Source organism: Gastrolobium bilobum, unplaced genomic scaffold (genome assembly GCF_033153095.1).
Source record: "Gastrolobium bilobum isolate Gb01-03AN ecotype WA unplaced genomic scaffold, APGP_CSIRO_Gbil_v1 utg79983, whole genome shotgun sequence".
Taxonomy (NCBI): Eukaryota; Viridiplantae; Streptophyta; class Magnoliopsida; order Fabales; family Fabaceae; genus Gastrolobium; species Gastrolobium bilobum.
This window is the reverse complement of record NW_026899686.1, coordinates 1,092-72,433: the sequence shown is the minus strand read 5'-3', so window position 1 is coordinate 72,433 and position 71,342 is coordinate 1,092. Positions and strand designations below refer to the sequence as shown.

The 71,342-nt window shown below is 34.0% G+C and overlaps 7 protein-coding genes across 12 annotated transcripts in view; 3 read left to right on the top strand and 4 right to left on the bottom strand.

The window, feature by feature from the left end:
- Nucleotides 1–4, top strand: part of LOC133292576 (coilin) — a 5,976-nt gene extending 5,972 nt beyond the window's left edge. The window contains exon 13 of the mRNA XM_061491003.1: nt 1–4. This exon is cut by the window's left edge and continues 184 nt beyond it. Within this exon, the coding sequence (XP_061346987.1) occupies nt 1–4 (4 nt within the window).
- A 77-nt stretch (nt 5–81) lies between these two features.
- LOC133292575 (protein-tyrosine-phosphatase MKP1-like) lies at nt 82–3,384 on the bottom strand. Of its 2 annotated transcripts, none has more exons than XM_061491001.1 (2): nt 984–3,384; nt 82–205 (listed from the first exon to the last, which is right to left on the bottom strand). In XM_061491001.1, the coding sequence occupies exons 1-2, from the start codon at nt 2,958–2,960 to the stop codon at nt 191–193; spliced, it is 1,992 nt and encodes a 663-aa protein (XP_061346985.1). In that variant the 5' UTR covers nt 2,961–3,384; the 3' UTR covers nt 82–190. The 2 variants fall into 2 exon arrangements, with proteins under 2 accessions (XP_061346985.1, XP_061346986.1); XM_061491002.1 differs by lacking the exon at nt 82–205 and having other exon boundaries at nt 778–1,244; nt 1,449–3,384.
- A 5,638-nt stretch (nt 3,385–9,022) lies between these two features.
- Nucleotides 9,023–13,240, bottom strand: LOC133292572 (serine/threonine-protein kinase AFC1-like). Of its 3 annotated transcripts, none has more exons than XM_061490997.1 (12): nt 13,047–13,240; nt 12,299–12,488; nt 11,560–11,586; nt 11,308–11,461; nt 11,165–11,213; nt 10,962–11,076; nt 10,521–10,618; nt 10,216–10,348; nt 10,041–10,105; nt 9,846–9,943; nt 9,627–9,729; nt 9,023–9,529 (listed from the first exon to the last, which is right to left on the bottom strand). In XM_061490997.1, the coding sequence occupies exons 1-12, from the start codon at nt 13,137–13,139 to the stop codon at nt 9,380–9,382; spliced, it is 1,275 nt and encodes a 424-aa protein (XP_061346981.1). In that variant the 5' UTR covers nt 13,140–13,240; the 3' UTR covers nt 9,023–9,379. The 3 variants fall into 3 exon arrangements, with proteins under 3 accessions (XP_061346981.1, XP_061346980.1, XP_061346982.1); XM_061490996.1 differs by having other exon boundaries at nt 9,029–9,529; nt 10,216–10,372; XM_061490998.1 differs by lacking the exon at nt 13,047–13,240 and having other exon boundaries at nt 9,030–9,529; nt 10,216–10,372; nt 12,301–12,384.
- A 14,883-nt stretch (nt 13,241–28,123) lies between these two features.
- On the top strand, nt 28,124–32,691 carry LOC133292574 (E3 ubiquitin-protein ligase RGLG5-like). 2 transcript variants are annotated; one of them, XR_009748939.1, is made up of 13 exons: nt 28,124–28,206; nt 28,440–28,760; nt 29,838–29,922; nt 30,006–30,146; nt 30,245–30,358; nt 30,431–30,528; nt 31,223–31,302; nt 31,369–31,474; nt 31,568–31,695; nt 31,808–31,991; nt 32,150–32,206; nt 32,305–32,440; nt 32,525–32,691. XR_009748939.1 is itself a non-coding variant. In XM_061491000.1 (12 exons), exons 1-12 carry the CDS (start codon nt 28,195–28,197, stop codon nt 32,383–32,385), a joined length of 1,407 nt encoding a protein of 468 aa, XP_061346984.1. In that variant the 5' UTR covers nt 28,124–28,194; the 3' UTR covers nt 32,386–32,691. The 2 variants fall into 2 exon arrangements, 1 of the variants encoding a protein (XP_061346984.1); XM_061491000.1 differs by having other exon boundaries at nt 32,305–32,691.
- Nucleotides 32,692–33,347: 656 nt separating this feature from the next.
- LOC133292577 (mRNA export factor GLE1-like) lies at nt 33,348–34,164 on the bottom strand. The gene is made up of 3 exons (XM_061491004.1): nt 34,096–34,164; nt 33,839–33,975; nt 33,348–33,558 (listed from the first exon to the last, which is right to left on the bottom strand). Exons 1-3 carry the CDS (start codon nt 34,162–34,164, stop codon nt 33,348–33,350), a joined length of 417 nt encoding a protein of 138 aa, XP_061346988.1.
- An 11,891-nt stretch (nt 34,165–46,055) lies between these two features.
- LOC133292579 (glycosyl hydrolase 5 family protein-like) lies at nt 46,056–54,934 on the top strand. 2 transcript variants are annotated; one of them, XM_061491005.1, is made up of 7 exons: nt 46,056–46,511; nt 47,578–47,825; nt 48,461–48,981; nt 49,969–50,372; nt 53,821–53,989; nt 54,655–54,812; nt 54,857–54,934. In XM_061491005.1, exons 1-7 carry the CDS (start codon nt 46,086–46,088, stop codon nt 54,932–54,934), a joined length of 2,004 nt encoding a protein of 667 aa, XP_061346989.1. In that variant the 5' UTR covers nt 46,056–46,085. The 2 variants fall into 2 exon arrangements, with proteins under 2 accessions (XP_061346989.1, XP_061346990.1); XM_061491006.1 differs by lacking the exons at nt 53,821–53,989; nt 54,655–54,812; nt 54,857–54,934 and having other exon boundaries at nt 49,975–50,507.
- Nucleotides 54,935–63,414: 8,480 nt separating this feature from the next.
- Nucleotides 63,415–67,689, bottom strand: LOC133292573 (putative multidrug resistance protein; the record flags this gene model as incomplete). Its single annotated transcript, XM_061490999.1, has 4 exons — nt 63,415–63,778; nt 64,019–65,958; nt 66,430–66,970; nt 67,232–67,689. Coding segments are annotated over 4 exons (3,303 nt in total), but the record flags the coding sequence as incomplete, so codon positions are not given.
- Between the last annotated feature and the right edge of the window lie 3,653 nt (nt 67,690–71,342).

Here is a 71,342-nt window from a genome sequence, read left to right as displayed (position 1 = left end):
TTAAGAAACAAACTATACGCGGGCCATATCTGCTTTGTCCCTTTTCCGCAGATTACATGTATTTTGGTATAAATGAACAAATTACCAACATTACCATATGCAGTACATGCTGCGTGTCCTGATTTCACTATATATATTAGTGGGCAAAATATTTGGAGGCTTAATCTTATAATCCATCTTTCGGATGTTATTAGGTGCAGTCCTCCTGAAAACCAAACAGAAAATTGAATCAACTGCTAGACAAAATTTGGGACACGATTGCCCCCATCCCATGTGCAAAAATGAAAATTATGATTGATATATATAAATGCTACCTTTCACAAAATTTACTGTTTAAATTTTATATTTGTTGGTAAATCGTATTGTATGTAGTGTACCACCCCAAAAAAAATGTATTGTAGTTGACAGTGACTACCATACAGGTTGAATAAAACCTGAGCTCCATCAATCAAATGAAATATTGGTTTTGAAACTTCATTTTGCTTAATAAAGGAAGCAGTAACTAATAACGAATGATGTTAACTAATAGTCTAATACCTTCATATTGGACTGGTGGCCTAAACAAACAAGAACGAGAAAAACAGCTAAAGCGGTAAGAGAAAGATATATTACATGTTCACTTAAATTTAATAATTGTTATGTACTTTCAAGTGCAATTTGTGCACGGCGTGCATGTAATCTGTATTGGACATGCACCAAATAGTTTGATAGCGTGAATGCAAATTCTTCACATCCAAAAATTAGAAGATTCGGGCCAACTTTCTCCTCTAGGTCAAGCTCAGCCATCATAATACATAACATGATAACATAGTACCATGATTCTCTTTGTCATTAATATCACTCTTTGGTTCAACACCTGAACTAATGATATCATGATCTGATATTAGCTATTTCCCATTGTTTTCATGTTCAGATTGTTTGCAACTATCATCCCTCATCACATTATCATCTAAGTCAGGCAAAGAGAATGACTGTGATCTTACCAGGTTCTTGTGTACGTGAGAGGATTCATTGACAGAGGATAACAACATCCGAGGTGGTAGATAACTCCCTCTGCGCTCTGCAATGGAGAGAGAAGACCCTTTCAATGGCAAATAGGAGTTTGCACCTCCCAAGGTGTGATTAACTGAAAATGTCTCTGAAGGTGAAGAGACAACTTCTTTTTCAACTAAAGAGGAACCTTCTGAGAAAGATGCATCTTTAACATAAAAGGGTTCAGTTGATTCCAGGCCAGATGGTGATGGCTGCCGAGAAGACACAAATGACAAGTCGGACCAATTGGTAGAGGAAGGTGAAAATGTAAATGAACTTGTGTAATCAGAACTTGAAGGTGAAAGTGTTGGTGACTTGCAATTGAATTTTGAATTGTTGCTGCATAGAAAACGAGGAAAAGGATTTAATGTGCCAAGAGGAGATGGTGGCAATGATGAAGCAAGAGTATCTTTTACCCTGCCTAAGCTGTTATTTGGAGAACATTCAAAGGAATCAGGTGAACCACAGGGATGATTGAATGATGGTGACAAAGTATCAGTTACAGAATGTTGGTTCTCTTCTTCCAAAATTACACTGGATTGATCATTGCATGAGGTTGCACCACATTTCCATTTGGGAGATGCAAGCAATCTTTTCATGCCACCACTAGCAAACTTCCTCCTCAGTCTTCCCCAACCATGTTCTCTAGCAGGAAGGCAAGTTTCTGATTCCGCATTAGATACAGAACAAGGTGGAACAACCCCACCATCAAGTGCCTTGTCGAAAATCTCAAAATCCAAATCATATGCATCAATTTTTCTTGGACTAATCTCCATAACTGCATCAGAAATCTCCATGTTTTCAGAAGGCAACAACAACACTGGTTCCTCCATGACCCCTTCTTTGTTAGAATTACTTGATAAGCGTTGCTCATCAGAAAGAGCAATCCAAAACCCTGGTGGTTCCTCATCTTCGTGGATGCTCAAAATTGGACCCTTTGCCCTCTCATAACGGATGACCTGAAAAGCTGCACCCCTTGCATTGCATGACATCACCGAGTTACAATGCTTTCCATTCCATACATAAATAGCAGAAGGAACATGGATAATGAAAGCCCCACGAGAATCAAGTGCTTGTGCACATGGCTGGTTTACCATTTTAGGAACCAGATGAAGAGGGTCATAGGGTGAGTGAGGAGCCATACGGTACATCCTAAGAATAGAATTAGGACTAGCAGGCATAGCATGTACCCGTTTCTGACACTGCAAAAGTTGACAAGCAAAACCCATGTTTGGATTTGTCACTGCCCTCGCAGTCTTCACAAACTGAAAAGCATCTTCAAAGCTTTGTCCCTCCCTCCACATGAGATAAGCAATTACAAGAGCTGTTGATCGAGAAACCCCTTGACAACAATGGACAAGGACACGACCACCTTGCTCTCGAACATCTTCAAAGTAATCAAACACATCATATAGAATACTCGTGATATCCTCCGTTGGACTATCCTGCAACCAAAGTGTCTTGTACACAAAATCTCTTTTGAAATACTCAGGACAAACAAACCCAACACAGTTGAGCACGTGAGTTATTCCATTTTGTCTCAGAAGTTCATGATTCTTGGCCACTGTATCACTCCCCAAGTATATATGCTCAGCAATTCTGGAACACTCTTTATCAAAGAAGGCCAATTTGTCCCTCTTGAACTGAAAATCCTTGGTGGGTTGACTTGAATCATAGGCTCTGATGGACCCTCTTGGAGTTTGTGGAAGGGGCCAAACTCCAAGATCATCAGATCCAGCACTAGGCCATTCCTCCACACTACGCTTGTTGATTGAGAGAGGCTGAAGGGGTGGCAACAATGATCTTGGTTTGCTATTTGCAGTTGCCGGTGGTTTACGGTTAACCGGAGACCGGTCAGTCCACGAAACTGAACGAGAATATGTTCTCCAACCGGAGGGCTTGTCCTTCTTCCCTTCTTCCCCTAACATATCTCCAAAAAGGGTATGCTATGTGATGAAAAAGACAAAAATTTGATCCAACCCCATCAATCAAAGCATTGTTACTCACTCTTGAGTACACAGAGAAACAAAAAGGGGGTTCGAATTTCGAAAGCGTCGTGAATGGGGAAGGTATTTGCAGTTTTGAGTCTACTACCCCTTGTATTCCATATTCCCACCTAAAACACTTGACCCTGTCTCTGTCTCTGACTCTTGACTCTTTCTTAGGTACATACAATTGTTGATAAAAAAGTTAAAGGGAATAGGAAATTTTCAAAGAAGAATACACAGAAATAGAATGGGAGATCTCGCTGACCTGTAGTGAGGGAAGAACGAATAGTTAAGAAATGAAAACTTGACGAGATTTAGGATCATGTTCCTATGCAATCCAACAACCATGTCCATCACAACAGAAACAGAACAGAACAGAGCAAAGAGCGTGTTGTATATGGCAATGTCTCGGTAGTTATATTTTGGTTCCTTGGACCCCCCGAAACCTTAGAGTTTGCCACCTAAGAAATTCTCACTATGTAGAGTCCTAGTCTTACACTTGGACCACGAGGAGGGAATGCGTCAAAGTGCCACGTCATCATCGGCACTTTTACGGCGGCAATTTAATCTCATTAATTTTTTATTATACAGTTTTAAAAAGAAAATTTATCCTAGATTTTTTATGCAGATCATAAAGATTATAAAACAAAATAAAATTTGATTAAGGTAAGGCCATGTTCAAACTTTGCGGAGTAAATTTGATTATCCAAATGGCTGCTCAATAATTGGATATATAATTGTTCCATTTTGAAATGTTTTGGATACAGAAGTCGAATTGGTTTCTCTGCCAGAGTTATTAGGCCACTTTACTTTTGTATTAGAGGTGTTTGGTTGAGGTGAAATTTTTTTTATTAGAGAAATGTAAATACTAGGGATTTGTAGGAAAAGTGAGTTAGATATGAAAGTTTTAAAAAAGTTATTTGGTTAGGCAAAATTTTACCTGGAAAATTGAATAAAATTCCTGAATATGTGTTTAGTTAAAGATAAAATATTGATGGGAATGCCACCTAAATGATTTACTAAAAGCTCTAAACGACTTGGACAGCCTAACTTAATCGGTTTTCTCATAGAAATACCACCTCATGAGATACTTTCTGCAACAGTGTTTTTGTGTATTTTTACATGCAATTGTGATTGATAGGTAAGTGAGTTAGATGGGTAAAATTCATCACATCTGTTAACCAAACATGGGGAATTGATATTGCCTTCTTCACTTAGCTAAGAAACTAGAAAAAACTCTTGAAACAAACACCCCCTAGAGCCTTAGAGGTAGGATATTTTTTCTGTTACTGATCTATTACCATTTTTTAAGCCGTGATCCCATTTTTTCAACAAATATTTTTTGAAAAGACAGTAAAAAAATAATTTTTGGTATACTATCAGTAATATATAATTATATTAGATTCATAATGGATTGATAATAAAAATATTTTGTAATAAGAATATCTTACCTTTTTGTATTAATAGCTTCAAATATTGAAGCCGATTTGCCGAATCATTTAATGATAAGGGCATAATCAAATTGATATTTAAAGTTTAAACTTAGTGTCGTGAAAAATAAAAATAAAACTTTGTGTTATTTATTCAAAAAATCTAAATTTAAAATCTAGAATTGATTTATTTAAAAATATAATACTTGAGCTTAATTTGTTTAATTTTTTTTAATTTTTTTTAAATATTTTAAGTTTAATAGTTTAACATTTAATAGATATTATTATACTAAAAAAATGAAAATAAAAGACTCTTTGAAAATTGAAGTTAAGTAAATAGTAGATAATAATAAACAAAAGTACAATTTTTTAGATAAAGTTGCTATATGTTTATTAAGTAATAACAATGTCTAAATTATTATCATCCATGCATTTTCTCATCTAATATTACAGTTTCCTCATTGAATATATTTACACATTGGGTGACAATTAGCCTTGATAGCACGTGATATTTATACGAACATAAATATACTTAACACGAAATTGAAAATAGATCAAATTTTTTGACACCAAAACATTTCACTTATTTTGAAAGTTGACACGTTACAAGACAAATAATCCAACAACCTCAAAGTGTGTTGTTTATTATGCGAGTTGACTCGAAATAATATGATAAAAATAACCTATAAAAAGATTAATACAATTTAATTTCATGTTTACATATTGACACGCGACAAGAACATAAATTTTTTTATGTCAAATTCTATCAGCACAAACACTACACAAATTACGGATGAATCCACCAAGTATGACAGTTAGCAGAGAATCATGAGTGTCTAATGACTTTGGTAGCGTTGTTACTCACAAGGAACATAGATTAAGGAATCAATCCCCACAAGCTATTGGAGATTGAGAAGCCTCTTTATATTGGAGAGGGAATCTCAAAATATCCATTTCACCTAGTCGTTACTCTCTCTCTCCATTATCCTAAACACACACACCTTCCACCTCTTGAGCTCAGTAATTTACTGAGTTGCAGCATACCCAGACCTCTTTTAAAGCACTAGTTTCCCCATACCTTAGCTCCCTTGAATTACTGTTATATTAACGTACTATTTCCCATATGGCTAACATTCGTCATCTTCTTGTTCCATCATCAAGATAATCCTAAAACTAAACAATAAAATTTTAACTTAACTGGTTTATACTTTATATAATCAAATATAGATTCAAGTTTAAAATTACTTATTTAATTAAATCAACAATTTTGATTAAACATTTAACTAGTCAAATTGAATAATTGACAAGTAGTTTAATTTATGAGAAATACAAATATTACGTTACAGAAAACTCATTAAGTAACGCCATAGACACAAACTAAGATGTGGGCCCACATGTTTTAGAAAAGAAGAAAAAAGAAGAACTTACACACAAATCGACGGGTCAATAGGAATTTGATTTCTGGTTATGCAACATGATACTTGATAAACTCTAAATTTATTTATGGCTTTAATATTTCTAAAGTGAATATTGATAAGTTATCTATATTTGCTCCTTATAAAACTACGTTGTTTTGAGTTGAAAAATTAAAAAATTATAATGAAAATGTAAAGAACCTTGAGATACACCACCCCAAAAGCTAGCTCTAAATATTGATAAGTTATCTATATTTGCTCCTTATAAAACTACGTTGTTTTGAGTTGAAAAATTAAAAAATTATAATGAAAATGTAAAGAACCTTGAGATACACCACCCAAAAGCTAGCTCTAAGGGTGAGAGTGCCCAAGACCTTATAAACTCCACATTAGTTGCACATACAACCAATGTGAGACTATATATCTCAACACGCCCTCTCACACGAGAGCCCATTGGGCTTGAAGAGTGAATGATGCAACAGGCCCAACCTACCTGTGTTAAGAAATTTCACAAGAGAAAGTGGGGGACGGCAAGAGGCTCTGATACCATGTAAAGAACCTTGAGATACACCACTCCAAAAGCTAGCTCTAAGGGTGGGAGTTCCCAAGACCTTATAAACTCCACATTAGTTGCACATACAACCAATGTGGGACTGTACATCTCAACAGAAAAAGACTATTATAACCCTGAAATAAATTATAATTACAAAAATACCTTGATTTTTGCCTCAAAATAACGTCGTTTTAAGTTCACTGTAGATAAATTATCTACATTATATTTATACTATTTTTTACGTATAGTAAAACAAATTATTAATGAAAATAGTTATTTGAGGGTTTAAATGATAGCTAACCACTATACTGATTACCATGACAAAGAGATCAAATCTTAAGAATTAAACGTGAAAACAGAACTTATCTCTCAAAAGGCAACTAGATGGAAAACAAGACATGATTCACAGGTTTTCCATTGGACACTGACACTGTCGCTCTTGGCCCTTGCAGTCTCGATAAGTTACGCGTATATGTCCACCGTCTCTATTGTCTAGTCTCTACATCGACCCTTTTTAGTCAATGAAAGCCACAATCTCAAACCAAGTTGCACCTCTACACTGCTTCCCTGTACTTTATACTATATACTCTTACACAGTACACTAATACATTATCAATAGCACAAAATTCAACAAAATAAAATAGTACGTTATAGACTAAAACTACCCTAATACTAGTGGTACTTAGTCGTTAATTTCTTGTTTTTGGTTTAAAGAAAAGACGGTAGGTTATATTTTCAAGCTTTTTGCTTACAAATTTTTATAAATTATACTATATACTATGAGTAATACATGCTCAAGTAATATGTACTATTTATAATTTGTAGACAAAAGTTTTTGTAAATATAACTCTTGCTCTAAAGAAAATAAAGGACATAGCTTATTCTATCTTAAAGCATAGCATGCTGCATGCACATTGTAGTTTGTAGGCAAAATGTCAAAACAAAATTCAGTAATAATATTTTATGTAGATATATATACAGCTTAATCTTTTTAATTTAGACTCAGTTTTATGTATATATAACATAAGGTCGTTTATGTTGTGCAGGTCAAAGAAAGGAGGGTGGTGACAGAGAATTTTTTTGGTTAAGGGAAAGAACAATATTATACAAAAGGGAAATTGTTAACTGTATTACGGAATAGTAAATGAAAAGAAATGAATTTAGTAGCAAAGGGTCAAAAAAAGGTGGCGATGGAAGAAGCAGCCAATTGCGTAACATAGTGGTCCAGAAGGAAGACTTGTCCAAGCTAGCCGCCTTAGAATTATCTTCGTAAACACGTCATTACATGATCGGATCCTATTACTATTACATCCTTACAACCACCCCAGGTTTGTCCACTCCCAAGTTTTTATTTTTATTTTCTTACAGAGAGAAAAAAAAAAAAAACAAGGCACCATGCTGTCCATGTACCATGCATTCATGAAGTCATAGTTAGGCATTGGGTAATGTACGTATATTTAAATATAATTTTGAATATAAGCTATTTTTGAAGATAAATGCATTATTAAATGTTGTTTGAATATTATAAAGTGATAAATAAATATAAATTTTATATTATTTAATGCATAGCCAAATTTAAATAATTGTTGATTGTTCTAGAAATGTTTAGGTATTCAAAGTTCAAACACTTTTTAGTTGGCAAGTTTCATGATAAAATTTAAATAATATATTCTGTTATGAATGAGTTAAAAGATTAAAATCTCAAAGCTTTTAGGGTACTATGTTTTCTTTTTCAGTCAAGTAAAATATTGTCCGCACTCTCTTTTTAAGAAAGATTATATTTACCATCTCTTTTTCTTTATATTCTTTTAAAATCACGGATTCTCGCTCAATGTCATTTTATTACCGTTGATTTAATTTTGACAAAAGGATAAAAAAATATAGATATAACTTTTTTATATATAAAAGATTCTTTTTCATATTTTTAAGCATTTGGTAGTTGGCAACTTTGCACTGAATACTTCAACTAAAAAGAAAAAAACTTTGCAATGAATAAGAAATCACTTGTGGAAAACAGGCCAAAGTGAAAAATGGACCCTTACGAGGTTTTATTTGGGCCAGGCCAGCTGAATAAGACTTATGACATTAAGGAAGAGAATTACCAAGAATCTTATTGATCATATGACGAAAAAGGATGTGTATTTTTCCTGATAGAATATTCTATTCTAAAACAACAAGAATTGATCGTTTGATCTAAGAACGCCAAGAAATTTAAGAAGATTTGGTCTGATTTAATATGTTGACACCCAATATACATTCAGCAAGAAAACAAGTATCAAGACGGCAATGTTGAAAAGCAATTGCTAAAAATGTGAACTTTGCAAGCGCGTGAAATCAGTAACATAAAGCAGTAAAAACCTTACCTCTGTAATGCAGAAAGACGACTAAAGTAGCCAAACCCCTAAAATAAAACAGTCAAGTGTGTGTCTTAAATCATTCTTTGCATTTACATTGACCATCCTTGAAGTCCTCACCAAGTCAAACTCATTCCCTTTACACCAATTTTAGTTTTCACTTTTTTGGGCACTAGTAATTTATTCCTTTGGCATAATAGCAATTCAAGTGTTTTTTAGGCTTCTATTTCTCTTCATCACATTTTACACCTTCCATGACACCATATCTCATAAAATAGAAAGTCTACTATACTCAGGATAATACTCCCAATAGTTTTGTGACCATCTTAATCAAATGTAACGAATAATTTCAAAAGTGAAATGCTAGTAATTACATTTTGATGGTACAAAATTGGAGACGGATAAACATCCTCCAGACAATGAATTTATCTACAAACGCTGGGGAAATCAAAAGGGGAAATGAACCCCTCTTATACTTGGCACTAAACCACGAAAAGAGAACCCTTACAGCACATTTTAGTTCAGTATAGCCGAAAACACCACAACCATGCAAACATCAGTGGTAATGGACTAATCCATTCACGGGACAACGTAGACTGATCCTATCTTAAAATCTTTGGTAATGTTCCCCAGTCAAGAAGGGATGCCTGAGGGCTTCATGAGCCTTCAGCCTACTTGAGGGGTCAAACCTAAGCAGACCCTGCAAGAGATCAAGAAGATCCCCAGCAGAGTGATCCACGTGCTGCATCACCAGATTCTGGAAATACAAGAAACACTAAGAACGTAGAACAAAAAGAGAGAAAGGAAAATAAAAGAGAAAATAGAGCTAGACAAAATAAAATATTTTTACAGACAGGAAGACGAGGTAGTTTCAAGACAGCCTTGATGCTTTCTCGAGAGACTGCTCCTTCCGGCCAGTTCAGTCTACCCCTTCTGACATACTTCTGTGCTTGCCGGCTGTGCAAGGAAGCAAGAGACAGAAGCAGTTAGAGAACATCAATACCAGTTTATATGAAACATTAACATAAACCAACAAAAACAATACTAATTTAATCATTTGAAATGTTACACACTCTGCTCTTTTCAACATGTGCTGAGGTATTGGGCCTAAAACCCTCTCCATCATGGCTAGGTGCTCTAAATTCTCATGCGTCTGAAACAAAGCTTCTCCCTGCAAACAGTTGGGCAGTTTAAAACATTGCTTATTTAGTAAATTTGGATCAAAATTTTCTAGCTTATGATTGACCGTGTGGAGCTCCTCAACATACCGAGCACAACTCAACCAAAATGCAGCCAACACTCCATATGTCACAAGGAAAATTCCACCCAAGACCTAGAAACAAGTAAATAAACAACAATTACATTTTAACCATATTACAAGAACAAAACTTCATATAATGTGAACATGAAAATCATAGGCATATAAGAGAAATAGAAACTTACCAAGAATAACCTCAGGTGCACGATAATGCCTAGTAGAGACAATATAGTTGTGATCTTGGTGCTCATAGGCTGTACTACCAAAATCAATAACCTTAATAGCACTTGACTTTGGCAGTCTCTTATAAGTGGTTCCCTCTTTTGGAGACCGGAATGTAACCTGCAATTTAAGAATTTGTGATAATTTGACAAAGCTTTGGCAAAAAATTTAGACACGTGGTAAAGCAGAATCATTACACCACAAACATATATTTTTGAAGAAAAGTAAAACATAATCTAAAAATTGACCACCAAGAAAGCAGAAATACCTTGGAGTTGGAGTCAGGAACTTTTACATATTCTGGGGAAATAAAAAGTATATTTTCAGGCTTCAAGTCAGTGTGGATGAGGCGCAAATCATGCATGACTGCACAAGTTTAGCAACAAAGTCAACGTAGGCATTATATCAAATTGAACACTATCCTCCCTTCTTCTTTTCCAATTCCCTCGTGTGTGTTGGGGGGGGGGGGGGGGGGGGTGGGATCCCGCTATCCATTCACAATAAGTATAATGGTTTTAAATGGTAAATCAGAAAAAGAGTTCTAAAAGTATTCTTGGGAAAAAGAAGTGAACAGTTGAAGAAAATTTTAATGAATAAACCTCAAAGTAACCACCATAACTTCCCTAAAGAAGAGAGAAGAATGTCACTTATATGACTCTTGCCACCAAGTTTTGAAAGAAAAGAAAGAGTGGAAGCAACAATTACGCACATGCTACACATTCTAACAGTTGTCTGCCTAGCTCACGGACAAGATCAACCGGAAATGGGCAATAATTGTTCTTCCGTAGAAAATCATATAAGCTTGGTCCAAGCATCTCAAATACCTGTTAAGACCATTAAAATTTCACTGACATGTCTTAACCCCCAGAAATGTTTGGAAATGATGTCATCATATGTCAATTAGATACTCACAATACAAATATGGTTACGGTAGTCAAACCAATTCCGTATTTGAACACAGCTGCAAATGATAAATTGACTTAACAACTGGCACAAACTTCAATTGATAGCCAGTAGTACATTAAATGCAGAAAAATAGAAGAAAACAGACTTACCGGCTGCCACTCCTGTCATACTTCCCAAGCAACTGGAGCACATCAACTTCTAACATTGCCGCTTCACGATATTTCCTAATACTCCGCACAACCTTTACCGCAACCAGCTCCCTCATTTCTCTATCCCAACATTCCAAAACCTGACCAAAAGTCCCTGCAAACATAGAACAGGTAGTCTAAGTAAGGACACAACTGCAATTCTATCAACAAAACAATGCTAAAAGAAGTTAACAAGATAACGATGATAATAACCTTCACCAATTTTCCTGAGGATCTTATCTGCAAGTATATAAACAAAGGCACATTAGGGTTACATGTAATTAAAATTTTTATACAAATTAAACATCAAAACAAATACATTACTGCTCAAGATTTGCAAGGACATTTGAAGAAATATTTTAATATGCCAGAATGAGAAGAAAAATCACAGGGAAAGATCTTTTCAATTTTATATTAAAATAAGAACAGGTTTAAATTGAGATGCAGATTGCAGAAGATAGAGTAATAATTTTTTGGGACAAAAATAGGTATAGTAATCATACAACTTAACCAAGCTTCAAACATACATTTTGAACATATATGTAAAAGAATTTATCCTTTCATAGAAAATGAGATAAATATGTAAGATAACAATCATCACTTTGAAAATTATCATAAAAAAAGTCTTAAAAGCCAAAAAGTGAAGGATGGAAAAGTGATAAACTAAATCATATAAATAAATAAAGGGAAATTCATTTGTCATGTTACATGACAAATGAATAGTTGTTATATTAAGAAAAAGACAAGTTAAATTCATTGAATAATGTGTCCTCTTACTTTTTTAATATTATATAATTTTTCTTTTTCTTAACATAACAACTATTCATTTGTACAAATGCATTTCCCATAAATAAATTGGTTTAAGTTTAGAATGTGCAGCAAGCAGCAAAAGCACGTCTAATGGAAAGACAAAATGGAGAATAGCACTTCAATGGTGGTTAAATGCATTTACACCGAGAAGTTAAATTGTCTCCTAGCGCAAACATGTAATGTCCATCTTTGTCATCATCTCGCCATGGGGGAGAACCTTTATCAGCCACTCCCTTTACAAAAAGACCAGCATGATCAGGAAGTACCCTCGGCATTCCAAAGATGCTTGTCACATTTGCAACCTCTTGTCCACAATACATCCCAGAATGAACCTACACACAGCCACTTACTCATATTAAACTAAACAAACTATAACTGAAAATACTACATCCCCCCTTCCTAAACCATTGGTTTTAAGAAATTTTTTAATGATGTTCAAAATCATTGAAATGAACATCTATCTGCAGAAAAATATTTAGACATAAAATTATTCTACAAGCCACCATTAGATGCTCAGAATCAAACTGTAATTTTGATATAGTGATAATAAGAAGACTCTTTTCTCAGGATCAAAATAGTTTCACAATAACATATTAAACAAAATTAACGGCCAATTCATTATCTAATGTAAAAGGAACAGTTTTTCAGCTAATTACCAATACATCATAATTTGCCATGAACGTGTACCATTAAAAAAAACACACCAAATTTCAAAAATTTATAGAAAAAAAAAATACCGTAAAAAATTTAGAATTATTTCCAGGATCAAAAACAGGCAGATCTAAAAAAAATATATATATATATTTTGAAAGCGTAGTGGATTTTTCCCCAAAAAATATAATTTTTTTTTTTGAAAAAGAATCTAAGGAATCTAAAATATAACTCTTTACCTTCGAGTGGGTTTGAGGAAGATCCCAAGCCAATTTAGCCCTTTTCCGGGGACGTCGATCCATTGAAAACTCCATACCACAGTTCATCTCCATCCAATTAGAAACCCTAATCCCAACTCGATTGATTGAATTGAACTATAGCTTTAGACTTGTGATAAGGGAATCACACCCCCAACATCATTCTTCGTCCTGAGCCCTCTCTAGGTCGTTCGATTTTCCAATAATGGTTAATCTGGACCGTTCCTTTCGACGTGAACTTTTCACACCTTTAGGTCCCGTTTGAGGAATTATATAAAAAGAATACCTTTTTTTTTTTTTTTTTTGGGTAGTTTTAAGTTACGTGTTGCACGTACACACGGACACGGGACATGGGACACGACACGGCGACACGTTAATTCTAAAAAATGTTAGGTTTTGACACGTTAAAACACGTTTTGATATTAAAAAATATTTTTAATAAATATAATACAGTTTATATTCAATACATGTAACAACTCGTAATAAATTAATTACATTATACTTAGAAATTGTTTTATATATAAATTAAGCTAAGTTAATTATATAAAAAAATTCTAAACTATAAAATAAATCAAAAATCAAACTATACGAAAAATATACCAAAAAGAAATCAGAATTAAAAAAAGCCCAAAAGAAAAATAAGGAAAGCAAAAAATAAGGAGATAAAAAATTGAAATTAAAAAGAAACAAAAAATAAAGAGTAGAAAACGCACACGGTTCAATGTCGTCTTGTGACACCGCTGTTGAGATCCACTTGCTGTTGAGATCCATTTCCATTTTTTCATCTTCGTGTCCAAAATATGAGTTTGCTCCTTGTCTGTTCAGATCCAATTCGTATTCAATACATGCTTCTTGCTTGCTCGCTTTCATCTTCTCTTCAGTGCTTGCTCCTTGCTCAAAATCTGAGCTTTCAGTTTCAGTAGCGTTGTGTTCTTCTTCTCATGCTCGAAGGAGGGTATGATCCCATCGTCGATGTCAACGTTGCCGGAGAGTATGGAAATGGAGGTGAGGTGGTGGCGTCCTGCCCTGTTCTCCACCGGAGTCGCAGGCAACATCGTCAAGTTGGGTTCCCAATTTTTTTTTTATTTTAAATTTATTTTAATTTTATAAAAGTTTCAAATAATTTACATTTCTACCCTTTGACCGTGTACGATACGGTCAAAGTCGCGTGTCGGAATAGTCAATGTGTCCTAAAATATTGACCACGTGTCGGACGCGTGTCGGAACGTGTCCGTGTCCGACACGCATTTTTCTTAATAAATGTTGTGTCCGTGCTTTGTTGGTTTTAAGGGCATAGCCCAAAAAATTAAAAATAGAAAACGAAGAATGCTTTAGAGTTTAGGGAGTATATTAGATTCAGATTTCAAAAGATTTTAATGGATTATTTTAGACAAAAAAATTTATTGATATTCAATTAAGATTTTAAAGAATGAAAAAAAAGTCATGTGGTATTCGATTAGGATTTTAAAATTATTTTAGAGTCCGTTCAAATTCGTTGGTATTCAATGAGAATTTTAAACAAAGTAAAACTAATCTTATGGTATTCAAAAATCTAATAAATTTAATGAATTTTCTATTGATGTAGATTTTGTGAGATTTTTTAATGAGAAATATAAATAGGATGCTTCTCTCACAATCTCATCATAACACTAGGATTTCTTGAGATTTCTTTATTGTACTGTCTTCTTCTTCCTTTGGCGGGTTAACCCTCTCGACACTAAGTTTCGCCATGACAGTTTCGTGAAAGCTCAAAAATAGCATATTTTTGAGTGATTTTTACCACAAAACAATCTAGAAACAACAAACTAACAAGATTATAATATAATCCATCTAAAAAACAGCATATTTTTTAAAGCTTTTGGAAGTTTAAAGAATGATTTTTAAACTATGGGTAGCAATTTTTCTTGGCACAAAAGGTATGATTTTTGTATTAAAAATAACATAAAATAGTAGAAAAACAACCGTAGAACTAAAACCAATGTTCATTTTACATCAATGAAACAAGATCAATTTAAAGAAAGATTGAAACTTTCATAATATAAACCCTATATTTCGTAAAAATACATTCATGAACGAAATTCCTTTACTATAGGAAACGATTTAAAACAAATTTGGTGTCACTAGATAACTACAAACTTGTTTTTCAAAAGCCCCTAGGTTTCAATGCATCGATTGAAAATAATTTGAGAATTTTTTTTAAATTTTCATGTAATAAAACCTAGAAATTCATATTTACAATTTTCTTAGAATACTCAATGAAAACATGCATATGATATATGGATAGAAAACTCTCATAACGTAAAACAAAAACCCCAAGATTTCCAAGATCAATGGCAAAAAATTCCAAACAAAAATTTATTATAAGCTTTAGGTTCTACATGCAAATTTATAATTATTTTAATAAATAAAAAAATTGAGTCTTATAATCATATATGCATATCTCTGATACCAGCAACATACTGTTGCACCCTATACTTTAAAATATTTTAATGATGACACAATTGATATAATTAAATTACAAATCCTAACAACCTTATTTGTTGATCAAAAAACAGGATGATTTTTGTTGGGTGGTTACAGCATATCAAAAGATTGTTGAGATTCCAAATCTGAAGATAAGATAAAGCTTGAAGTTGTTGCAGTCAATTGAAGATAAATAGCAGAATCAAAATTTGAAATTAAGAGATAAGGATAAAGTCTAAACAACATTATCATGGGAGCAAAAGTTTATGAAATTTTTTTACTATATATATACCCATGCTCCAATAGTCTCACAGTGAAGCAGCAAATGAGATCTAAATTTTTAGCCTAAGACTTGTGTTCTTTATTAACTTTTTTTACAAGCTTAGGTTTTAAGTGCTTCATCGTCACCTTTTAGCTTTTCTAGAAGTATTAGTAAGGTGGTTCATTTTAAGTTGATTTTTCTCCGTGTGTGGAGACTTGCTATTGTTGGTAGTAACAATAGGTGTGGGCTTATCGGTGGATAAGTGTAAACTTTGATTTAAAGGGTTGAATCAAAGTAGTGTGCCTCAAGAGTAGATTAGGATCTACTTGTACTTGAGTATTTTGGCTCATTGAAATTAGTGAAGTTTTTTTTAAATCCCATTGGATTGAAATCCAAGTGGGTCGTGGTTTTTTACTCCTATTGAGCCTAGGAGATTTTTCCACGTAGAAATCATTGTGTTTTTTTTATTTGTGCATCATTCTTGTGATTTCCTTTTATTAGCAAAAATTAGAAAATTATATTAAAAATTATATTTGAATAAAAACAAAAAAGAGAGATAGGTGCTACTACTCAATTCAACCCCCCTTCTTGAGTACCACTGGGACTAACAATTGGTATCAGAGCGTGGTTCTCTTTATTTTACAGGTAATTCCTGAAGAGTAGATCCAAGAATGGAGTCAATCCGAGAAGGGTACTCAACTCAAAGGCCACCGCTTTTTGAAGGAAAATTCTTCAATTACTGGAAGAATCGAATGGAGATTTTCATAAAAGCCGAGAATTATCAAGTCTGGAATGTAATCGAAAATGGTGATTTTGAAATCACTAAAATGAATGACAAGGGAGACTTGATACCAAAGCCAATCAATGAATATATCGATGAAGACTGGAAAAAATTAGAATTCAACGCTCAAGCCAAAAGACTTCTTCATTGTGGTCTTGGCACACAAGAGTACAATAGAATTATGGGTTGTCGTACAGCAAGGGAGATGTGGAATTTATTGGAAGTTACCCATGAAGGAACAAATGAAGTCAAGCAGTCAAAAATTGATTTGTTGATGCATCAATATGAACTTTTTTCCATGAGCCCCAAAGAAAACATACGGAGCATGATAACACGATTTTCAAATATTGTCAATGAACTTGGTGCATTGGGAAAAATAATCCCAACTGATGAGCAAATTAGAAAAATACTACGCAGTCTACCTCATGAAGATTGGAGACCAAAAGTGATTGCTTTACAGGAGACAAAAGATTTTAAAATATTTACACTTGAGGAGTTGACTGGATCACTAATGACTTATGAGATGCAACTTTTATCTCATAATGAAACACTCAAAAAACGCAACGACATTCAGCTCGCACTTAAGGCGGAAAAAAGGGGCAAAATAAAAAATCAATCTCAACGGGAAAAAGGAATAGCTCAAAAGTCAGAACGAGAGGAGGAAGATGAAACAGAAAGCGATGAAGATGAAGATCTCGCTATGCTTGCTCGTCGATTCAAGAAATTTTTCAAGAAATCAAAAGGCGACTCAACAAAGAATCGCTCAGGAAGACAAAAACCTAGGGTTGATGAAAAATGCTTCAAATGTGGAAAATCAGATCACAAAATTAGGGATTGTCCTTTCCTGGAGAATGAATCGAAGAAGGAACAAAAAGAGCATGCTAGGGAGAAACAAAAATATCAGAGAAGGGATTTCAAGAGAGCTTTGGTGGCGGCATGGTCCGATTCAGAATCTGAAGAAGAAAAATCTGATGAAGATGCACAAGCGAATCTTTGCTTAATGGTGCATAGCGACTCAGAAACTGCTGATGAACCACAAGAGGTAAATCTTAAAATTCTTAAGTCTTCTTTATGTTCTTTGTCTAAAAAGCATCTTGTTAAGCATATAGAAATTCTGATTGACGAATATGTGGCTATGTGTGATGAAAAAAATGAAATTATTGATGAATATAGTGAATTAACAAAGGACCTGAAAAATGAAATCAAGATTAAAACATGTCTGAATGAAGAAAATAAAAAGCTCAAGTCAGAAATTATTTTGCTAAAAACTAAAATTTTAGATGATGAGAGATCTCTAGAATCACTAAATGAAGAATTAAAAAAAATTAATTCTAAACTAAATCATGTAAATATTGAGAATGCTAAGCTGAATTTAGAGAACCAAAGTCTGGCTGCTAAAGAAAATGCCTTGAAAAATGAAACCAATAATACAAAAGAAGAAATTACTGTCGCTGATTGGTTTATTAAGAGTGTGAATAAAAATAAACAAGGCCTGGGATTTTTTGGTGTAGCAAGCAAAAATAAATGGAAACATGTTGATTTGTTTGACAAAAAGATATGTTTACATTGTGGGAGAGTTGGTCATCTTAAGATGGATTGTAGGAAAAGAATTGATGCTTATAGGAAGAACTGCACCTATTCACTTAAGAAACAACGTGAAATCTGTTTTAATTCTAAAATTAAAAATAAAATGACAATTCAACAGATATGGGTGAGAAAAACAAATGGAGTTAAGCCTGATATCAAGAAAAAGGAACCCAAACAGGTTTGGGTTCCTAAATCTAACCTTTAATTTTCTCTTTTGCAGGCAAAAGTGAGGGGGAACAACCTGTGGTATCTTGATAGTGGTTGTTCTAAACATATGACTGGAGATAAATCAAGATTTCTCTCACTAATGCCTTTTCAAGGAGGGAATGTGACATTTGGAGATGACAAAAAAGGTGAAATCATTGGAATTGGTAAGGTTGGAAGTCACCTTCTCACTGTATTGATAATGTCTTCTTGGTCAAAGGTTTGAAACACAATCTTTTAAGCATTTCTCAATTTTGTGACAAAGGTAATAGAGTAGAATTTACTTTTGAAAATTGTTTAGTGAGAAAATTAAATTCAAATGAAGTAATTCTAGAAGGTAAAAGAGTAAGAAACACTTATCAAGTAGACTTAAATTATATTGCAAGTGTTTCTTTAACTTGTTTAAGTGTCCTAGATGATGATCCCTTGTTGTGGCATAGAAGATTAGGACATGCCAGTTTATCTACCTTGAAAAAACTAAGCTCGCTTGACTTAGTTGTTGGCTTACCATCAATTAAGGTTGAAGATAACCAACTGTGTGAAGCTTGTGCAAGAGGTAAGCATGTTAAGTCATCATTCAAATCCAAGAACATGGTAAGTACCTCTAAACCCCTTGAGCTAATTCATATGGATTTATGTGGACCCATGTCAACCCCTAGTAGATCCGGAAAGAATTATGCTTTTGTTATAGTTGACGATTTTTCTAGGTTCACTTGGGTTATTTTTCTAACTAGAAAAGATGAGACATATGCAGAATTTAATGCCTTTATTAAAAAAATTCAGAATAAAAGTGGTTATAAATTGCTTGCTATTAGGTCTGACAATGGAGGTGAATTTTCTAACCATAAATTTCTTGAGTTTTGCACAGTCCATGGTGTTGAGCATACATTTTCTGCATCTAGAACACCACAACAAAATGGTGTGGTTGAAAGGAAGAATAGGACACTAGAGGACATGACTAGAACTATGTTAATTGCTAGTAGCTTACCAAAGAATTTTTGGGCTGAAGCCTTAAACACAGCTTGCTATATTATTAATAGGGCTATGATTAGACCAATTCTTAAGAAAACAGCCTATGAATTGTTTAAAGGTAGAAAGCCAAAGATTGAGCACTTTAGAACTTTTGGGTGTAAATGCTTTGTACATAATAATGGCAAAGACATATTAGGAAAGTTTGATGCGAGGAGTGATGAAGCCATTTTCCTTGGATACTCCTCAAATAAAAAGGCATATAGGGTATACAATAAAAGGACTATGTGTGTTGAAGAGAGTGTGCATGTGATATTTGATGAATCTAATGTTTTAGAGCAGGTTGAAGATGGCTTTGAGTTAGGATTGGTAAGATCTTCATCTAATTCAGAAACTATAAGAAGTGATCATGAAGATGAAAATACAGGAGTCCAACAACAAAAAGGAGGGAAAGAGGTAGGAACAGATGTTGTGCATTATCAACAACCCAGTACTCTGCCGTTGACAGTTACAGGTGCTACATTAGCCACTGAAGATGTTGTGGCAGCACCTAGAAATTATCATTTGGGAACAACAACAGCTAGACAAAATGATGAGCAGCCCCCCTCTCAGTTTGTGCATAGACCAGAAGCAAATTCAGAAGCAAGACAACATAAAGAAAGGCTTTTAATTCAAAATTCTGATACTGATGATGCTGACCAAAGGGATCTGAATGCTAGACATGGCGAAACAAATGCAGACCGAGGGAATATGTTATCTGACAGCCATTTTTTGCATGATGCTAATCCTGAAACAGTTGAGGAAAGAGACCAAGAATTCCACTTCAGGCGCTGGAAGCATCAAAGCTCTCATCCTATTGATCTTATCATGAGTGATCTTAAAAAGGGAGTGCAAACTAGATCACAACTAAAAAACTTTTGTGCTTTTCATGCTTACTTGTCTTTAATTGAACCTACTAACCATGTTGATGCTCTTAATGATTCAGACTGGGTTCAAGCAATGCAAGAGGAACTTCTTCAATTTGAGAGAAATAAAGTTTGGCACTTGGAGCCTAGGCCAAAGAATAGGACCATAATAGGACTAAAATGGGTGTTTAGGAATAAGTTAGATGAACATGGTTCTATAATAAGGAACAAAGCTAGACTAGTAGCTAAGGGATATAATCAACAAGAGGGCATTGATTATGGGGAAACTTTTGCACCCGTAGCAAGACTAGAGGCTATTAGGATTTTAATTGCATTTGCAACTCATATGGGTTTTAAATTATTCCAAATGGATGTTAAAACAGCATTTTTAAATGGATTAATAGAAGAGGAAGTCTTTGTAGAACAGCCACCTGGTTTTGAGGACCCTATGCTTAAGGATTATGTGTACAAACTTGATAGGGCTCTTTATGGCTTAAAACAAGCCCCTAGAGCTTGGTATGAAAGACTCTCTTCACATCTTCTTGCTAATGGATTCAAAAGAGGTCAAGTAGATAGGACTTTATTTCTAAAAAGTAAAGATAATGATCTTCTAGTTGTACAAATATATGTTGATGACATAATTTTTGGTGCAACTAATGATCTATTGTGTGATGAATTTGCAAGTTTGATGAAAAAAGAATTTGAGATGAGTTTAATGGGTGAATTGACCTTTTTTCTTGGTCTGCAGGTTTCTCAAAGTGACAAGGGTGCAATGATTCATCAACAAAAGTACGTCAAAGACCTTCTAAAAAAATATGGGATGGAAGCCTCTAAGCCGCACAAGACTCCAATGGGGACTGGTGATAGATTAAGTGAGGACAAAGAAGGTAAAAGTGTGGATGAAAAAATGTATAGAGGTATGATTAGATCACTTTTATATTTAACAGCTAGTAGGCCTGACATTGTGTTTAGTGTAGGCTTATGTGCACATTTTCAATCCAATCCCAAAGAATCCCATTTGAAATCTGTTAAACGGATATTAAGATACTTAAAAGGATCTGATAACTTAGGATTATGGTATCCTAGGGGTGCTAATTTTGATCTAGTGGCATATAGTGATGCAGATTTTGCAGGTGACCTTGTTCATAGAAAAAGCACTTCAGGTATGGCTCAATTTCTTGGTCCTTGCTTGGTTACTTGGGGTTCAAAGAAACAGAATACTATTGCATTATCCACTACTGAAGCTGAATATATTTCTGCTGCCCTTTGTTGTGCTCAATTGTTATGGATAAAACAACAGTTAATTGACTTTGGAATAAATGTTGGTTGTATGCCTATCCTTTGTGACAACTCAAGTGCTATAAGTATATCAAAAGATCCAGTGTTGCATTCAAGAACAAAACACATACACATTAGGCATCATTTTTTGAGAGATTGTACAGAAAAATGTTTAATCAAGTTGAATTTTTGTCCCACTGAATTTCAAATAGCAGATATTTTCACTAAGCCGTTAAATAGAGATAGGTTTGAAAAATTGAGACTAGAACTAGGCTTGATTAGTTCTACATAAGGATTTATGTGACCCCCAATATGGATGCTTGAATTAGAACCAAAAATTTGTTGTCCCGTCTGCATACTTATCATCACTTCTATATTTCTTTTTAAAAAAAAACCCTATTCCACTTTACAAAGACAACATCACCTACACAAGACAAACTCTAGGTCCTTCTGACTATACACCTAGATTTCCATAGCATTTGGTGACTGTGTGGAGCATGATTCAATGGATGTGGTACTGTTATGCATACTCATGAAAAACATGTTAGTTAGGTGACCAAGTTTTGAGTGAAAACACTACTGAGTGAAAAGGTACTTCAAAACTTGTATAATTGATCTGCTTCTTTTTGGTGGAAAAGTGCATTCTGATTTATTGATGACTGTCATTCACTTTTTTTCCCATTACTTTTTCTAATCTCTATTTGACATCATACGAACCATTCATGAGCAGAAAGATAATTCTGCATATTTTTGTTCCATTAGTATTAGCAGAAAACTTACATCATATTGTGAAGAGTATGTCCAGATATATATCCTATTTATCTTTGATCCACATGCCAAGTTGAGGGGGAACAACGAAAAAAAAGGAGGAGGAAGAAGAAGAAGAAGGAGAAGATGATTAAAAAAAAAGAAAAAAGAAGAAGGAGAATAAGATGAACAAAAAAAAGAAGAAGAAGAAGATGATAAAAAAAAGGAAGGAGAATAGAAAAAAAAAATTAAGAAGAAGAAGAAGAAGGGGAAGAGGATTAAAAAAAGAAGAAGAAGAGAAGAACGAGAAAAAAAAAAGTTATAAAAAAAAGGGGAGAAAGCTTCAACTGTTAATTGTCTCATGGCATAATACAACATCCAAACAAATGTCATTTTTTTGTTGTTCTTTGCAACCTGAGTCATCTTGCCAATAACACTCCCAGCTTCTAACAACTAAGAGAGTTCTTTAATCCTTCCATTTCCTATCATCTTTTCCTTCATGCTTAAATTTTTCATAAACTTTATTCTACTTGCACTTTTCTGGTTAAAAGGATTCCTAGATCATGAATTACAAGTCCATGAAGCATCCTTGAAGGTGAATAAATTGTGAGTTAAACACTTGAGTGTGTTCTATCATGAATATTACAAAATACACCATGCCATTGCAAAGTGCTCTGCTGCTTCCCATTTGCTTTACTCTTTCTCATACATCTCTTGCTCCATTATGCCTAATATTTTCCAAAGTTTGATGATGTCAAAAAAGGGGGAAACTAAGATGCCTTATTTGAGTTAATTAAGTGTTGGTTACTAGTTGAATTTGTCAACATTATCACTGTTTAGTTACTACTGTTTGAATATCTGGTTTTGGATTCGGTATCAATTATTCAACTTGATCACATGACATGCTACATTGTTGTTGCTGTATACAAAACTAGCTCGTTGACTATGAAAATAGGTTGTTATTGCTGAACTTCAATGTTGGATTGATCTGTCAAGCTACTTGGATTTCTAAGGCATCAATTGTTTGTCATCATCAAAAATGGGGAATTTGTTGCACCCTATGCTTTAAAATATTTTAATGATGACACAATTGATATAATTAAATTACAAATCCTAACAACCTTATTTGTTGATAAAAAAACAAGATGATTTTTGTTGGGTGGTTACAGCATATCAAAAGATTGTTGAGATTCCAAATCTGAAGATAAGATAAAGCTTGAAGTTGTTGCAGTCAATTGAAGATAAATAGCAGAATCAAAATTTGAAATTAAGAGATAAGGATAAAGTCTAAACAGCATTATCATGGGAGCAAAAGTTTATGAAATTTTTTTACTATATATATACCCATGCTCCAATAGTCTCACAGTGAAGCAGCAAATGAGATCTAAATTTTTAGCCTAAGACTTGTGTTCTTTATTAACTTTTTTTACAAGCTTAGGTTTTAAGTGCTTCATCGTCACCTTTTAGCTTTTCTAGAAGTATTAGTAAGGTGGTTCATTTTAAGTTGATTTTTCTCCGTGTGTGGAGACTTGCTATTGTTGGTAGTAACAATAGGTGTGGGCTTATCGGTGGATAAGTGTAAACTTTGATTTAAAGGGTTGAATCAAAGTAGTGTGCCTCAAGAGTAGATTAGGATCTACTTGTACTTGAGTATTTTGGCTCATTGAAATTAGTGAATTTTTTTTTAAATCCCATTGGATTGAAATCCAAGTGGGTCGTGGTTTTTTACTCCTATTGAGCCTAGGAGATTTTTCCACGTAGAAATCATTGTGTTTTTTTTTATTTGTGCATCATTCTTGTGATTTCCTTTTATTAGCAAAAATTAGAAAATTATATTAAAAATTATATTTGAATAAAAACAAAAAAGAAAGATAGGTGCTACTACTCAATTCAACCCCCCTTCTTGAGTACCACTGGGACTAACACATACCATTTTTTCTTTCTCTCAAATAATCATATAAATAGAAGGTTGATTCCCTCGTATACACTTTGGATCGAAATAGTTCTACCAATTCTTCCGAAAAGTAAATTGATTTTTTGGAAACCTTGCTCGAATTGGATTCTTTTTCTTTCTCTATCAAAAATATACTTACGAAGTTGTTCTAATTTATTAATTTTCACTAACTTTAGAGAAGATAATTTTTAACTCATTGGTTAAACCTAAGAGCATGAACGAGAAAATGCTAAGGCATTGATGACTAATACAACTTTAGATATGTGGAGAGTTGTTGTTTAACAATTGTGAATGTTTATTAAAAATTATATTATGTTTTACTAATTGAGAAAATTATATTATGTTTTACTTTTTTTAATAATATCATTGCATTTCTTTGTTATTTTATCTATCGACTCTTGTAATTTTGAATGTTTGTTAAAAAAGTTCACGTGGTTTTTAAAATTTTATAAATCTATATTGTCCTTTCAAATCTTATAAATTCCATTAAAATCCTTTAAAATTTAATCTCTATGAAGTCTTGATTGTAAAAAAAGTATTTAAAATCCTTCCAAATCTAAATAGTTTTTTAAAATCTATAAGATTTTTTATCTTAAAAAAATCTTTTAAAATCCTAATCCAATACACCTCCCTTAGATAAACAAAGTTTTAACATAAACTTTCATTATTTTATAATTCTTGTTTAAATATTTGTTAATTTTAACCAAACTCAATAACATTATAGTTGATATCTCATTTATTAAAGTTAAATTTTACTTTCGCTCATTTTTTTTCGATGAAAATTATTTTTCATCATCAATTCAAAGATAATAAAATAGGATAGTACGTTTTTATCAAAAAAAAAAAAAAAGGATAGCGCGTTCGAGTTAGCTTCAATATATAAAAATAATGCAATACAAATTGGCCGGACTTTAAGAAATAAGTCGAAAATATCAACTTTTATAATAGATTAGTAGGTCAACCCATTTAAATAACAAAAATTAAAACTTAAAAACAATTATTTTATGAATTCTATATTATTATATAATTTCAATCCACACTCCCATTCATTTTTACTAAACCCTTTACTCAAAACCTAGGAGGAGCAATCAATGTATGTTAATATAATATGTCTTATTTTTTCTTTGTGATCCAGATAATATAGGCCCAATCAAAGTCCCATATGGAAAGCCCAAGCCCTTCCAAAGCACAAGAAACAAGCATTGGCACGATGCCTACATCGCGGTGTTCCAAACGCGATACCCCCCATCGCGACGTACAGGCCGCGATGGTCTCATCGCGGCACACAAGACTTGATTCTCATATCGCGTATGAAACCTTCTAAGAGAAGTAAACTTAAGGCTCAAGGTAACTCTACCGCGCCTTAGCTCCAGTAAACAACGAACAGCTCTAGCTTGCCTCAAATCTACTACTAGACCCTCTGGAAGATAAGGCTACACAGGTCCCCTAAATAACCTGCAGCCCAAGACTGGCCACTCAGAAGCCAAGCCGCCTTAACCAAGGCGGCATCCCAGTTACTATATAAACACACGATATACCACCAAGGTACGATCATCCTTTACTTTAACAATATAACATACCTGCCTCTGATACTGACTTAAGCATTGGAGTGTCTTCGCAGGTACCCCCATTTGGTGCAACGTGAAGGACAAAGGGCTCAAGCTCGCCCTAACAGCAGTACTTGGCCCAGGCCAATAACCACTGAAGGAGTCTCAACCGTGTGTGATTGAGCTCAATACGTATCGGACAGTCCATACCGTATTTGGTCTGATCACTTTGCAAGAACAAAAATAAAAAAAACTCATTTTTTGTCTGTGGATAGTTGTTCATAAATCAAATGCTTTCTTCTCCCTTTTATTCTTTGCAGATGAAGATTGAAATAATTTTTTTGAATTTGTTTATAAAAAAAAAAATTGAATTTTACAAAAGCTTGACATAACAAAATTTGGATACCTATTACCTTATATTAAATTTTTTCTTGACCCGCACGTTGACTTGCTTTAACCTAACCCGTTTTAATACGGGGCTGATTGTGTTGGGTTGATGGATTGAACATTTCAATACTATGTCAAAATAAATGGATTAAATAGACTAATCCGACTTGTCAGACCCAATTTGTCACCTCTATTTTTAATCATTTGAATATTTTTTTTTAAATACTATTTACTTTATCCTATCATAACACTAATTTTAAAAATACACTATGACACCTTTTAAGCGATCCAGATTGTCAAAGTATGAGATAAAGTATGATTAACTTAGTGAAATAATGTAACTGCTATATTATACCTAGTTTTTTTTTTTTTTTTTGAAGCTAAACAGTCACGTCTTCTAATTATTATGTAAGCTAACCATATTTATCACTCGGTATTCCTTATAGGTATTTTAAAAACCTCCATAAAGAAATTGAGTAGACAGAAAGTAAGGTGGAGCACTATCCCCTGATTGCATGACATGTCTATTTTGTCTTCTTTGGACAAGCAACCATCTCTGTCTAGACTCCACTAGTGTAATAATTTAGCAACAGTGGATGTGTCAATTATTTCATTGGGGCATGTTTATGCTGTTAGCTACAAAATCGTGACATACAAAATTGTATGAGAGGTTCGGAAAGCTCCTTTTTTTTCATGTTAGAGGTCTTTGTTGCGTATCAGGCTGGTGTTATAGTGTTACCTTTTCTTTAATGACATTTTCAACATTAGTTTTATTGATGCTTAAGTAAATAGTTGAGCTCTGGGACTGAGCTTCTATGTGAATGTGATGCTTAATTAAGTAAACTCTGCCCTTAAAGCTGTAAAGCAATATGCAAAGGTAAAAAAAATACCTGAATAGAAAAACTAATAATTGTAAGTAGGGTTCGTTTTCTGTCATATCACATGACAAGATCATTTTTCTGCACACACAAATTAAGTGTGGGTCTCACGCTTAAAAAAAAAAATCAAACTAAAATCAGGATACAGCGCGGTATCCTCAAAATACGTTGTCAGATCCTTGTTGCAGGAATGGACTGCAACATGATTCTTATATTTCCCTCGTAAGTATACATATTCTTAGTAAACTCTGCCTTTGAAGCAGAGGCAATTATTATTATTATTTAATGCTTCTTGCTAAAGTCTAAACTACAACTGCATCCAACCAAATCTTCACCAAACTCAAAAGCTAACTTCGAGGAAGAAGAAAAAAAAAATAGAACAAGAAAAAATAAAAATAAAGGTATGGATATACAAGTCATCATCCTTTAAGTCTACATACATCTTAATACAATTTACCTCTACCCTTTTTAAATACCACATTAAGATTGGTAACGTGTTACTTGTTTAGAAAATCATCTCATAAATATAATTGCTTTTTATGACTGGTGGTTCGTTATATCTAATGCCAACTTTTCTCCTTTATCCTGACTAGGGACATACCATGCGTAGAGTTTAGTATGTTTAGAAAATGATTATTTAAAAATTAATTAATTTTTGAAAAAAATTATCCTTAAAATAGATTAATCCAGACACTAACTATCCCTCCCATCTAGATGTAAGACTAATTAAAAAGAGGAATGGAGTTCTAAGAGGGTTTTGGATTGTGGGCGAGGAACTGGTCAATGGTGATGTGTTTACAATATTACAACTCTATTTACTAGGAAGGATCGGTGGGGAAAAAAATATGTGCAATCTTCAATTTTTTATTGAATAAATAAATAAAAGAAGATTTCGTGTCAATCTTGTGATATGATTGTTAAGTATAATAAGTACAAACATTAGTTTACTTGTTAACATGATATAAGTGTAAAATGCCCATATAACCCAAAAATCCTCATATAAACATTATAGATTATGGATTATAGAACTTGACTAATCTTAAAAAACTTGTATGAACGGGGAGAAAAGGGGTGAAAAAAAAATTTAGCAGTTGACTTGACCTTGTTAGCTTTCTTCTAACTGCACCCTTCTTTCTGTCATAATTTGTTTTCAATTGTTGTTGAAGAAATGCATTCGGAGGTATATGAAAAAGTCTCACTGTCTTCTTGGTATCTCGAAATTTGGTTCTCCAATTTTTGGTTAGAATTGTGTTTGCTTTGCATGTCCCTCAAGTTGTTTTAGTTTCTCAGAAAATTTTTAGTCATTAGTCAAAGTTGTGAGCTTTTGTCATGATTGGTTATTCTAGTTTGATTCCTTAACCCAAGTTATATAAAACATGATGTGTGTGTTTTTCATATGTTTTGGGATTGCAGCTTGAGACTTGGACAGCTTTGGTTGCCATTTTGTGCTTTCTGGGCTTTATTCTGAAGGAGACAGTTATGGGAGGGAAGAGTTCAAAAGGGTCTAATAGGGAACATGTTTCCTCATATGAATATGCTGGTTCTTCATCTTCATGGGATAACTATGGAAGATATCCAACACAATCACCACCATACCCTCAGCAAAATCCATATCAAACGCCTCATCACCACCGTGCATCAGCATCAGCTCCATTTCATGATTATGGACAACCAAAAAGGAAGTTGGATAGGAGGTATTCCAGGATAGCTGATGATTACCGTTCACTTGATGAGGTAACTAGATCATTGCATGTAACCGTGTTTTGTGATTTTTCTTATATATGAACAATTATTTGATCTTGTTTGATTTTCCTTGTCATTATCATTGACTTTTCTTTTTGGTTGGGGGGGTTGCAAAAGGGACTGTTTTTATCATTGACTTATCCCTGCCTTTATAATGTGAAAGCCATCTATACAAAGTTCAAGTCTTTGACACCAAAGGAAGAAAAAGAAACTAAGAAAAGGAACCAATTTAATCCATCTAATTGGAGAAAAGGAGATGTTATGAATAGTTCTGCCTGAAATCAGAGTAGACTTTTGTGCCTCAGTTACAGTGAGGATTTGGATATTTAAGCTCTGAATTTTTTGTAATAAATAATAATTCTCATAATCAGGATTTAGTGTAATGATAAACATGAGAACTTCCTCTTTTTGTTGTATCCAATTTTTTATTTTTCCACGGCTAAAGGGCATTAGAATTATTACATTTTTAACATTGAGTAAATCATTTACTTGAGCAACATGGGATTTGAATTCAAGTCATAGAAATTACATAAACAAGGTCAGCTGAAAAGATGTGGCTAAGAGAGGATGCTATATGTTTCATTAAAGAGACTACTTCCCCACCTTTTTCTTGCTTCTCGTCATGCATGCATGCATCATCAGTGGAGCATCCAACATTTTAATTTTCTAATATTCCTTAGCAGATAGATGTTATCAAAGATAACTATGTCTATATACATAAAAAAGAAACAAAAAGAAAGAAAGAAAATAAAAAGAAAACTATGTATGTTGCTGTTAGTAAACTAATCCAAGTATGCAGTAAGGTTGACTTGAGATATGTGGATGAAGCCAACTGCTGAAATTCTTTTTTGTTTTTTTTTCTTTGCTCACTATTCAATAACTCTATTAAAAATATTCACAACTAATTGTACAAGTAACATTATGATGTCTGTAGTAAAACATGTTTTTGTTTTATGGTGAAAGTTTATTAAATGTTTCAACTAACAATTTACATCTTTACAACCCCAGAGAGAGGAGGGGTGGGGGGGAACCATTATTTTTGTCAAATAATGAAGTAATTGAACACAGGTTACTGCTGCTCTTGCAAATGCTGGGCTGGAATCTTCTAATCTCATTGTTGGCATTGATTTCACAAAGAGCAATGAGTGGACAGGTTTTATCTCTTACTGAGATTTTGATGCTTTAATCTTTTGTAGTGAGTTGTAATGCTAAATATATACTTCACTTTGAAAACAGGGAAGAGGTCATTCAACAGAAAAAGTTTACATGACATTGGAAGTGGTCATAATCCCTATGAACAAGCAATCTCTATTATTGGGAAAACTTTATCTGCTTTTGATGAAGATAACTTGATTCCTTGTTTTGGATTTGGAGATGGTATTGCCTGATTTAAATCTAAGTGCTTTTACAATGAAGTTGTTTCAGTTTCCAGATTGCAAATCTGATTGTTTCTTTTTTGTCAATTTTTTTGTCAGCTTCTACACATGATCAAGATGTGTTTAGTTTCCATTCAGATGAGAGGTTCTGCAATGGGTTTGAGGAAGTCTTAACACGATACAGAGAAATTATTCCTCACCTCAAACTTGCAGGTTTTTCTTTCACCCCTTATCTTAAGAGTTTTTAAATTAGGCTCATTATGAATCATTGCATTTATGTCACAGGACCTACTTCGTTTGCCCCAATTGTTGAAATGGCTACGACTATTGTTGAGCAAAGTGGTGGCCAATACCATGTATTGCTAATAATTGCAGATGGACAGGTAATTATCTGATTCATATTTCACTGTTGACAGATACACTTTTTTAAGTACTTTGTATCTGCGTCAGTCATCTTAAGTCTCATATCACAAGTCAAGAAACTGCGATACTTTATTTGTAATTGTCAGAGAATAATATAAATTATTAAAAAAGACCCTTACCTAACACCTTAAGGTTTTGGGTTGAAGTGGTTCTTTACATGGTTCAGAGCTTCAGTGACCACAAGGTCACGAGTTCGATCCTTACCGCCCCCTACTTTCAAGTGGAATTAAATAAAAAGTACAAAAGGTAAACCAAAAAATCAAAAATTGAGCCTGTGCAATATCCACGTTTCAAGCCCAAAGGGCTCTTGTGTGAAGGGGTGTGTTAGAGAATAATATAAATCATTAAAAAAGAGTGTTAGAGAATAATATAAATCATTAAAAAAGACCGTTACCTAACACTTAAGGTTTTGGGTTGAAGTGGTTCTTTACAGTAACAGACAAGCATAGTTTCATTTGGTTTGCCTTGGTAATGCTAATATCTAATGTAGCTCATAATATCATGATTATCATCTTACCAGTTGCACAAGAGAACTGAATGTCAACAATTCTGTCAATGCTTCGATAGAATAATATTAGTGTGTTATATATAGATATCCCTTGTTTCTGCCCTATGATCGGGCTTCAAAAACTGATACACGGCATGTTGCCACAGGTGACCCGAAGCATCGACACACAACATGGCCACTTAAGTCCACAGGAACAAAAGACAATAGATGCAATAGTAAAAGCCAGGTAAGTTTTTAATTTTCTCTCTTGTGGAGTATCATTCTGCATTCTTATATTCTTTTTAAATTGCAGTCAGTATCCACTGTCAATAGTTTTGGTGGGAGTTGGAGATGGACCATGGGATATGATGAGGGAATTTGATGATAACATCCCTTGTCGAGCATTTGACAATTTTCAGGTTTTGTGTAACTCACTTAGCCTTTTTTACTTGCCATATTGAAATCTTCCTAGTATGCTAAAATGCGATATTTTTATCTGTGGCTGGATGCAGTTTGTGAATTTTACTGAAATAACGACGAGGAATGTAGATTCAGCAAGAAGAGAGACAGAGTTTGCTCTTGCAGCTTTGATGGAGATACCTTCTCAATATAAGGCAACCATTGAGCTTGGCTTATTAGGGTAATGTCTGGATATCAATATATGAAAATATGGTACTCATAGCCTGTTATGTTAGGCTTTCCTAGTGTAATACTAATAACTGAATTTGAAAAACTCATGCCTTCATTGGTAGTGCACGGAGGGGATATTCACCAGATAGGGTTCCTCTACCGCCGCCTCTTTATAACCGGACTTCTTCCAGCATCGGCGCAAAATCTTTTCGGTCAAACAGTTTTCAGCAAAGTGTACCTACACATACTGGCTATGATAGTGGTGTTCACACAGAACCATCTACAAGTTCTTTATATGATAATAAGGTATTAAGGCCATGCTTTCCAATGTAAGAAGCACCTTTCATATTAACCTGAGACATAGTTTAGCTTTCATCCCTTGATGTCATCATAATGATTCACAATAATTTCTTTGTCCCTTTCAAGAGCGGTTTATAATTTATATATGACATGTTTGACTACAGGTTTGCCCCATTTGTCTCACTAATGGAAAGGATATGGCCTTTGGTTGTGGGCATCAGGTAACCAATGATATTATATGCTGCTTAATTAAGTTTGAATCTAAGGCTATATGAAAACTATATATGATCCCTCTCCCTTTTATTTCCTCCCATGGCAGACTTGTTGTGAATGTGGAGAAGACCTCCAATTCTGCCCCATATGTAGGAGCACAATCCATACTAGGATAAGGCTTTACTAGTTAACTTTGCTGTAGACCTGCTTTCAATGAAATTTTCATTCATTGCCAGAATAAGGTTAGCCATGAACGTTTTGATAACGTCAAAAACTGAATGTTCTGTTGATACCATAACTCATAAATTAACATGATTTATAAGCAGGGTCGCAAAGAGATGTGCAGAGTTGGTCTAGGTCTTTTGATGGATGGGTTTCTTGTGCATGAAAACTTACATGCCCAGTACGAAGAGTTGTTTATAGAAATAAAGGACCTTAACCACCCCTTCTTTTGTATATATGGAGTTTGTGTGTAGACCTCATGTTTTAAAGTAACCTGCTTGTATAAAAATTGCTCAGAGTGTTTTGAACACCACCTTTATTTTTGGTTTTCTCTATTCAGTCTTTCTATGAATTTTGAATCCATTTAATTTGATTTGCTTTCATAAGAAGGGGTGGGAAAAAAATTCTTCAAAAAATCCTTTCATGGATACGGATACCTAATTTTTGTTTATTTAGAACGAATCCCACATTTTTTAAGAATAAATACCTTTTTAGATCCTTAACAAAAAAAACATAACACATTTTAATCCCTTAGAAAAAAAAAAGTCGACTTATAATCCCTCTGAAATTCTAATTCTTTGAAATTGTGATTCCTCAGAAATTCAAAGAAGACCCATATTAGTCCCTTAAAAAGGACTAATATAGATACTTTTTTTTCTAAGAAATTAAAATGGATTCCATGTTTTTTGTTAGGGACCCAAAAATGTATTTACTCTTTTTTTTTTTAAACTGAACTCTTTACGGCATGTTACATGTAGATAAAATCAGATGTAACATGACTAACTCCTTGGGAAAAAAAGATGATATTTGAAGCTATTCGCTTACAAAGTAGTCTCAACTGTCCTTTAAACAACTTACTTTCTCCCTAAACTTTTTTCTACCAAAAAAAAAAAAGAAAAAAAGAAAGCCAACAAAGTTTTACAACCTTCAATAATGAAGGGATGCATTTGACAACAAATTAGACAGCAGGCTCTTTCCCTCTGGCTCTTGAAGGAACTTCTTATCTTCTATGTAAGTCTCTATTTCTGTAACAGTCTTTGTCAATTCTGGTGCTTGCCGTGATTTCAGCTGAACTAAAAAGTTCTCAGAGATGACTTTCAACATCTTTAAGAATTGAGATTTATATCTTCTAAAAAGGGTGTTGAGATATATAGTCTCACATTGATTGTATGTGCAACTAATGTGGCCTTTATAAGGCCTTGGGCACTCCCACCCCTTGAGCTAGCTTTTGGGGTGGTGTATCCCAAGGTTCTTTACATGGTATCAGAGCTTCGCCGCCCCCCACTTTCTCTTGTGGCGTTTCTTAGCACAGGTAGGCTGAGCCTGTTGCATTGTCCACTCTTCAAGCCCAATGGGCTCTTGTGTGAGGGGGTGTGTTGAGATATATAGTCCTAGTATATAACAAAGCACCTCAACATTCTACATTACTTACTTGCAAGAATGCGTTGAGCGAAACAGTTGTATGTTGATTGGTTGGGAGAGCATTCAAGAACCTTGCAAGCCATGCCCAACCTTCTTGTATGCCATGTAAATTTTGAACATTTGGAATTTCAGTCTGTTGAAAGAAGCATGGAAAACAGATCAAATGAGATCAGTAAGATGAGAAACAGTAGTTGGCAAACTGCAAATATGGTCCATGCAAATTTGTTAAAAATTTGAGACAATCATGACATACCTGAACCAGTGCGCCATACACCATCATGTATGATTCTAACCACTCTAAATAATGTTCTGTACTCTCCATCTTTCCATCATCTTCTCGATAACCAATACTTCTGAAGTATGCCTCTCTTGATTGAAAGGTAGACTGACGGAATAAAAATTAAGAATCCAGATTCAACAGCGTAAGTACCCCATGTTTATAAAATTATATTTAAAGAACACATCCACGAGCATATATTATCAGAATAAACAATTATCCTCCATCCATGAGTAATATTATATATTTTGAGTTGAAATATTCAAGGCAGTGAAGAAATAGCACTAGTGTGAACTAAAAAAATAAAATATTCTTTTATATATCTATCATCCAATATTGCAAAATTATGCTTTCTGCAGTAATTGATCTTTCTCTGTAGAAATGTCATTGTTACGTCATAAAAGTTGGATAGCTACTGTTTACATTATAGCAGTTAAAGCAAAATCTTATTGCTTCTCTCATAGAGATAAAATGGACTCAAACCTCTTATTTAGGCAAAATGTTGTATAAAAAGGACGAATAAACGAATTTTAGGTAGCATAAGTGTTTCTTACTTCAAATTGAATTTAAAGAAAGTTAAAATATAGTAACTGTCTCCTCAACAAATCAACTATACCACAATCTATTTAACACGAGGCTAGGATACTACACAAAAAGAATAAATGGCTCAGTAATGTTCTCATGTTATATCAAGTTACCTTTCTGTAAACCATGTGCTTTGGGACGGTGTATGGGTAGGCCCTGTGAAACTCAGCCAGCAAAACATCCATTGCCTGTGGGACTTGCCTTGCAAATGAAAAACAATTAAACCCAAAAGCAAATAAATTATTATTATTCCTTGAAGGCTTGATTCTGTACCATCCTCCTAACTAATCCTAAAGGCTAGAAATTAAACTTGTACCTGAGATGTAACGAGAACAATGACATGGGCACTTGCAAAGGCAGTATCATGACGGATTAAGTGCATTGTCAGTTGTCACAAACAACTTCATTTACTAACAACCATAAAAGGGTAACCAAATTCTACCATATCTCACTAGTTTTTGTTCCTCGTTTTGAATCATTTTAGCCAATTTCAGCCAAATGTTATTTGATCACAAATATTTTCAAATACCTCTTTTAAGGATTTTAAAACAAAAAGGTTTTATACAGACTAGTCATAACTTAGAGCTTTAATATTTTAATTGCTGTATACTTTTTCCATTTATTTGCTATCTTCCGTAATCCATATACCACAAACGCAAAAGATAAATAAATAAACCCAGTTTGAAGATTAGTCTATTGTTTGTCATATGATCTTTTTTTTTTTTTTTTTTGTAAGCTGTCATATGATCTTTGTTCTAGTCCAATAAAGCAGAAAGAAACTATATCAAGAGAATGATGATAATGCCGAAGCAGTAACCAATTGGCTAAACAGAAAGAAGAACGAAACAAGGATTGTGAGAAAATACTATTTCTCTTTTCTTAATTTTATTTAACCAAAAAACAACCGAATAACAATAGGGTTCTCCAAGCCTTAAATAGGCAAAATAAAATAACAAAAAAAAAGTAAAGAACTATAATCATGCGCAATCAAAGGAGATAACGCACAATAACCGCACACTCAAACATAATCTAAAATAACAAAAGAAAATAACTAGTAATTATTAAAAATCCCTAAAATAACAAAAGGAAATAACTAGTAATTATTTTTCCATACTTCTTCACGAAGAGACTCATCTCATCTTCATCAAGATCACTTTCGGAATCTCCGTTTTCTTTTTCCTCATTCTTCTCTGTGCTTGGTGTTGAGGCTTTTAAGGCAATTCCCTTACTTTTCTTGATGGCTTGTTCCTTCAAGGTTATCCTACTTAGCTCTATTTCATACTCTTGAAGTTTTTCGAACAAGGTTGCAAGATCCATGATTTTCAAATCTTTTGATTCCGTTATAGCCGTCAACTTGGGTTGCCATTCCCTATTGTGCACACTTCTCATCACCTTAGCAATTAACTCAAGGTTAGTAAAAGATTTATCTAAAGCATTTAGATGAGTGACAAGGTGTGTGAATCTCTTTTGCATACTTTGAATACTTTTATTTTCATGAATCTCAAACATTTCAAATTCTCTAGTGAGTGCATTTAATTTTGTAAATTTAACATCACTAGTTCCTTCATGGGTTATTTGAAGAATATCCCACATTTCCTTAGCATTCTTACAATTTGAAACACGAAAGTATTCATCATGACCTAAGGCATTTGTGATCAAGTTTTGAGCTTTAGCACTCCAATTTCCTTTCTTAATTTCATCTTCGGTGTAATTATCTATATCTTTAGGAACATCTTCATCTTCCGCATTTCTTATAGTAGGTGGTGTATACCCTTTTGAACTACATTCCATACTCTTAAATCATTAGATTGAAGAAATATTTTTCATGCGACTCTTCTAATAAGAATAATCGATGCCATTGAAAAATATAATGACCCTAACTGGTAAATCTTAATTAGAAATTTAATTTAAGGATTTAAATGCCATAATTAGATTCAGAGCATGATTTCGAGTATTTTGATTGTAATCATGACTAGGTTATGAACAGTGCGTTCTGCCGGATAATTTGCAGTCTTATAAATTAACCGGTAGAGCTTAAAATGAGCAAAATGATTTTAGAGACATAATTTGACAATTTTGACGCCAAATATGAGTTCAGAACGAAAAATTGTATAGTTTGGCACTTTCCGTGAAAATCTCGTGAATAGTGTTTTCTACCGGGTATTTTGTAATGCTGTTTAAGCAATCGGTAGAGTCCAGAAATAAATAATTGATGAAATAAAAATAAGAAAGTCCAATATATGCCATACAAGTCAAAATAGGACCAATAATGATAAGTTTATAAGTTTTAAGTTTCGTAAGTAAACGACCTACAGTTAGTGGTTCACAGTGCATTTCGTCAAAAACGGTGCAGAAACCATACTGTGAATTATGAATATTGTTCCTTAAGAAATAAAAATTAATGTAAATGCATTCAGAAAAATAAAAATATGTACGTAGCTTTAAGTTAATTCCGGGCAGTTTAAGGGAAAATACGCGAAAGAAAAACATCCGATCAAAAAGCCACATGTGCTTAAAAGACCAAGTCACTCAAAATTTCACTATTCACATCAGTTTCTCTCTCCTCTCTTCCCTCAAAAACCCGAGCTGCTCAGGGAGAAAGGGGGGGGGGGGGTTAGGGTTTGATCTTGTTTTCTTTGATTCTCACTCAATCTTCCACCAAATCACAAAGTCCACTACATGAAATTGATTGTAAACCACCCAATGAATCCATTCCACCGATCAATTTGAGCTATAGTTGATTGTGTGAAGAGTTCTTCCTCCCCACATTTTTGAGTTACTATTCATCAAGGGAAAAAAATTGAGTTTTGGATGGAGCTTTGATTGGAGGTTGCTCTCTAAGCTTTGTACAAGTGTTTAGAGGTAAGAAACCCCTATTTCCATGGTATTAGTTTGATGATTTGAGCCATGAAAATTATGAGCATGTGTTGGGTGGAAAATAAGCTAGTTTAAAATGTAAAGTGATGATGTATTGTGTATGTTTTGGAGATAGGAAAAGAAAAATAAGCATTGTATGTTAAAAAAATTAAAAAAAATCCCATGTATCTCTTCCCCTATGCCTCGGCCTTGTGAGGGTAATTAGGGTGTGAATTGTAAAAAACTTATCTTATGTATTGGGAAGGCTTAATGTGTTGGGAAAGTGGAAATTTGATGAATTAGTAAGAATGCTTAAGTGAGAAAAAAATCTTATAAATTAGGTCCCCTATGTTTCGGCTTTGTGAGACTTTGGAGGGGTTTGATGTTTAAAAATTTAGTTGAATACCTTGTAGAGATATATCTATGTAGGCATATACATATGTGAGTTAGTAATTAAGTGAAGAAAATTGAATGAAAAAGAAGAGAAACCTTGGCTTCTCCATCTTGGATTTCGGCCTAGAGGGTGATTAGGGGTAGATTTTGTTACATTTTATTTTAATAAAATGTGTTGTATTTCAAAGTATGAAATTGATGAGTCAAGAAGTTAAATGGCTTGAAAAAAAAAATTGTTGGAAAAATATCTTGATTCCCTAAGGGGGCGTTTGGTTGAGGAGAAATTTTTGGAATACTAGGAAAATGTAATTGATAGGAAAATGGTTGGAAAGTGAGTTAGGTAGGAAAATGTAAAAAAAGTTGTTTGGTTTGAACAAATTTTACTGGGAAAGTTAGGTAAGATTTATAAAATCTATGTTTGGTTTAAGGTAAAATATAGATGGGAAAATAAGTGACAATTACAAAAATATCCCTGTTTTTACATTTTGGAAGGGCGAGATTTGTATGATCTTGTCATTACGTTGAATTCTTGCACAGTAGATTATGGATGCACCATAATATCCAGCATTCTGTTTTTAGTTCAACAAGTGTAATTACAACATTTAACACATATGGTTGTCGTGATTTCTCAGTTTTTGGTTTGAATTAAAGTTAGATAATGCTATTAAAAAAAATCTTACAAATTCAGATTTATTTGAAGTTGGGATTTTCATATGCTCACTTGAACAAATATTAAAATATGAAAGCTACTATTACCTCTTGTAATATAGTGGTGTTAGAGAAATTTGTTTCATTACAAACGTTAAGAATTCAAATTTATGACAATGTCATAGACAAATACTATAACACGAATACGAATCAATCCATTTGAAAATATTACAATGACTTTTAATTCAGAGACATTATACAATGTTTTTAATAAAGCTTATCCAAACATATAAAAAAAGTTTCATAAATGACATATAAGTATGCAGATTCCAAGTCAGGTGGCTCTGGAAGTGCACCACCAAGCGTGATAGCATTACAGTCATGCTAAACCATGTCTCAGGTCCATCTTCTTTGGTATAAAATTACATATTACAGAATATGTAACACAAATCATGCGGTGGTGTTTTAAGACGCACTAATCACCAATATTGTCTGTCATCATTGTGTTTGTACCTGTTACAGAGTAATCATATGGATCGTAACCATATTAGAAAAAAATTACTGCATTACAATCATGTTACAAATGTAACAGCACATATAGAACCAAAAAATTTCTTCTGTTGACATCAATCGAAACAGAAATTCATAATGGAAAAAGAATCTTCATAGAGTATAGCCGAATCACCATTTTTTGGCTGTTAAGAGAGCTTCATATGTCTTTCTTACTTCACCTAGCTATGTGTCTCAATAGGGTATAGCCTAATTAGATCTTTTGCATTAATTTTTTCAAGGAAATAAATATTCTTGGTGACCAGAAGCAGCCTTAGGCATATATAAATTGAAAAGGCTGTAAGAACATAAAGTAAAAAAGAAAGAAAAGATGGTTATCAAATCCTATTTAAAGGCTGTAAGAGTTTAACATCGATCCTATAGTTTCTCTATGCCATCATCATTCAAAGTTACTTGTTCGGTATATTATTTACTTCCATACATCAATTTCCAAATTTCACTACACCATATATTAACAATCATGTTCAAAGGAAGTGTCTGCTATATATGTTTTCTCTAACTTACGACACATGCTTCTGAAACATGAAGGGTTCTATTAACAGGTTCAAATATAAATGCTCTTGTCAATGAGAAACACAGCTTTAATATATTACAGTATCAAGCTAACGGTAGCAGGCAATCATAAGCACATTGGTAGATATACTCAGACATTATCCTTGTGACCTTGAATATGGCAGCGCAAGAACAAGCAATGCATCAAACATAAATTGCTATATATCTTTAACCTCATGATTGATTCTAATTTTTTTTTATATGTAGTCTGTTAGTGCTGTTTGCCTATCTTCATTGTGTTTCTATCTACACCATACACTAATTATTTCTACTTATGCAGAAACTAACATTTAAGAGTAGTAAACATAAATTACACGACTCAAGAACATACACATTACAATGAAATTTGACAGCTTTAATTCTCATCCACATTCCACCTGTCACCAGAATTTTCTGATCTACAAAGGGTGTACAACATTGAAGGAAAGATAATATATCGCTGGAGATAAATCTACTGGACTGAACTCAACATGAACATCATATGCTAAACATTTAAAAAAAAAAAGATAAAGAAGAAAACCAAATCTGAACCAAAAAAAAGGACAAATCAAAGAATCAACTGGATTGAACTCACTATGATGATTACATGATTAAAGTTTTTCTCTTTTTTTGTTTGGTCATATATGATCAAAGATTATAAATTAGAAAAAACCAAACCTTTCTTAGCTTTACGCTACCGCAGATGCTCCTGCAGCTACCAGCTTTCTAGTAAGGTTTAAAGCTGAAATGGGATTACAGCATAGAGTTCAGTTGAAGGTAAGAACACGAACCTACATGAAATTTGTGAAATTAAAATCTAACACCATGGCTAACGGAAAAACAAATTCTTTGTGTGGAAAAAAACCTCAACGACCAAATAAAAAAATTTCCCTTACCTCACCTTTGAGAGTAACCAACCTGATGCTTGTTCAGTGATGGTTTCGTTTTTTCAAAGCAGACACAGGAAGAAAGTATTTTTTTGGCACATCTGATTCCACTGCCCTTGTGTGTTCCTGTGTGCAACTGAGGGTATGGTCGTCATGTGGTTAATCAGCCATTTCTCCATTTAGGTAGACATCGTCCAATACCACGTCTCAGATGGGAATCGGTTGCCTTGCATTTGGGCTAAATTGACATGCAAACTCGATCGATGGGGAACTGATTTTGCTAGCGAAATTTTCAAAATTCTTCAACCAAACACGGTGATTCAAGAATCCCACTTATCTGAATCCTATCTATCTGATGAGATAACTCCAACCAAACGCCCCCTAAGGGTATGTCCACGGTCTTTTGAAGAAAAATGGCATGATTTATGTAGAAAATTCTCAAGTGAACACTTGATTAAATTAAAGAATGCTAACGATTATAAAATGGTCTAGACTTGTGTATTGACATAGGATTGGCAAAAACGTAAAGAAACGAAAATAAGCGATAAAATGTATGTCTTATGTAAAATCTAGGCATGATAGCATTTTATTGATTTATATTTTGGATTCTTTCTCTAGGTGTACCTAGGGACTGAAAAAGATCAGAATCTCTTGAAGATATATAAGTAACTTGTGCCACAAGTAAGCGGATTGAAAAAGCTTCAAGAGGTAAGCTCTATGTTTAAGGAGTCTTTTCCTGCTTGAGTGCTCCACCATGGTTGGTGAACTATGGTTGGATTGTATGACTGTTGTTTGGATACTTTGTATAAATGCATTCATATAGAGTTATTTGATAACATGATATGACTTGTTCTGATATGATTTCCGTATTGATGTATGGTACACTGATGTCTTCTTGGGGGTTTCCCCTGAGATTGACGATGTACACCTCTGACGTATTCTGGTTCCGCTTGGGGTCCTCCCTTGGGAACACGTGCGTTGATTTTCGCTTGGGGTCCTCCCTTGGGAATGACGGTGCACGCCTATGATATGATATAGATATATGCTTTGTTCTGTTATGATATCTGTTATATGTGCATTGTATACTCTGTATCTGACTTTCATGCAGGAGTGAGCCAGAGGTATGGAGAATTCTCTATAAACCTGGAGCTTATTGAGATTGTTATCTCACCTCTCTTTGGGGACATCATTTCAGGTGCCCAGATTCCCGGTGAATCCTCACTAGGCATGGACGCGACCCGGGGTTGAGACGTTGGGACGAATCAGTTTTTGAGTAGCTGTAGGCTACTAACCTTTTGGAGTGCATTTATATTATTCAGTATTTCCGTATTTGATGGATCACGATGTTGGATCCCTTACTTTGTATATGGCCTGTATATGTTTTGTACATGTCCTCCAGTTTGATGCATGTACATTTGTGTATTCAGGCATGTTGATATGACTATGTAGTATTCAGTTATGTTATGTATTGGATTGCATGCTATTAGATTAGTGGCACGGAGCCAAGTTCTGCATGCGCATATGGATGGGTATCTGAGTATATTTGCATGACTGGTACTTCTGGATATATATATTGTTTAAACTATCTATCAGGAACTCTTGAGAGTGAGATTGGAAAATCCCTAGTTGTCCGATTTACAGAGGTTACTCTGTCCGATTTTCGTTTAAGCCTAATAAGAATTAAAAGAGAAAAAGAAAAAGTTAGCTTGTATTTTCGTAAGTTAAGTCTTCCGATGTTTCTGTCTGTATCATATGTATGTTAATTGAATCGGCTCGAGATAGGGATGTTACAAAAAATGGAGGTCTAGTACTAGACGATCCCTCAAGGGGCATATCATGGTTCAAAGAAGCCATCCCTTCTCTTGAAGCGGTTAAGCTCTTTACACAAGACTTCAAGCTCTGAAACCACTTGTTGGACAAGTGGCTTCAATACTCAAGAGAGGGGTGAATTGAGTTTTACAAAATCTTTTCGCAAAGTGCCTCTTTTGATATTTTCAAGACTATTTCTTCAATAAAGTGATTTAATAAGGAAAAATCTAAGTGTAAGAGCAAGTGTAGTGATCAGCAAAGTAAGCAAGCGGATATATAAAGGCAATCTAAAATGCAATTTTAATACTTAAATAAAGAGATTAAGGTTAGAGAAATTGTAAACTAGATGTATCCTGGTTCGGTCACCACCACCGTGACCTACGTCCAGACTGAAGCCGCTCGATCAATTCTTTTCGTAACTGTCAAGCTTGAGGATGCTTGACAAACCACTACAACCTTTCAAGACTTCGGGCTCTTGATGCCTTACAATTTTTCACTCTAAATTTTCTTAGGAATTTGGTGACCTTTCAAGTGTATAGGGTTCACTCCCCTAACTATTCAAGAAATCAAAGGAAGGTGTTTAACAAAGGTTAAGTACTCTCAAAGTACAAATACCACAAGTTGAAGAACAAAGGTTGTTGACACTCTCACAAGAATAAAGCTCAAAGAGAATTTATGATCAAGAAGACAAGAACAATGCAAACATAATGAGAATTAATGAGTAATAATGATCAAGAAGTGTGTCCCTTCAAGGGGAACAATATTCTCTATTTATAGAGGCCCCATGGCCTTTTCACACTCATTTTCGCAAACTAGCCGTTTTATAGCCGTTATTTTGTCTTCTGCACAGTAGGTAATCGATTACCATTGTGTGGGTAATCGATTACCATGAAAGGTAATCGATTACCATTGTTGGGTAATCGATTATCAACCTGTTGAAAGGTTGGATTTCACCCAAAAATGGTTTTCTCTTGATTCAAATCAGTTTCAAATATTGTTTAAACATTTTATAAACATTGAAAACTATATTTTCATGCTAGGAATGTATTTGAATGTCAAACGATGATTTAATGCATGTATTTGAAAAATACTTTGAGCTTCGTTCATGTAAGGGATCAATTACCCTTTCAAATGATCCTAAGTCCTATATTATGATACTTGGAGATTGCTTGGACTTAGAGACTTCTCTTGAAGCTTGAGTCTTGATCTTGTTTAGACTTCTTTTTTATGGTTGCGCCTTGAAGATTTCTTTCCATGCTTGTTTGTTATCATCAAAATCGTTGAACCTTTATATTCTTTACGTAGAGTGCATTGGTTCCACATAGACCACTTAAAATTTGATGCTCCAAGAGCACCAAAACTCTTCTCCTATATTAGATGTGGGGAAAATAAAGGTTTAGAAGATTTTAGGTCAATTAATTGTAATTAATATTCTTTGTTTAAAACTTGATAATTAAATTTGAGCATATTTTATTACCATCAATTTTTTTTTTGAGTTTCCTCAAGATATCCCACAGCCGACAGCCGAAGATTAATCATTTCAAGGCATAGAGATTATTGAAATGAGTTTTGCCTCTACCAACAAAGTCTTTTTCATATACATGGCCAGAAATCTAATTTCTATCAGCATGCTTAAGGAATCCAGCCATCCAACAATTGTGCCGGACTTTGTTGGTTGATTACCATCACTTATGTTAGAGGTATTGGGGTTGCAAACGAAAGTTCATCAAACCAAAAATAATTAAGACGTACGTTTGAGGGAAAATTAGTATATCTAATCGAGGTATTAATATACTAAAATTTCTACTACGAAAAATTTAAGAGTTATAAGTACAAACCATGGATTTATTATGAATTTCGGTTTCTTATTTCAACCATAATTTTATGGAAAAAATTTATTTTCACCAATTGTGGTTTTGTAATTTATCATTTGACCCTGTGTGGTTATAAACTTATCATTTAGACCCGTTGTGCTTAAATAATTTATCATTTAACCCTTCTTGGTTTTAAATTTTTAATTAGACACCTTGTGGTTAGAAAAAATTTCACTTAGACCCCTTGTGGTTACAAAAATAAATTTTTTAAAAAACAAATATTTAAAATAAAATTTTCTTCTATTTTATTTATATCCTCACGTAATGTATTTAGGGTTTAAAAAATAAAATAAAAAAATTCATTTATTTTTATCAAGAAAAGTAATTCAAATCAAATATTATTTTATTTTATTTATATTTTACCCGATATAGTTGTAAAATTATCTAAAGAAAGTAAATATCTTCTTTTGTAATTTATCTTAAATAATATTTTTTCAATTTCAAATATATTTTTAAAATAAATAACTTGAAATATTTTTAAACACTAAATACATTACATGAAGATATAAAATAAAAAGAGAGAAAGTTTATTTCATTTTTATTTTTTAATTTTTTTTATATTACAAGGGATCTAAATGAATTTTTTTATAACCACAGGAGGTCTAAGTGAAAATTTAAAATCATAAGGATTAAATGATGAATTATTTCAGCACTGTCGGTTTAACTGATAAATTTAAAACCTCGGGTGATCACATAATAAATCACAAAATCACAATAGGTGAAAATAATTTTTTTTCATACTTTTATTTACACACTAGGAGGAAACAAATTTAATATCAATTAAGAATTTATTGTTTTTCCTATTTATTTCTTGTGATCCTCAAATGAAATTATTTTGTGCAGAGAGAAACAAGTTTTGAAATTTTAATTTATTTTGAAGTTACATTGTATAAAATATATATAATGTTTGACATTTTATCTGAACAATTGTTTTTTGTCATTAAAATAACTATAAATTAGTGAATTATATTTATTAATTAATTATTATCATTAAATTGGCAAAAATTAATAATTCAAATGGGTGTCAAGCTTTCAAATCATCATGCCATATATCTATGGGATTAACATTCTCATATTATAGCAGATAGAATTATCTCTTATAACTTCAAAACGAAGTCGTTTTAGGATTTAGAATAAAAAAAAATATTTTAGTGAAATGTATGTTATAATAAGAAAGTAAAATTTCTAAAATATTATTTATTTTTTTTATTCTAAATCTCAAAGCAATGTTGTTTTAAAATTGGAGGAGATAATTTTATTTCCTGATAAAGGATAAATATTTTTTCATATATATATATATAGGATTTTATTAGTCTCATCTTATATAAGATAGTAATCTTATGTTGTAGAAAAAAAATAGATGGATCCCACCGTTACAAGAAAAAAGAAAAAGGTAGGATGCGAAAATCGAAGTGAGGGAGTATGAGATATGTCAATTTTTCATATATATATATATATATATATATATATATATATATATATATATATATATATATATTAATGATAAAGACATTTTCTTACGAGGGAAGAAATGACAAATGTAAAACATTATTGAAGAAAACAAATAAAGTTGCCTAAGTTGAAGGATGGAATTGCCACCACATGTAAAAGTGAGTCACGAGTGAGTTCCTATATATCAGAATGTATGTCCATAGTTTACCCAAAAATAAGAAAAGAAAAGAAAATGTATGTCCATATATATATATAGGGAAAAGAAAAGAAAATGTATGTCCATATATATATAGGGAAAAGGCACACACAGTTTGGTCTCGTGAGTGTGGAAGATCATATTGTCATACGAAAGAAGCAGGGTATGGGTAGGTGCACCTTCTCCTTCCCCTTTCTCTCCAAGCTCACTCTCCTAACTGTGATAGTAATAGTTCTCTTGGATGTCACCGTGACTGTGTCGGGTCTTCCACTCTACACGAATGGGAGGTGGATTGTGAACGAAGATGGGAAGAGAGTGAAGCTAGCATGTGTAAATTGGGTGTCCCATTTGGATACTCTAGTGGCTGAAGGGTTAAGTCATCAACCTTTGGATGTGATCTCAAAGGGAATAAAATCAAAGGGTTTCAACTGTGTTAGACTCACTTGGCCACTTGTATTGGTCACCAATGACTCTATCTCCTCTCTTACGGTGAGACAATCTTTCAAGAATCTTGGTCTTGTTCAATATATCAATGGTATCCTAGCCAACAACCCCTCCATCATCGATCTTCCCCTCATCAAAGCTTACCAGGTATACATATATATATGCATATATCTCTTCTTTAACTGAATCATTTCCTTAATTAGTATTCTTTTGGATTAACTTATTTTAAGAGATTTGGGAAATACTTGAAAAAAAAATTGTTATTATTATCTTTAAGAGTAAAACCTTTTTGGGACAAAATATACGCTGCCTACTTTCGTCCATTACAAATAAAAAGTCAATTTTTGATCTCTTTACATTTTTATTTCTTTGAAGATGTAGTCCTTCAAAAATTCAACGAAGACCCCATTTAATCCTTAAAGAATGATTAATATGGATATATTTTTTTATAAATGACAAAAGTGAAAATCATATTTTTTGTTAGGAAGTCGAAGGCATTACTCTATTTTTAAAAAATAAATAGAATCAAACATGGATTCATTCATGCATTAGGTGCATATTTGTTTTGTTTTATATTTAGAAAATAATTTTTTAATGTTGATTGACTGCTGTTAACAACTTAACATATTTGAATAACCTCAAACATTATATTATTAAAAGAAACTTAGACTAAAGTCAAAACATAAATGAGTGACTCATCGTTAGTTATACAAAGTTTTGAATGATTTCCTGTGTTAGGTAATTTTTTTATATTTGAAATGATTTATATGTAAGTTTCTTTTAATTAATTGTCTTGAAAATTGGCAGATAATAATGATTCAATCAATTGCTTCTAGTTTTTTTTTTTTTTTTTTACTTTATCATATATATTGTGAAATGTGTTATTGACCGTTGTTAACTTATTTGCTTAACTACAAACATGAAATTATAGTGAGAATGATCAATTTACTCTTATTTTAAAAATTAATTATCAATCTACGCATATTTTCAAACTATTGATATCTATCACCTTGTACTAATGAAGATTCGTTACCTTAATTAGGTCAAAAATTAAATTTCCTTGGTCACCAAATTACTATTTGTAAGTATCAAATTGAATACTGTATTTAATAGCTAGCTAGAACCACTACACCAAGTCACCAACTACTATTACCATACCTGTTTTGCATTAAGTTTTGACTGAGGCAATATTATTATATTTATATTACCCTAGGAAGTGGTGAAAAGCCTTGGAGACAACGAGGCAATGGTGGTTTTGGACAACCACGTGACCCAGCCGGGGTGGTGCTGCAGTAACTCTGACGGAAATGGGTTCTTTGAGGACCAGTTTTTTGATCCAGACCTATGGATTATGGGCCTTACCAAGATGGCCACCATTTTCAATGGGGTCACTAATGTGGTAGGCATGAGCTTGAGAAATGAGCTTCGAGGTCCCAAACAAAATCTCAATGATTGGTACAGGTAAATTGCTTTTGGGTCAAGCCCAGCCCAATTTATCATCCATGTGTTAATACATGAATGATAAATTATTTTCAAGCAAAGTCACACTACTATTGGATTTTGATATGTGGAATGAAATATATATTTAAGCATGGAATGATAGGTATTTTTGAGTAGGAAAGGGAAGTGGTAACGTGGTTTCATCTCGTATTTTCATTGTTAAATATCTAAATAATAATTAGAGTCAGGTAAAACGAGTTCGGCTTGGTGGGCCAACCCGCCCCACTCGATAATCGGGACGGGATGGATTAAGTTTTTTAACTCATTTCAAAAAGCAGGCAGACTCCTTTATTGGCCAGTTGATGGTAGGCATAGACGAGCCGAGACGAGTCAATGTAAAATTGGTTCGGGTTGACTGGCTAACCCGCCAAATAGGACGGGGTGGGCCAAGTTTTTCAGCCCATTTTTAAAAGCGAGACGAAACTGACTAACTCGTTTTTTGACGGGTTGACGGCGAGTCGCCTACTTTGCCACCTCAAATAATAATATACTAGTTTTATTCTAATATTCCCAATTCCATTTTATTTCTTCCATTGAAAGGCCTCAATCCAAACATGACAAATTGGCAATGATAATTATATTGTTATGATCAATAGGTACATGCAAAAAGGAGCAGAAGCCGTGCATGCTGCAAACCCGAATGTTCTTGTCATTCTCTCAGGCCTAAATTTTGACACAAACTTAGCATTCCTTGGGAACCAGCCAGTGAAACTGAGCTTCAATGGGAAACTAGTATTCGAGGTGCATTGGTATAGTTTCAGTGACGGTGAAGCATGGAAATCAGGGAATCCAAACCAAGTGTGTGGCCAAGTTAGAGGGAACATGATGACAAAGTCATGGTTCTTATTGGACCAAGGATGGCCATTGTTTGTTAGTGAGTTTGGGGTGGACTTGAGAGGTACAAACGTAAACGACAATAGGTACCTCAATTGCTTCATGGCGGTGGCAGCTGAGCTTGACTTTGATTGGGCCTTGTGGACACTTGTTGGCAGCTATTACATTAGACAAGGTGTTATTGGAATGATTGAGTATTATGGTCTTCTCAATTCGGACTGGACCCAGCTTAGGAACATAACTTTCTTACAAAGGATCTCTGCCATTCAACTTCCTTTTCGAGGTATGACCAAAAAATAAAAAATACAAAAATTATTGTTTAGGATGGTTACCCCTATATATATGGGAAAGAGTTTTTTTATTGAAATTTTTTTATCATATTACAATCACAATTAAAAGATGGACCCATTTTGATTTTTTTTGTTTTCTCACTTTTTTGTGGACCCCACTCATGTATTGTGTGTGTAATATGAGAAAATATTCTCATGTAAAATGAGAAAATTAATTTTTTATATATATATATAAGAAATGATGTCTGCATTATATATATAAGAAATGGTTTCTGCATTTACTTCAGAAATCTTCCCTCCACGTACCACGAGCTCATTTTTAGTACGAAAGGCGTATGTGCATCTGGCGTTCAAAATTAAACATGTGTACTTTAAACAACATTTTTCTCTCTTACTTGTGCATTGGTGTTTTGTGTTTGATTTTGATTGAATAGATGTATAGAAAGTTGTGTGCTACAATAGTACTATAGAAATTTCCCTCTATCACATATACAAATCTTCATTTCTCTCTCATTAGAATACGTTTCTTTCTCTCAAATTTAATGTCTGCGGCATAAGAAAGATTTCTACGATAAATGAAGAAATTATTTATATATATATATATAAAACTTATGTTTTCTTATGTTACATAAGAGAACAATTTTTTCTACAGACACATAAACAGTTCAAAATTAGCTTTTTACTTTTTTTTACATTACAAGTGGATCCCATATTAAAAATTGTATCTATGGTTGGAGATATGCTTTCTTATGTAACATAAAAAAACATAAACCTATATATATATATATATATATATATATATATATATATATATATATATATATATATATATATATATATATATCCATCCATTCCTGTGTAGGTTGGATTAAATTGAAGTAATTCATAAATCATAGGCAAGGAATAAAGTATGTGAAGTAATTTTATATATCTTAGTCCTTGTTGTAATTGTATTCCTCATGACATGACATGACATGCAGGGCCAGGCTTATCAGAAGCCAAACCATATAAAGTGATTTTTCATCCTTTGACGGGTCTCTGCGTCTTAAGAAAGTCACAGGTTGACCCGTTAAGGTTAGGACCCTGTTCTAATTCTGAGGGCTGGGAATACACTGCCCAAAACACACTATCAATAAAGGGTACAAATTTGTGTTTACAAGCACAACAGGGAGAAGGGATGCAAGCAAAACTAGGAATAACATGCTCAGATCCTAACTCAAGATGGGAAATGATATCTGATTCGAAGATGCACCTCTCATGTAACAACAACAACGGTTCTGGTGTTTGTTTGGATGTAGACTCTAACAACATCATTGTCACCAATAGTTGCAAATGCCTCAGCAAAGATAACACGTGTGACCCTGCATGCCAATGGTTCAAGCTTGTTGACACCACAAGCAAGTCAACCTCGATGTTGGGTTTTAAGGAAAGCGACATTTCTGGAAACTATTGAGCTCAACAATAATAAAGTAGATTTGTCTCTGAACATGTGGTCTGTAGTTTGGTACTGTACTTACTACTCAGCAAAATTATTCTATGAGTAATATCTTTAACAAATATTTAATATATTTTTATAAACTAAAATTACAATTAATTTGAGATAATGGTATTGTTGATGTTGATATTGAAGATTAAAATAAACATTCAGCAATATTGCAAGATGTTTAGGCAACGAGAAATGTGTTTTTCACGTTGTATATGACAAATTATCTCGTGTAATATGGATATTTCTCTTAGTTTATTATATATTTTAAAATTAAAATATTATATAATATGTTTTTGCTAAAAATCAATTTTTATATAAAAATTGATTATCATATCTGTACTGTATTTTTGCAGCCGTAAAGTTAGAGAACTTCTAATTTCATATTTTTAAGATTATGCAGCTTATGGTGTGAATGTGACTGGCTACCTATAAGAAAATGCAATAACAACTTAACAAGTAAATTAATATAAATAAGTTATCTATATTCGTTCCCAAAATGATATTGTTTTGAGTTAAAAAATTAAAAAAATTATAATTAAAAAAACTATTATAACATTGAAATAAGTTATAATTACAAAAATATCTTGATTTCTGCATCAAAACGATGTCATTTTGAACTTAACGTAGATAAGTTATCTAGTATAAAAAGCGAACCCGTTTTTATAATCCCAAATTTAGTCTGAAATCTGAAACGTTTAGGAATAGCTTTACATTATATACGACAATGGCTTTTCATGAATGAGTAAAGTTTGTAGTGAGAGGTTCAGAATCAGTCTTTTCAAAAAGAAGATAAAGAACTTATTTGCCTTATGATAAGAGAAAAGAATAATATAATTTATTATCAGTCATCAATAAAAGTTTTTCAAACCCACTTTGGCGTGGAACACATATTTTTATTGAAGAACAAAACATAAACACCAAAGGAAGTTTATGTAACCTTTTTTTTTTAAGGTTAATCATTGTATCACACAAGCTAGAAAGATGAGAAGTGACCCGTGACTTATGTAGCTAATTAAATTCTCCATAATGATAATTAATAAGAGATATAATTTACACCATTAATACAATAATTATTTTATATCAGTTCTAATAGAAAATATAATCATTCACCATTAGTTCAGAAATTATGTCATATCAATCTTCAAAAGATGCTCCATTGTTGGCTTTAAATGCTCAGTCAATAATCTTAAATTATTCCATTCTTCACATTGAAAGTTGTTTGAGCTCCTCATAGAAAGATAAAGAGAAAAAGAAAAAGTGAAGCGACATTTCCCTTTTTAAGCATAAGTAATACTTCATTCGCAGAGTAGAGACAGGTTAATGGTCCCCATTTAAGAACCAAAGAAGTAACTTCATGATAAATATATATAACAATTAACAACATGATATCTACAAGTAGAACCTTGTAATTTTTTATGCCATGCTTATGTGGTGCATTATAGCACAGTTTCGGCCATGAATTTCCTTAAAAGCCACTCGGTTTCCTTGTTCTCATATTCAAATATGCAAGATGATATTCTCTTAAAGAAGCTCCTCCTTACACACGATCCAGATGGTCGTTGGCTTGATTCTGAGACCATGCTTCATGCTGTGGGCAACATTATGTTTCATGCTTCCACAATAGCAGTAAATTTTACACCCTTGATCTTGATATGCCGTGCATGCTGTTATATAAACTCTTGTATTCTCATGCATTTTTTATTTTATTTTTTTCTATTTAGGGTATATTGATAAGCATTTTGGTGTAGATAACTAGTCATCCAAAATCTGAAATGTTTAGCAATGTTGCTTGATCTTTAAGCACTTAGAATATGTGATCATGATAGCCTCATCAAGTAAAAAGGCTAATTATGTCATGGAAAGTTGCCATTAACATCACTAAGGAAGTGGTGAATAAGTAGATATACTGATATTTTAAATGCTGTCAAGTGTCAACAACATTAGGAGATAATAAAGACTTCATCCTTTTTTCTTTTTTTTTTCCTGTTAAATTTAATAAATAAGAATTCCCCAACCTTAATGTTATATTAATATACATTAACATATTACCTGCATTGAAGTTTTCATGTCATGATTTCAATTGGCTTCACATGTTTCAGGTGGCTTCTAATTTATATTCTGCCTCCTTTCAGAAGAATGATATAACTGAAATTGAAACACTTGGTTGTGGTGAACCAGTAGGATGCATAATCACAAAACTATGCAAGGTGCTTCATATTCCTTATTTTGATCATGTTGGTGCATGCGCATGCACTTATTATTAACATGTCTATTTTATTGGCAGATACTCTGCAAATGCTCTGGTGAAGGTGATGTTAACTCAAGGATATTGAGTCTGTTTGATTTGATAGGGAATTATAGCTGGGATGCAAAAGTAGTTTTAGTGCTTGCTGCTTTGGCTGCAAGATATGGTGAATTCTGGCAACTTATGCAGATATACCCTGGCAATACTTTGGCGACTTTAATTTGGAGTCTTAAGCAGCTGCCCTGCAACTTAAGTCCACTGAAGCCACAAATAAAGGCATTGAGCTTGTTGGTTAAGACCATGATGGATGTGGCTATGTGTATCATTAAGTTTGAATCACTGCCCCTTCAACATGTAGAGCTAGGAGATGATATACTCCTAGTCACAAAGTCTGTTATATATGAATCTGTATACTGGATCACCAGAAGCAGTTTGGCATGTTTCTCTCAAGTCATGGATTTCACAAACAAGAAACATGAGCAAGTGCATGTTCTTTCCCTTGAGGCTTATAGATCAATAATGTCAAACATGCATAATTCTTTTTTCTAGTATTTGACATAGTGACTCAAAGTTATTGATAGTTTCAAATGCATGGGGAAAAAATGACTTGGGATGTTCTTTCTGATGTATTCACACATTTCAGGTATTCAGATTCAACAATAATTGCTGCTTGGGAGCTCTCAAGTTTGGCGTATAGGTTAAGTAGCATATACAACATTCTTAGAGGACAGGTGGATGTGTGTCACACAGAAATAGGTTACTTTTAAGCTTCATAATAGTGCTTATAATGGAAGATTAATAAACAATTCTTAGTTATGCACTTACATCAGTGATATATAATATTGTTTCAGAGAGAAACTTACATGTCAGGCTCTTGAATCTTGTTCACGAGGAGCACATTGATAACCAGAAGGTTCTCAATTTATTTTTTCCTTCGAAGAATTACTTGTCATTGAAGAATTGCTCAACACAAGTAAAGGTATCATGCTCTTTAATTGTCATTTGTGTGCTGTGAAAGACATTGCAGAACCAAAAAAAGGAAAATGAAGACTTTCTGACAGGATTTTACAGTTTCTAATATTTATTGTCTGTCATCTACAGCTTGGAGTGTCTGAACTGAAAAATAGGATAGTTCTGCTGTTGATCTCAAAGCCGGAGCTACTCACCATGGAAGAATTACTCTTACTGGTTCAGCAAACATTTGATCATCCTTTGAACGAGGTGTTGAGGGACAGTTATAAGATTTTGTGGATTCCCCTTCCATCTTCTGATACATGGACTGATGCTGAAGAGATTAGTTTCAATTTTCTATCAGATTCCTTGCCTTGGTATGCTGTTTGTAAACCAAGGTTACTTAGCTCAGCAATGGTGAAGTACATTAAGGAACAATGGAACTACAAGGATGAGCCCATCATGGTAACACTGGATTCAAATGGGAAGGTTACAAATTCCAATGCTCTTGATATGATCAAGATTTGGGGAGCCCAAGCATATCCCTTTTCGGCTACAAAAGAGGCAGAGCTATGGCAAGACCAGAATTTGACAATGCAACTTTTGCTGGATGATATCAATCCTCTCCTTGCAACTTGGGTAGGAGTCTGATTCATAGCATATTTTGATACACATTTCAGCAGTTTTATTGTATGTAACATGCTTAGATTTTACATTGTACTATGTGTCAGGTTAAACAAGGCAAGAATATTTGCCTCTATGGGAGTGAAAACTTGGCTTGGATCCAAAAATTCAATGATAGCATAACTAAGCTCAAAGGAGCAGGTCTGCAACTGGAAACAATATATGTTGGTAACAGTAAGTTAAGTGAACAAGTTAAAAAAATAATGGCAAGAACTGCTGAAATGAATCTCAGTGGTCCACTTTCCTTCACAAAAGTAAAATTCTTTTGGCTTCGGTTGGAGAGTATGAGAAGGTCTAAACTCCAAGTAGGGAGAACACCAAGTTGTGATCATGTACTAGCAGAGCTGTCAGCTTTGCTTGACATGAATGATAGAGAGGAAGGTTGGGCAGTGATTGGAAATGGGAGTTCAACTGATGTTTTTAGGCTTCAAGGAATGCAGGTGATGGAATTCTTAAGGAATTATCCTGAGTGGGGAGAAAATATAGCCAAGTTGGAATTGTCTGGTGCCCCAAGAAACTTCCTACCCCCTACTTTTCTTGCAGGGCCTTGCAGTCACTCTTGCTTAGTTCCCTCAAGTAAAAGTACAGGACTAATTCAAGGAACTGTAATTTGTCAAGTGTGCAAGCATCCCATGAAGAAGTTTGAGGTGTACCAGCCATGAATAAGACAGATACAATAGGTAAATTGAGCTTTGTGTGTTACCTCCAAGTTTGTCTCTTATTTTGAGGTGTCAAGGCATTTAAATAGGAAACATTATTATTAAAAATTCTAATTAGAAACAAAACCAATCCAGTTTCATTTTTATTTTAATTGAGGTCTTCTTTTGTTTTTGGGCTTTATACCTTTGCTGTTAATGTATAGGATCAGATTTTGCAGCAGAGAGAAACAAATGTGGGACCCACATATTTTTTGAAAAATAAAAATAATATGGCATAAATTGTGATGAGTTTACGGCTGTAAAAAAACTTCTTCTTCTGTGGCAGAAGAAGTATTTTACCTTTTGTTTTGGGCTTTATATCTCTGCAGAGGATCAGATTTTGCAGCAGAAAGAAACAAATGTGGGACCCACCATATTTTTTGAAAAATAAAAATAAAAATAATATGGCATAAATTGTGATAAGTCTATGGCTGTAAAAAACTTCTTCTGCGGCAGAAGAAGTGTTTTACCCTTTGTTTTAGGCTTTATATCTCTACATAGGATCAAATTTTGCAGCAGAGAGAAACAAATGTGGGACCCACCATATTTTTTGAAAAATAAAAATAAAATTAATATGGCATAAATTGTGATGAGTCTATGGCTGTAAAAAACCTCTTCTTCTGTTGCAGAATAAGTGTTTTACCCTTTGTTTTGGGCTTTATACCTCTGTAGAGGATCAGATTTTGCAGAAGAGAGAAACAAATGTGGGACCCACTGTAACATCCTTGTCTCGAGCCGGTTCAATTAACATGCATATGATACAAACAGAAACAGCGGAAGACTTACTTACGAAAATACGAGCTAACTTTTCCTTTTTCTAGTTTAATTCTTATTCGGCGGAGACGAAAATCGGACAGAGTAACCTCTGTAAATCGGACAACTGGGGATTTTTCAATCCCACTCTCAAGAGTTCCTGATAGACAGTTTATACAGTATATAATTTCAGAAGTACCAGACATCCAAATATAATCATATAACCATCCATGGGCGCATGCATAACATGACTCCGTGCCAATATATCTAACAACATGCAATCCAACACGTAAACATAACTGAATACTACATCGTCATATCAACATGCCTGAATACACAAATGTACATGCATCAAACTGGAAGACATGTACAAAACATATACAGGCCATATACAAGTAAAGGATCAGACATCATGATGCACAAAATGCTGAAATACTAAATCACATAAATGCACTGCAAAATAGTAGTAGCGTACGGCTACTCAAAATCTGATCCGTCCAAACGCCTCAACCACGGGTCGCGTCCCTGCCTACTCAGGACTCACCGGGAATCTGAGAACCTGAAATGATGTCCCCAAAGAGGGATGAGATAACAAATCTCAATAAGCTCTAGGTTTATAGAGAATTCTCCATACCCCTAGCTCACTCCTGCATGAAAGTCAGATACAGAGTATACAAATGCAACATATAACAGAACAAAGCATATATACATATCTTATCAGAGGCGTGCGCCGTCATTCCCAAGTAGGATCCCAAGCGAAATTTAACGCACGTGTTCCCAAGGGAGGACCCCAAGCGGAACCAGAACATGTTAGAGGCGTACATCGTCAATCTCAGGGAAACCCCAAGAAGACATCAGTGTACCATACAATCAATTCAGAAATCATATCAAAACAAGTCATATCATGTTATCAAATAGCTCTATATGAATGCATCTATACAAGGCATCAAAACAATCATACCATCCAACCGCAGTTCACTAACTATGGTGGAGCACTAAAGCAGGAAAAGACTCCTTAAACATAGAGCTTACCTCTTGAAGCTTTTCTAATTCGCTTACTTGTCGCACAAGTTACTTGTATAGCTTCAACAGGATCCAAACCCGTTTCAGTCCCTAGGCACACCTAGAGAAAGAATCCAAAACAAAAATCAATAAAATGCTATCATGCCGAGATTTTACATAAGGCATACATTCTATCGCTTACTTTCGTTTCTTTACATTTTTGACAATCTTATGCCAATACACAAGTCTAGACCATACTTTCATAAATTCTCTTATTAGACCATTTTACAACATTAATCACTCCCTAGCCCCCAAAGACCCTAGATGGCTGAAACCAATGTTAGGAATGACTAGGAATTTACATCAATTTATTTGGCAAAACCAATAGTTCCTAGAACCCTCACTTGGCTCCTAAATTAACTCGGTATCCGCTTGAAAATTTTAAACATAATTCATGCCACTTTTCTTCATAAAGCCGTGGACATACCTAAAGAGAACCAAGATATCTTTCAACGATTTTCAAGTCATTTGACTTCTTAATCTTATCAATTATATGCATTGGAAACACAACAAAATGTAACATAATTCATCATTAAATCACCCTATAGGCCGAAACATAGGTGTACAACACCATAGCATTTTTCTCACTTTGGTATTTTCATTTTTACACTTAAATCTCCACTTACACCAACATAACACATTCGTAATCCATGTAATTAAATTTTTTGCACAATAAACCCTATCTAACCTATCAAGGCCGAAACCTAGGGAGGAAGGTGCAAAGGGACTTTTCAATTTTCAATCAAAGGTTGATGCTTAATTCACACTACAACTTCCTAAACAACAACAATTCATCATCAATTTCAATTTCAAAACTAAATTATTTCCCACCAAAATATACTCACAATTATCAAGACTTAATTCACAAACATAAAACCATAGAATTAGAGGTTTCTTACCTATAGTTGCTATTCCAAGCTCCAAAGAACAAAACCTAAGCTTTGCTTGCTCAAAAGCCCCACTTTTTCACAAGGATGAATAGTGTCACGAATTGGGGGTGATGAATAACTCTCTCCACAAGCCAAATCAGCCTAAATAGAGTGGTGGAATGGCTTCACTAGCCTTTTTCCTTAAAGATGCATGTATGACATCATGGCTTTTGGTGGCAAAATGAGTGGAAATGAGAGGAAAGAGAGAGAGAAAACCCTAACCCTTAACACCCATTGAAGCTTCGGTGAGAAAAAAAAGAGAACGACAGTGGCACGTAGAAGGAAAAGAGATTTAAAGGATTTTTACGGTTTGTAAAGTTAAGTTACTTTAACTGGGTAAATGCTTATCTATCTACACACCTCCATTTAATACCAAACTTTATCAAATGAACTAGAATATTTTTCTAGTCATATTTTTAACTTTACTTTTGCATTCCGGGTAATTTTTCTTACACTCTTTTTACCCCTTAACTGTCATTTTAACTCCTTTTTCACCAAAGGTGACTTTATTTCTTTTACTTCTAATTATTCTTTAATATTAAATCCACAATTACTAGTAAGGATTATTATACCCACCATATTTTTTGTAAAATAAAAATAAAATTAATATGGCATAAATTGTGATGAGTCTATGGTTATAAAAAATTTCTTCTTCTGTTGCAAAAGAAGTGTTTTACCTGTTGTTTTGGGCTTTATATCTCTGCAGAGGATCAAATTTTGCAGCAGATAGAAACAAATGTGGGACCCACCATATTTTTTGTAAAATAAAAAAAAATATGGCATAAATTGTGATGAGTCTATGGTTATAAAAAATTTCTTCTTCTGTTGCCGGAAGAAGTGTTTTATTGTTTAAGGCTTTATATCTCTGCAGAGGATCAAATTTTGCAGCAGATAGAAACAAATGTGGGACCCACCATATTTTTTGAAAAAAAAAAAAAAATATGGCATAAATTGTGATGAGTCTATGGTTATAAAAAATTTCTTCGTCTGTTGCAGAAGAAGTGTTTTACCCTTTGTTTTGGGCTTTATATCTCTGCAGAGGATCAAATTTTGCAGCAGATAGAAACAAATGAGGGACCGACCATATTTTTTGAAAAATAAAAATAAAATTAATATGGCATAAATTGTGATGAGTCTATGACTGTAAAAAAACTTCTTCTTCTGTGGCAGAAGAAGTGTTTTACCTTTTGGTTTGGGTTTTATATCTCTGCAAAGGGTCATATTTTGAAGCAGAGAGAAGCAAATATGGGACCCACCATATTTTTTGTAAAATAAAAATAAAATTAATATGGCATAAATTGTGATGAGTCTATGGCTGTAAAAAACTTCTTCTTCTGTGGCAGAGGAAGTATTTTACCCTTTGTTTTGGGCTTTATACCTCTGCAGAGGATCAAATTTTGCAGCAAAGAGAAACAAATGTGAGACCCACCATATTTTTTGAAAAATTAAAATAAAATTAAAATGGCATAAATATGATACAAACAGAAACAGCAGAAGACTTAACTTACGAAAATACGAGCTAACTTTTTCTTTTTCTTTAATCCTTTTTCACATGACATCTCACATTGCATACTTCTTCTAATTTAATTCTTATTTGACGGAGACAAAAAACAAACAGAGTAACCTCTGTAAATCAGACAATTGGGGATTTGCAAATCTCACTCTCAAGGTACCCTGATAGACAATTTATACAGTATATACTTTCAGACATACCATATATCCATATAGGATCATATACCCATCCATGGGCGCATGCATAACTTGGCTCCGTGCCACTATGTCTAACAACATGCAATCCAACACATAAACATAAACTGAATACTACATCATCATATCAACATGCCTAAATACTCAAATATACATGCATCCAACTGAAAGACATGTACTAAACATATACAGGCCATATACAAAATAAAGGATCAGACCTCATGATCACTAAATGAATAGAACACTATACAACAATACATGTTCCTCAAAAATAACATCTATAATAAATAGTAGCCTCCGGCTACCCAGAACTCCATATCCTCATACTAGTACCTCTAGCCATGGGTAGTGTCCTTGTCCCATAAGGGCTCTTCAATTAACTGTGTTCCTGAAATCATATCCCCAAACGGGGTTAGAGACGAATCTCTAGTAAACTCCAGGTTTATAGAGAACTCTCCATACCCTGGGCTCACTTCCTGCATGACAGTCAGATACATAATATACAAAAAATCATATATCATACTATACTGAACATATCTCGTATAACATATCATATAATCAAATATCATAACTAAACAAAGTATATACACAAATCTTATCAGAGACGTACGCAGTCATTCCCAAGGGATGACCCCAAGCGGAAATCAACGCACGTAACAAATATCATATACAAAAATCATCACAATAATCACATCAGAACAAAGCATATCATATCAGAGATGTCCGTAGTCAATCCCAAGGGATGACCCCAAGCAGAAATCAACGTACATGTTCCCAAGGGAGGACCCCAAGCGGAACCAAAAACATATCAGAGATGTACACTATCAGTCCCGAGGGATGCCCAAGTAGATATTAGTGCACATAGGATCAATGGTCAAAGATCATCACATAACAGAGGTGTACACAATCAATCCCAAGGGAGGACCCCAAGCGAAAATCAGTGCACTATGTTCCCAAGGGAGGACCCCAAGCGGACCTCAGTGCATAAACAAATCAATATCCATAGATCATTACATAAATCATATCAAAACATATCAAAGTAAACACCTCAAAAGATATCAAAGTAAACACATCAAAACCTATCATATCACATCATCATATAGCTCTATATGAATGCATCTATATCATATATCTCATACATATCATACAACCTGACCACAGTCCGTACACTATGGCGGAACACAAGGTAGGAGCGAACCCCATAAACATAGAGCTTACCTTTTGAAGCTTTACCAATTTGCTCACTTGTAACACAAGTTACCTATCTAGCTCCAAAGGAATCCAAACACGCTCAGTCCCTAGGCACACCTAGAGAAAGAATTCAAAACGAAATCAATAAAATGTTATTATGCCATGAAATTTACACAAGGCATACATCTTATTGCTTACTTTCATTTCTTCACATTATGCCAATTTACAAGTCAAGACCATCTTTTCTTAAGATCATTATTTAACATATTTACGGATGATTACTCGTAACACAGGCAACCACTCGGTTTCATAATTACCTAGGGTCCTTAAATGACCCAACCAAGCTTCTAACATAAACTTTACAATTTTTAACATTTCCTAGTTCCAGAATTCATGCAATGGCCAAAATCAATACCAAGAAAGGCTAGGAATTTTCATCAATTCTTTTTACACAACCACTGGTTCGTAGAACCCACACTTAGCCCCTAAATTATTCATATATTCTCATAATTTTTTTTTTTAAGTTTAACTTTGTCTAATTTTTGTTCACAAAGTCATGGCAACTTATACAAGGGAGCTAAGGTGCCTCTCATTTTGCCTTAAACCATTTAACTACCAAATCATACTTAAATCATGCATTAGGACTTAAATGCATCACTAAAATAATTTGAACATAATTTTCCCTTATAAAACCCTAAGGTGCTGTTTGGTTGAGGGTTTTCTATAACTTGCCTATGCAAATAAAAGTGGCAAATTAAGACACCCACATTTGGTAGGCAGTTTTTCTTAAGTTCCCCATCCATTATATTTCCCTATCATTCTTCATCTGGTGGTAGAAAGCAAGCTATTGGCACTATTAGGAAAGACAAATTGGAGGTGGGTTTTTCTCCTTAGATGGGAAAATGGCAAAAGTGGAATCAAGATAAGACTGTAATACCCTCATGTAAAGCATGAAGAAAGAGGCGAAGAAAATGTACTGTCTCGCAACTTTCCAATTGGTTTGGCCTGGACAACTATCAACGAAGAGCCCTTGTCTACTGAAGGCTGATCGTAGCAACTCCTTCACTGCAAATTAGTGTTATTGAAAGCTTTGATCAGGATTTGTCTGCCTATTGATTTATGGCATCAAATAAATGCCCCCTCAAATTTACAATTTTTTTATTTTCCCAAAAATTTTAAAAACAGGGATATTTTCGTAATTGTCACTTATTTCCCCATCTATATTTTACCTCAAATCAAACATAGACTTTATAAATCTTACCTAATTTGTCCATCTATATTTTTTACAACCAAACAACTTTTTTTACATTTTCCTATCAAACTCACTTTCCAACTATTTCCTTATCAATTACATTTCCCTAGTATTCAAAAAATTTCTCCTCAACCAAACGCCCCCTAAAGGCCGAAATGCATAGGGTAGGTTTCCAAGGGATTTTTCCACAATGTAATCTCACCTTGATACTTAATCTCAACGTACACCACTATTCAAACCTTCACAATTTAGGCAATTAAATTTTTGCACGGTAAATCCTAAATAACCTACTATGGCCGAATCCTAGGGTAGTTTCAAGGGAATTTTTCTTAAATTTTTTAAACACATATTCATAGTTATTCTACATTACCACTTACTACACAACACTAATTCATCACAATTTTCAAATTTCAAACTCAAGCTTCCCACCAAAACATACTTCAAATTTTCAAAACTTAAATCACAAAATTCAAACCATGGAAATAGAGATTTCTCACCTCTAATTCTTTATACCAAGCCTAGAGAACAACCTCCAAGCAAAGCCCCATGAAAATTTACAATTTCTTTCCTTGATGAATAGTGATCCGAATTGGGGGAAGAGGATATCTTTTTCCACAAGCACTTTCAGCCCAAAATAGATGGTGGAATGGATTCCTTGAGTGATTTACTATAGATTTCGTCTAATGCACTTTAGGATTTTGATGATTGTAGAGTGAGAAATCAAGGAAGGAAAGCTTGAAGCCAAGCTTCCATGGAGGCTACGGTGAGAGAGAAAAACAAGAAAAGAAAGCGCGCATGAAAGAAAAATGAATACGGAGGTGTCACGTTTTCTAAGTATAAAATAGGTCACACTTTCATTCAATACCAAACTTTACTCAATGAATTAGAATATTTTTCTAGTTATGTTTCTAACTTTACTTTCACTTTTCGGGTAACTTTGTTTACTCGCATTTTTATCCTTTAATTGTCATTTTAACTCTTTTTTATCAAAGGTGACTTTATTTCTTTTACTTCTAATTATTCTTCAATATTAAATCTATTATTACTAGTGATGGTTATTATATTTTGGACTTTATACCTCTGCAGAGGATCAATTTTTGCAGCAGAGAGAAACAAACGTGGAACTCACCGTGTTTTTGGAAGAAATAAAAATAAAATTAATATAGCATAAATTGTGTATGTAGCTGTAAAACTTCTGCGGCAGAAGAAGTGTTTTACCCTTTGTTTTGGGCTTTATACCTATGTTGTTAATGCCTGTGAAACAAAATTATCATTTCATATTTTCCACTGTAACTATTGGCATCTACCCAAATGAAAGAAAGTTTGATAATCCAATCACGACCTATGATTAAATAGCATTAGCCAAGAACATTAAGTTATAACTAAAACTATGTGAAAATGGCACGGTTCTTCAGGATTGCAAGGAAACAAAATTGAGAAACAATGCATATGCGTATTGACATCAAGTTTAGTGACCATGTTGTAGCCTAATCAAGGAGTAATAAGTTCCATTTGATCCAACGTTCAATAACTCTGAGTGTGATCCTTGTTCTACCACCTTACCATTTTTAATCACAGCTATGGAGTCAACACTTTGTATTGTTGACAAACGGTGAGCTATGACTACACATGTTCTTCCAACCATCATTTTCTCCAGCGCCTCCTGCACTAGATTCTCTGACACACTGTCTAAAGCACTTGTTGCCTCATCTAAGAGAAGGATTGATGGGTTCTTAAGCACTGCTCGAGCAATTGCTATCCTTTGTTTCTGCCCTCCTGATAGCTGCACTCCTCTTTCTCCACACCAAGTATCATACCCATCTCTCATTGAACTGCATCAAGCAAATTGTGTAACTTTGAAAGCAACTAACTTTTGTATGTTTGATATATTTTGGGTTGAATTGATTTTTTTTTTATGGTTTCAGAGCTTCTATGATTAAGTAATCACGAGTTCGATCAGGTGTGTTAGAGAAATAATATATAAAACAATTAATGTGTCATTTAAGTTTCTGAATTGAATTGGTTCTTTAGAATTTTTATTTTGAGTGAAAAAGAGAAATTAGAAACTTTACCTTATAAACTCATGAGCATTTGCAAGACGTGCTGCCCTTCTTATTTCATCCTCTGATGCATCCTTCTTACCATACACAATGTTGTCACGTATAGTTCCTGCAAAGAGGGTAGGCTCCTGACTCACCAGGGCAATATGTGATCTCAAACTTTTCAAATCAAATTCCTTAATGTCACAATTGTCTATGGATATGGACCCTTTCATGGGATCATAAAATCTTTCAATCAAGCCAATGATGGTGGATTTCCCTGAGCCACTTTGTCCCACTAATGCTACTGTTTTGCCAGCTTCAATACCTAGACTGAGGCCCTTGAGAATCATTTGATCTGGCCTTGCTGGATATGAAAAAAAGATGTCTTTCAGTTTTATATGGCCCTTCATAGTCTTCTTGAACTTACCATGTCTAGGATCTTCAGGTTCAATCTGACTCTTCCTATCAAGTAATGCAAACACTGAACTAATGGCTGTTCCACTTTTAGCTATGTCAGAAGTCATGCTTCCTGCTTCTGCAATTTGTCTACCAGTACCCATCAAAATGAGGAAAACTTGCAAAAGATGTTTGGATTCCACTAACCCTTGATTTAATAACCGGCCTCCATACCAAAAAGTCAAAGTTATAGATGCTGTTGTTATAAACTGTGATGCTGACAATATGGAACCTGAAATCCATGATTGCTTGATGCTTTCCTTCTTGGGGCCTTCCATAGCAGTTCTGAACAAACTCAGTATCCTTTTCTCTGATGAGAATGCAGCAATAGTCCTGTGGTTAATAGTGGCTTCCATTGCTAACTGACTACCCTCTCTTTGAGCCTTTCGTGCTTTTCCTGACATACTTTTCATTAGAATGCTTTTTGAATAGAAACATGCAATGATCAAAGGCTGCATAGCGATCATGACAATAGCAACCCTCCAAGTAACGATTAAACTGAGTACAAAAGCCAGGGAAGCCATAACGGAAACCTGAACTAACAATGACACTCTTTCAGCAACAAGTGATCGAACCAAGTTGGCATCAGTTGCCAAACGTGCACATATTGCTGCACTTGTGTTCTCCTCTTGGTCAAACCATCCTACTTCAAAGGTCATCAGCTTTTCTAGCAAAACTTCTCGCACCCTTTTTAGCAAACGCTCTCCCATGATAGCAAAATTGTAATGTTGAAGAAGGCCTGAAATGAAGTTGACAATGGCTATGCAGCAGAAGATGGAAGAGTACAACCTTATTTGTGATTTGATGCGAGAGTCATCTTTTATGAAGTAAACTGATGCAACTATTCCCAAGCAATAGGAATAAATTGGTTGGCATATTCCTGAACCAATGGCACCTAAACACCCCAACAAAGCATACTTCCATTCAGGGGCATTCATTTGTAGTAAACGCCATTGGGAGAAGTTTGAATGAGAAGATTTCTCAAAGTTTTCACTGTTGTAGTCATCACAGCATGACCCTGTAACACTGATTGAATATATGGGGCTAAATGGTTGTGAGAGGCTAAATGCATGATGAGTTGGGGTGCTCTTCCAGCTTGAAGTTGGACTTGTTAGATTTTCCATAGCATGAGGACTCTTGTTTATATTATTATGCAATGCATTTTCGTTTTGACTTGTTGTTTGTTGCAGTTGTAGCATTTTGCTGTAAGTGCCACCTTGTCCATTGTTCAGTTGGAGTAGTTCATTATGTGAACCACATTCAACCACTTTTCCTGATTGAAGAACTACTATTGAATCAGCCTTGCGAATTGTGGATAGGCGATGGGCTATGATGATTGTAGTCCTGCCTCTAGAAGCTAAATCAAGGGCATCTTGCACTACTCTTTCAGACTGTGAATCCAAAGCACTAGTGGCTTCATCAAGTAGTAGGATTTTAGGGTCTCTTATTAAAGCCCTTGCAATGCCAATCCTCTGCTTTTGCCCCCCAGACAACTGAGCTCCGAGTTGTCCCACCTAAATAACAAGTAACAATTTTCTAAGCAATCAAATTCAGCAATATAAAATTGTTGGTCAAGGTTCTCGTTATTGTTAGAGAAATATAATATAAAATTACTAATGTGACATTCACCTAACAATTAAAGTTTTTGAGTTGAATTGGTTGCTTTACATGAAATTCGGAGCCTATGTTATCAAGTGATCATGATTTTCATCCTCACTATCCCCCATTCTATTAATAAATAATTATTATGATAGAGTTTCTTAGCAGAAGCATGTGATTTGTATATTATTCACTCTTTAAGTCTAAGAGATTCTTGAATGAAGGGATGCATTAGAGAAATATAATAAAAAATCATTATTATGACTTTCACCTAATAGTTTAAACTTTTTACCTGAATTTACGCTTTACAATTATCAAAATCAAAAGGAGAAATAAAAAAAGAAAGAAGACAGGAAGTGTGAAATGGGAGATAATTCATGGCTTACTTGAGTTTCATATCCATTAGGAAGTTTAACAATGAAATCATGTGCATTTGCTGCCCTTGCTGCGCTTGTAACATCTTCCATTGAAGCTCCTTCCTTGCCAAATAGAATGTTCTCCCTTATGGATGTTGCAAAGAGAATTGGCTCTTGATTTACCAGTCCCATCTGGGACCTTAACCACTTAAGTTGGAGTCTCTTTATATCATATCCATCAAGAAATATCTCACCATATGAAGGATCATAAAATCTTTCAAGCAAGGAGATGAAAGTAGATTTGCCAGAACCACTCCCTCCAACTAGGCCTACTGTTTTACCAGCCTGCACTTTTAGATTGAGTCCTTGGAGAATCAGTGCATCAGGCCTTGATGGGTAACTAAAGTCAACCTCTTTAAATTTGATCTCTCCTCTCACATGTTTTAAGATCTTCCCTTTTTCTTTATGTGAGTTTATAGTTGGCTCTCGGTCAATCATCTCAAAAATCCGGGTAGCAGCTATTGTTGCCTCTAATATGTGAGCAAGATTTGGTAGTGCATTCATCAGACACCTGCATATTTTAACTTGAAATTAACACTAGTGGCAAGCGAACTACCACAGCCAAGAGAAGCACATTTTTTTCTCCAAGACAATATTAATTTATTTCATACGTTGATTCAATATCTTATCAGAATATTTTAGTACATCCAACTCATTTTCCCTAGTAATATGAACATGTTTTAAAGGAGTTTTTATCTTAAAACTTGTAACATTTACTACTACTTAGGAAAACTTTAAAAAGAAAAGGGGGAAAAATTCTGAAGATACTTACAATCCTCCCCAAATGATACATATTTCAGCACCAAACACATGACCACCACTTTCTCCTTTGGTCCTGACCAGAACACTCCCAGCCCAAGATTGGAATGCCCAAGTAGCATATAGCAACCCAATGCTCCCAATAACCAATCCCTTTGTTTGACCTTGCTTTATGCCAAGCTGCATAACTTTTTCAAGAGCAGAGCTGAACTTGTTTAGTGTTTGCTTCTCACCAACATATGAATAAACAGTACGAATTGATGAGATAGCTTGTTCTGCTATGCTACCAGCAACTCCATATGCATCCTTCATTTTATTTCCAAGCTCTTTCAGATCCTTCCCAAATATGATCGCTGGCATGATCATCATAATTGAAAATGGAAAAGCAGCTACTGCAAGTCTCCAAGAAAGGAAGAGTGCCACTATAAAGCAAGAGAAAAATGCTGAGAGGTTAACCAGACAATTGGGTACCTACAACAAACAGATACCAAAATAATTTTAGCACAAAGGATTAAAAAACATAGAGGAGGAAGTTCATGTAAAAGAACCAATTCAACCCAAAAGTTTAAGCTGTTGGGTGAGGCTACATTAGTGGTTTTATATATCTCAACATGCCTACTCACACGAGAGTCCATTGGGCTTGAAGAGTGGACAATGCACAGGCTCACTACCTGTACGAAGAAAGAAATTCCACTAGAAAGAAAGTTTGAGAGGCAGTGAGGATCAAACCCGGTACACCGAGGCTCTGATTGTAAAACTATTTGTGTCTCATGTGTGATGTGTGTCAATTGGTTTGATTAATAATAAAAGAGGCTTTAAGGTAATTGACGTTTCACATTAATGATAATTGACGTTTTAACGTTTTGCATTATGGTAACGTTTTGCATTAATGATAATTGACGTTTTAACGTTTTGCATTATGGTAACGTTTCGCATTAATGGTAATTGACGTTTTGACATTTCGCATTAAAGGAAGTTAATTAGAAATAACTGTGATAGGCCAGTTATATAATAGTTTATATGGTCAGTTTTCATATAAGGGTATCTGATAGAAAACAAACGTCCTTCTGAGTCTGCCTAGAAAAATTGTATCATATCCCTATCAAAGAAGGTACAAGAACGGTGAAAGGGTTAAGGCTCAGAGAAAGCATTCTACTGTTAAAGATCTTCCGCAATTATGGACAAAGGTATGTTTGTGTGAAACTCATGAATTCTAAAGATCATATGTCATGTTCTTGACTAATTACTGTTGAACATGAATCATGAATTATTGATTAAATTGCTTACATGTGGTATCAGAGCCTGTGTTTAAGAATTTGTGTTTTTCCATAAATAATTACGAATGGATTTCTGGTTCCTGAAAATTAGAGTTTTTGGAAATAAAATTTCCGATCATCATTGAAAATTCTCGATCATCACGCTAAAAGGTACTTCTCGATAGCCATTCGGTTTTCAATTACGGTTTCACAATTTCGAATTGCATATTACGGTTTCACAATTTGTTTTGTCCTCCTTTTGTGAATTGTGAATTATAAGGTCAATTTGCTCTTCTCTTTTTTGTGCTTCATGGAGAAAGTTGAAAACATATATGAGAATTCCCATCAAATGAAAACCACCGAAGCAAGGTACTGTGTAAATTTTAAACGTAAATTTGCTTCTCGATTTTCGTAATTATGGACAAAGCCTCAATTGATTTGAATGAAATCGTGAACCACTGTTGGTATTATGGAAAAAGTGAATGATATTGGATTTCATATTATTCTTGAAATCAATCAACTGTGCATCGTGTTTAATGGATAGTATTGCCATTCAGTTTTCGTGTTTTAGAATACTGCAACCTTCACGGTTTGGAAACTTGTTTTTTATTTTTTTCTAAACTGTAAATGCTTATGTGATGTGGTTGGATTAAAATTGAATGTGAAAATTTAATCCTATTATTGTTTATGAAATATTAAAGTTTTGGAATTAAATTATGATAGATTTGTTAGTCACCAAAGTGGCCAAATCTTGAAGAGTTGTTTTAATTTCAAATATTATGAACTTTATTTCAATTACCATGACTGTGATGCTATGAATAGTATGATATAATTATTATAGTTATGGTATATTGAAGTTCATTATTATAGAACAGTTGGGGATCAACCCAAAGGTTGATTATTTGTTTTATAAAATGAACATGGATGTTGGTATTGTTGGCATATTTCCTCACATTTGGACATCCAAAGATGACAAATAATTATGATAGGGGTATGCATCATTGCCAAATTATGTGAAATTTATATAGCATCATTATAGTTAATGTTGTATGTTAATGGATCCCCAAAGGCGAACATTAATATGCATTGAAGTTAGTATAGTTGAATCTATGCATTGAAGTTAGTATAGTTGAATCTGTGAAGTATGTCAGTATGTGACATGTATGACTCAAAGCATTAAGTCAGCTCTTCCACAAACTGAAAGTACCATCGAAATGATGAACTTGTGGAAGAACGCTCTCAAACCGTTGATAAGTCTCTTGTTGGGACACTTATGAGTACACTGACCACCATGAAGTTTGATGGTTCGCGTACTATGCATGAGCATGTTATTGAAATGACAAGCATTGCGGCAAAATTAAAATCATTGAGCATGTTATTAAAATCATTCTGTCAATTATGTAAAGCATCAAGAAGCTGAAAAGTATAAAGGTAAGATGCATGAGAGATAATTAGGGTTGGGTAGGAGGAGGAGGAGGAGGACCCCTTAAAGTGAATGAGGCCTCTTCTTCTAAAATCCACAAGGCCAAATGAAAAGTTTGTCTTTATGGGCAATAGAGTGAAAGTTCCGGTGGAAGCTGTTGGGACGTATCGTTTAATTCTCGACAGTGGATATCATTTGGACTTATGTGAAACTTTGTATGTCCCTAGTATATCTAGGAATTGAGTTTCAATTTCCAAACTTGATGTTGCTGGATACTCTTTTAAATTTGGTAGTGGTAGTTTCAGTTTGTACAAGCACAATCATTTGATTGGTAATGGTACTTTATGTGATGGATTATATAAATTATGTCTTGATAATCTTTATGCTGAAACACTTATGACTCTGCATCATAATGTTAGTACTAAACGTACCTTAATTAATGAGTGTTCCGCTTACTTGTGGCACAAACGTTTGGGACATATTTCCAAAGAAAGGATGAAAAGATTGGTAAATAATGAAATCCTTCCGGATTTAGACTTTACTGATTTGAATGTTTGTGTGGATTGTATTAAAGGAAAACAAACAAAACACACAAAGAAAGGAGCCACAAGGAGCACTCAGCTTCTTGAAATTATACACACTGATGTATGTGGTCCGTTTGATGTTAATGCCTTCAATAAAGAAAAATATTTTATCACTTTCATTGATGATTATTCACGTTATGGTTATGTCTATTTGTTGCATGATAAGTCTCAAGCTGCAAATGCTTTGGAGATTTATATTAATGAAGTTGAAAGGCAATTAGACAGAAAGGTGAAGATTGTCAGGTCTGATAGGGGTGGTGAATATTATGGAAGGTATGATGAAAGTGGACAACATCCGGGCCCATTTGCTAAATTTCTGGAAAAGCGTGGTATTTGTGCTCAATACACAATGCCCGGTACACCGCAACAGAATGGTGTATCAGAAAGGCGTAATAGGACCTTACTGGATATGGTTAGGAGTATGTTAAGTAATTCTTCTTTACCTGTTTCATTGTGGACTTATGCTCTAAAAACTGCCATGTACGTATTGAATAGGGTTCCTAGTAAGTCAGTTCCAAAGACTCCTTTTGAACTTTGGACTGGAAGGAAACCTAGTATAAGACACCTGCATGTTTGGGGTTGTCAGGCAGAGATTAGATACTACAATCCGCAAGAAAAGAAACTGGATGCAAGGACAATCAGTGGTTATTTCATTGGTTATCCAGAAAAATCGAAAGGGTATAGATTTTACTGTCCTTATCATACTACAAGGATTATTGAATCTGGAAATGCAAGGTTCATTGAGAATGGTGAAGTTAGTGGGAGTGAAACACCACGTAAAGTGGATATTCATGAAGTGAGAGTACAAGTTCCATTACCTTGTAGCTCTAGTAAAGTTATTGTTCCTTATGCTATTGAACC

Excerpts from the sequence above, each read along its gene's own strand:
- LOC133292575 (XM_061491001.1), bottom strand. The coding sequence starts at position 2,960 with ATGTTAGGGGAAGAAGGGAAGAAGGACAAGCCCTCCGGTTGGAGAACA.
- LOC133292572 (XM_061490996.1), bottom strand. The coding sequence starts at position 13,139 with ATGGAGATGAACTGTGGTATGGAGTTTTCAATGGATCGACGTCCCCGG. Across the intron at positions 11,587-12,298 it reads AGACAATTTAACTTCTCGGT|ATAAGATCCTCAGGAAAATT; the intron begins GTAAATGCATTT and ends ATATACTTGCAG. Across the intron at positions 9,530-9,626 it reads TGAAACTACCTCGTCTTCCT|AATCTGGTGATGCAGCACGT; the intron begins GTCTGTAAAAAT and ends TTGTATTTCCAG.
- LOC133292574 (XM_061491000.1), top strand. Across the intron at positions 30,359-30,430 it reads TCCTCACCTCAAACTTGCAG|GACCTACTTCGTTTGCCCCA; the intron begins GTTTTTCTTTCA and ends TTTATGTCACAG. Across the intron at positions 30,529-31,222 it reads TAATAATTGCAGATGGACAG|GTGACCCGAAGCATCGACAC; the intron begins GTAATTATCTGA and ends ATGTTGCCACAG.
- LOC133292577 (XM_061491004.1), bottom strand. The coding sequence starts at position 34,164 with ATGGAGAGTACAGAACATTATTTAGAGTGGTTAGAATCATACATGATG. Across the intron at positions 33,976-34,095 it reads TGTATGGCGCACTGGTTCAG|ACTGAAATTCCAAATGTTCA; the intron begins GTATGTCATGAT and ends TTCTTTCAACAG. Across the intron at positions 33,559-33,838 it reads TTGCAAGTAAGTAATGTAGA|CCTTTTTAGAAGATATAAAT; the intron begins ATGTTGAGGTGC and ends ATATCTCAACAC.
- LOC133292579 (XM_061491005.1), top strand. The coding sequence starts at position 46,086 with ATGGGTAGGTGCACCTTCTCCTTCCCCTTTCTCTCCAAGCTCACTCTC. Across the intron at positions 53,990-54,654 it reads GATTCCCCTTCCATCTTCTG|TCCAAGTAGGGAGAACACCA; the intron begins ATACATGGACTG and ends GAAGGTCTAAAC. Across the intron at positions 54,813-54,856 it reads AGGTGATGGAATTCTTAAGG|TGGTGCCCCAAGAAACTTCC; the intron begins AATTATCCTGAG and ends GTTGGAATTGTC.